General features: G+C 44.4%; 1 protein-coding gene and 1 long non-coding RNA gene across 5 annotated transcripts; both read right to left on the reverse strand.

Annotated features, from left to right (window-relative positions):
• Nucleotides 1-7,062: 7,062 nt before the first annotated feature.
• On the reverse strand, nt 7,063-43,127 carry LOC110500106 (neuroepithelial cell-transforming gene 1 protein). Of its 4 annotated transcripts, none has more exons than XM_021577277.2 (11): nt 42,868-42,930; nt 28,280-28,334; nt 27,826-27,892; nt 23,563-23,625; nt 11,940-12,224; nt 11,169-11,231; nt 10,774-10,947; nt 10,320-10,577; nt 10,035-10,205; nt 9,467-9,653; nt 7,063-9,343 (listed from the first exon to the last, which is right to left on the reverse strand). In XM_021577277.2, the coding sequence occupies exons 1-11, from the start codon at nt 42,908-42,910 to the stop codon at nt 8,883-8,885; spliced, it is 1,827 nt and encodes a 608-aa protein (XP_021432952.2). In that variant the 5' UTR covers nt 42,911-42,930; the 3' UTR covers nt 7,063-8,882. The 4 variants fall into 4 exon arrangements, with proteins under 4 accessions (XP_021432952.2, XP_036813286.1, XP_021432951.2 ...); XM_036957391.1 differs by lacking the exon at nt 42,868-42,930 and adding an exon at nt 40,421-40,451; XM_021577276.2 differs by lacking the exon at nt 28,280-28,334 and having other exon boundaries at nt 42,868-43,127.
• A 4,599-nt stretch (nt 43,128-47,726) lies between these two features.
• Nucleotides 47,727-60,673, reverse strand: LOC110500107. The gene is made up of 3 exons (XR_002470058.2): nt 60,484-60,673; nt 58,077-58,161; nt 47,727-49,691 (listed from the first exon to the last, which is right to left on the reverse strand). It is a non-coding gene; the product is annotated as an uncharacterized LOC110500107 (long non-coding RNA).
• Between the last annotated feature and the right edge of the window lie 1,357 nt (nt 60,674-62,030).

Genomic DNA, 62,030 nt, shown 5'->3' on the forward strand with positions numbered 1-62,030 from the left:
TTCACTCTGTTCTGACTCGCGGGCACTATAAGGGAGGCAACGCTGTTGAGGGCTTTTCATCAAACATAACATCTATCACATGATAATCCTTGTTCTGTAATACGTATGTACTTGTGTGTAGGGGAGGCTGACCTTTTGGCTATTCATGGACTTCACTTATTACAATTCAGAACCAATTTGATTTCAAAGGACTCTTTGATGGTGTGTGCATATGTTTAACATTTTTCACTGGGGGTGGTGAGAATTGACTTGGGGAGCTTGTCCAAAGCATTGGAGTGTGTGGTTGCACTCGGAAAATACAAAACAGTTGGGTCAAAGTGCTAGCCCGGGGGTGGTGCACTGACATGGGAGTGGGAGTGTGTATAGAGGAGAGTGTGTTATCGCCTTTCCCCATTGTAGTCTTTGTCAAGTTGGTTTGGTTCTGAAATTGAGTAACAGTGTCACTTCCATGGCACTGTTAAGGTAATATGTAACTTAGTCACTTAGTAGAAAAGTTGCTGCTTCCCAACTTGGTCTGAATCGTATCCCTGTGTCTCTTTGTCACCCCAGGGGTAATAGAGAAGTAGGCTGTCTATCCGGAAGAGTTCGGATGAGTGATGCATGGTGGGGGGTTTAGGATGAGTGTTACCGGATGGAGGGGTGATCAGTTACTGCAACGAGCCACAGCTGTCTATCTCAATCAGCTCCCCCAAGCTCTTTCAACTACATGTCCCCATGAGCTGCTGAGAGGAATATTATTTTAGGGTGGACGAGAGTTTTCATATGTGTTTGTTTGTGCATTATTCAGGGTTCACATATCAACATTTAGTAGAGATCATATGGTATCATGCAATAGGGAATTTTTACCATGGTTTGCGGAGGCGTACTTTGATAGATTGTTAGGGCACTGGGTAGCTTCAACTACGTGGCCTAAAGAGACAACTTCCTGCCATGCTGGATACAAGCCAGCTCTGTTGAATGCCCCCTGACCCAATGACATTAACAACTGATGCCACTGTGGTATCACAATCACTGTCTGATATGGTCTCTGCATATCTCTCCATGTCAATATCTTTCTCCATATGAATATCTACAGGTAGAACAGTATCCAGAGCAATGCTTTGACACTGTAGCCTCATGTAGAATAATATGGTGTAACTGTCTGTTTCAAAGACCATGTATTGAATTGCATACATCCACACCTCAAAAGTACACACTTGAGACAAAGCCCTGTTACACAACCGCAGTTGTTACTGTTAATGGGGAGCTTGGCAGTTTTATCGACCAATTTAAGCCAAACGTTCCCTTGTTTGTTTAGAAACACCTTAAGCACAAAAGACAACAGCGAACGCCTGGGGGTTTTCTTCCGAGTGACTCCCCTCCTCCCTTCCACTCCAAAGACGAAGTAAGACTGTGTATAATAGTGTTGCACAACGATGGATGTTACCCAGTTCTCCTTATTGGGGGTCAAAGGAAAACACAAGAAAGGAAACATGAGTTGAACACAGTGATGAGGGTGTTGTAGCACTTTCAGCGAACTTGGAGCCTAACTACCCCTCAAGCAGTGAGCTGACACTGGTTCATGTTTAGTCTCAGTCAGAGTTGTTAAATGACAATCACTGACAATCATTTCTCATTTTGACTTTCTTTGTAGGAATCCAACCGAAAAAGCACAAAATATCCCTTTCCTCAAGTAGATAAAAACAATATAAGTAAATGTTTTAGTTTCTACTGACTACAGACGCTTGATAAGACCCTTCTTACATTACCTCACTGGCAAATAAAGTTAAGTGTCCATTCGTTGAATTGTGACAATTATGTTCTTGTGTATATAGGGCCTGGGTTAAAGTAAATATGCAACAGCAGGTTTGCTTTGTGGCGAGAATGAGCGAATGCTCTGAGAATTCTCCTATTACTGAAAAGCAGACATGAGGCCATTTCTCCATAAAAGCTGAACCCGAGCTCGGCCCTGCCAAGCAGCACTGACTGCACAGAGACCATTTAAAATGCCTGTAAGTTAAACCAGTCTAACAAATTACTTTATGCTGCTGGACATGAATGTGTTTACAGTGATGTCGGCAATGAACTCCCTATCTCTCTCTCTCTCTCGCCCATAGCCCACAACTTAACTCCATACTTATGTTGGCACTATATTACCAATCACATTATTGGACACACACATTATACACTGACTATACCAAACATTAGGAACACCTTCCTAACATTGAGTTGTACCTCCCCCTTTTGCTCTCAGAACAGCCTCAATTCGTTGGGTCATGGATTCTACAAGGTGTCGAAAGCGTTCTACAGAGTGTTGCTGGCCCATTCTGACTCCAATGCTTCCCACAGTTGTGTCAAGTTGGCTGGACGTCCTTTGGGTGGTGGACCATTCTTGATACACACGGGAAACTGTTGAGCGTGAAAAACCCAGCAGCTTTGCAGTTCTTGACACATTGTCTCAAGGCTTAAAAATCCTTCTTTAACCGGTCTCCTCCTGTTCAATGTCACTAATTGAAGTGGATTTAAAAAGTAACATGAATAAGGGATCATAGCTATCACCTGTTCAGTCTATGTCATGGAAAGCAGGTGTTCCTAAAATGTAGTATACTCAGTGTATGTCTCCTCTTTCATAAAAAAGCACTTGATTGATATCTAAATGTGTGAACAAAGGATTCCTATTTGACTCTGCCATGTCTTATTGCCCATCTAACATTCCCTCGTCTCCCACCCCTTCTAATGCGACTAGCCCCGATGCCGATCCCTCTTTTTCCCCTGCCCCGCTACAAAGTTTCTCCCTGCAGGCAGTCACTGAGTCTGAGGTGCTAGAGGAGCTCCTGAAACTTGACCCCAAAAAACCATCTTGGTCAGATGGTTTAGATTCTTTTTTCTAAGGTTGCAGCCCCTATCATCGCCAAGCCTATCTCCGACCTTTTTAACCTGTCTCTCCTTTATGGGGAGATTCCCATTGCTTGGAAGGCAGCCACGGTTCGTCCTTTATTTAAAGGGGGAGATCAAGCTGATCCTAACTGTTATAGGCCTATTTCTATTTTGCCCTGTTTATCAAAAGTGTTGGAAAAACTTGTCAATAATCAGCTGACTGGCTTGATGTCTATAGTATTCGCTCTGGTATGCAATCTCCGCTCAGGCTATGGATATGTCACTGCAACCTTAAAAGTCCTAAATGATGTCTCCATTGCCCTTGATTCTAAGCAATGTTGTGCTGCTATTTTTATTGACTTGGCCTACGCGTTTGATACGGTAGACCATTCCGTTCTTGTGGGTCGGCTAAGGAGTATTGGTCTCTGAGGGTCTTTGGCATGGTTTGCTAACTACCTCTCTCAAAGTGTGCAGTGTATAAAGTCAGAACATCTGCTGTCTCAGCCACTACCTGTCACCAAGGGAGTACCCCATGGCGCGATACTAGGCCCCATGCACTTCTCAATTTACATCAACAACATAGCTCAGGCAGTAGGAAGCTCTCTTATCCATTGATGTGCAGATGGTACAGTCTTACACTCAGCTGCCCCCAAATGTTGTGTTAAACGCTCCACAACAAAGCTTTCTTAGTGTCCAACAAGCTTTCTCTGCCCTTAACCTTGTTCTGAACACCTCCAAAATAAAGGTAATGTGGTTTGGTAAGAAGAATGCCCCTCAGTAATCACCAGTGTGATTACTACCTCTGAGGGTTTAGAGCTTGAGGTAGTCACCTCATACAAGTACTTGGGAGTATGGCTAGATGGTACACTGTTCTTCTCTCAGCACATATCAAAGCTGCAGGCCAAAGTTAAATCTAGACTTGGTTTCCTCTATCGTAATCACTCCTCTTTCACCACAGCTGCCAAACTAACCCTGATTCAGATGGCCATCCTACCCATGCTAGATTACGGAGACGTAATTTATAGATCGGCAGGTGAGGGTGCTCTCGAGCGGCCAGATGTTCTTTACCATTCGGCCATCAGATTTGCCACCAATGGTCCTTATAGGACACATCACTGCACTCTATACTCCTCTGTAACTGGTCATCTCTGTATACCCGTCACAAGACCCACTGGTTGTTGCTTGTTTATAAAAACCCTCGTAGGCCTATCTGAGATACCTACTGCAGCCCTCATCCTCCACATGCAACACCCGTTCTGCCAGTCATATTCTGTTAAAGGTCCCCAAAGCACACACATCCCTGGGTCGCTCCTCTTTTCAGTTCCGCTGCAGTTAGAGACTGGAACGAGCTGCAACAAACACTCAAACTGGACAGTTTTATCTCCATCTCTTCATTCAAAGACTCAATCATGGACACTCTTACTGAAAGTTGTGGCTGCTTCACGTGATGTATTGTTATCTCTACCTTCTTGCCTTTGTGCTGTGGTCTGTACCCAATAATGTTTGTACCATGTTTTGTTATGCTACCATGTTGTGCTGCTGCCATGTTTTGTTGCTACCATGTTGTTGTCATATGTTGCTGCCATGCTATGTTGTTGTTTCAGGTCTCTCTTTATGTAGTGTTATGGTGTCTCTCGTCGTGACGTTTTTTTTTGCCTTTCATATATATTTTTTATCCCAGCCACCGTCCCCACAGGAGGCCTTTTGCCTTTTGGTAGGCCGTCATTGTAAATAATAATTTGATCTTAACTGACTGCCTTGTCAAACGAAGGTTTTAAAAAAAATCCGGTCTCCCTTGTCATAACAACCTATATGAACCCCAAATTTCCACTGTTAACATGCCCATGGTATTAAAAGGTTTTGATGGTCCGTCCGTTAAGTCCCTCCTTTCAGGGGGAGAATTTGCTGTAAATACAGTCGGTGGTGTTGTGAGGAATAGAAGATCTGGGGACAGACTGAGGTACAGTGCATGCGGAAAGTATTCAGATCTCTTCTCTTTCCACATTTTGTTACATTACAGCCTTATTCTAAAAGGGATTTAATAAGCAAATGTACTCATCAATCTACACGCAATACAAAGTAAAACATGTTTTTAGAAAATGTTCAAAATGTATTAAAAATAAAAAACAGAAATACCTTATTTGCATAAGTATTCAGACCCTTTGCTGTGAGACTTGAAATTGAGCTCAGGTGCAGCCTGTTTCCATTGATCATCCTTGAGATGTTTCTACAACTTGGAGTTCACTTGTGGCAAATTCATTTGATTGGACATGATTTGGAAAAGCACACACCTGTCTATATAAGGTCCCACAGTTGACAGTGCATGTCAGAGCAAAAACTAAGCCACGAGGTCAAAGGAATTGTCCGTAGAGCTCTGAGACAGGATAGTGTCGAGCCACAGATCTGGGGAAGGGTACCAAAAAATGTCTGCAGCATTGAAGGTTCCCAAGAACACAGTGGCCTCCATTATTCTTAAATGGATGTAGTTTGGAACCACCAAGGCTCTTCTCCTGACCCCTCCTATCTCAGCCTCCAGTATTTATGCTGCAGTAGTTTATGTGTCGGGGGGCTAGGGTCAGTTTGTTATATCTGGAGTACTTCTCCTGTCCTATCCGGTGTCCTGTGTGAATTTAAGTATGCTCTCTCTAATTCTCTCTTTCTCTCTTTCTTTCTCTCTCTCGGAGGACCTGAGCCCTAGGACCATGCCTCAGGACTACCTGACATGATGACTCCTTGCTGTCCCCAGTCCACCTGGCCGTGCTGCTGCTCCAGATTCAACTGTTTTGCCTGTGATTATTATTATTTGACCATGCTGGTCATTTATGAACATCTTGGCCATGTTCTGTTATAATCTCCACCCGGCACAGCCAGAAGAGGACTGGCCACCCCACATAGCCTGGTTCCTCTCTAGGTTTCTTCCTAGGTTTTGGCCTTTCTAGGGAGTTTTTCCTAGCCACCGTGCTTCTACACCTGCATTGCTTGCTGTTTGGGGTTTTATACTGGGTTTATGTACAGCACTTTGAGATATCAGCTGATGCACGAAGGGCTATATACATTTGATTTGATTCCTAGAGCTGGCCGCCCAGCAAAAGCCTGAGCAATTGGGGGAGAAGGGCATTGGTCAGGGAGGTGACCAAGAACCCGATGGTCACTTGACAGAGCTCCAGAGTTCCTCTTTGGAGCACTCCACCAATCAGGCCTTTATGGTAGAATGGCCAGACGGAAGACACACCTCAGTAAAAGGCACATGACAGCCTGCTTCGAGTTTTCCAAAAGGCACCTAAAAGACAAGATTATCTGGTCTGATGACACCAAGATTGAACTCTTTGGTCTGAATGCCAAGCTTCACGTCTGGAGGAAACCTGGCACCATCCCTACGGTGAAGCATGGTGGTGGCAGCATCATGCTGTTGGGATGTTCTTCAGCGGCAGGGACTGGGAGTAGTCAGGAATGAGGGAAAGATTAAGAGAGCAAAGTAGAGAGAGATCCTTGATGGAAACCTGCTCCAAAGCGCACAGGACAACGACAATAAGCACACAGCCAAGACAACGCAGGAGGACAAGATTTTGAATGCCCTCGAGTTTCCCAACAAGAGCCCGGACTTTAACCCGATCAAACATCTCTGGAGAGACCTGAAAATAGCTATGCAGCAACACTCCCCATCCAACCTGAAGAGCTTGAGAGAATCTGCAGAGAATGGGAGAAACTCCCCAAATACAGGTTGTTCCAAGCTTGTAGCATTATACCCAAGAAGACTCAAGACTGTAATCGCTGCCAAAGGTGTTTCAACAAAGTACTGAGTAAAGGGTCTGAATACCTATATAAATGTGATACGTTTTTTAATTTATTTTTTATAAATTTGCAAACATTTCTAAAAAACTGTTTTTGCTTTATCATTATGAGCATTATTTATCATTATATTTAGAAAATATTTCCAAATTATGAGCTCTGCATTGTTTAGTGGGGTGATCACAGCTCCATGGAAAGTTAGGTCATTTGTCTGTTAAAACCAAGACTAAGAGATGCCATAATGGTGTAATCATTGTCGTCACGCCATTAACTATCTAAACAATTCAGAGAACTCAAAAACAGTTGCCAAGACAGCAACCGAAAGCCGATGACGATTGTGTTTATGTATGACACATACAGTTATTCAGTCCATTTTTTGGAAGAAAATAGAAAGATAGTAACTCAGGAAGTCAGATAGAACTCTTACACAGATCTTTATTATAGATTTTTGTGATGCTTTTACACCACATACATACAGGCCATGGCAGTCATATCACAGCCATTTACTAGCTCTTGACTTTTCAGTACAGTTCTTTACCATCCCCTTTTCAAACAGTCAAACCCTCTACACTCATTTTCCTTCTACAAAACACTTTCACAACACCTTCATCTGTTTTCGCCCTCAAAACATACATAGTCTTTCTTTACATTTTTCTCACTGGCTTTTTGACCAGTGCCTCTAACCTCCATTTTGGACAAGGCACCACATCCCAACTCACTCAGAGCTCCATCATTGCGTGGCTAGTGGCTACACACACCTTGAAAACAAAAAACCCCAACTTCTCAGTTCAAACACGTTCAACATTTCCATCTTTTTCCCCCACATCTCTTAAATCTTCTTCTAACATACCGGTACCCTTTTGCTTTTCTCAACCCATCGTTGTGGTTTCCTTCAGCTATACGTCATCTCCTCAGTAGATCCCAACCCATCAGACAAGTATGTAGATGCTCCCGCCACTACCGTGGCTGGGTAGTGGCCGTGTCAAAAACTAAAGCTCCATGCAAGATTGCTACATTGAGTGATAGATTTTCATTCGGAAGAGTCAGCTTTTTAAACCAACATGGCTCAGTTTAAATTGTTTTTACATTGTAGTAAAACAAAATCTCATTTGATATGTTTTTTTTTTCCCATTAAAATGCAATTTGATTAAAATGAATGCCATCAACTGCAGTAGATGCAAAAAGGTGTCCAGAACATAAAAAAATATCTGTTATTAGGAATGTACAAAAATAAGACCCGTCCTCCAGTACACCTACGAATCAGACTTATCAAATTGTTTAGGTTTCAGTTTCGTATACATCTCATCTATTGTGGGAACTCTTCCCTTCTATCCACCTCACATCCCCAAAAAGTGTGAAATAACTTCAGCTAAAAGCTAGAAACAGTGCTGTTTAAAAAAAATGTGTTTGTTTTGAATTTGACCCCTTTTTCTCCCCAATTTCATGGTATCCAATTGTTTTTAGTAGCTACTATCTTGTCTCATCGCTACAACTCCCGTACGGGCTCGGGAGAGACGAAGGCCGAAAGTCATGCGTCCTCCGATACACAACCCAACCAAGCCGCACTGCTTCTTAACACAGCGCGCATCCAACCCGGAAGCCAGCCGCACCAATGTGTCGGAGGAAACACCGTGCACCTGGCAACCTTGGTTTAGCGTACACTGCGCCCAGCCCGCCACAGGAGTCGCTGGTGCGAGATGAGACAAGGACATCCCTACCGGCCAAGCCCTCCCTAACCCGGACGACGCTAGGCCAATTGTGCGTCGCCCCACGGACCTCCCGGTCGCGGCCGGTTACGACAGAGCCTGGGCGCGAACCCAGAGTCTCTGATGGCACAGCTGGCGCTGCAGTACAGCGCCATAAATAGTGCTGTTTTAAACAGAGCTACAGTAAGTTCAGATTGAAAAAAAAAGGGAGTAAAACTAAAAATAAATAAAACAGTAAACAGGACAATATGCTCAACTTCTCTCTAATTACTGAAAGCCAAGCAGGCCTCTCCAGAATACAATAGTATGCACTTAGCCCCTTTGTGGACAGAACCAAACAGTGGAGGGATGGAAGAGTAAAGTAAATAGCTGCCAATGGGGACAGTAACACAAAATACTGTTGTAATAATAAAACACACAGACACATAAATAAAAAGTCCCACGGGGAGGGAACACCCCCCACTCTGCTCCCCCCTCCTTATGTACAAACATATTGTCCACTCGCCAAGGAGTCCATTTTCTCCCCTCTAATTACACCATGGTCTCCTTCCTCTTCCCTAAGGCACTGAGGGAGCGCTTGTCCTTTTTGGTTTTGTGTTTGGGCGACGGGGAGGATAGTGGTGATGAAGAGGAGGATGAGGAGCGGGAGGAGGGAGATGATGAGGAGGGAGAAGTTGAGGTGGGACTGGGGGCCTCGTCCCCGCACAGCGAACTGGAGGCGGACGTTGCACCTGCGGGCGTCAAAGGGCAGTTCTCGTCGGCCTCCTCCGTGTGGATGATGGAGGAGATTTTGGAGGAGCGCCGCTTAGAGTGGGCGTCGGCTGCCGGGGAGGAAGCGGGCGTGGTGACGGCGGCATCGGCGGGGTGGTGGACGGAGATGGCGCTGCGCAGGCAGTTGAGCCACTGCTGCTTGTGGAAGATGTCGTTGACCTGCAGCGTGTGGGACTGGCCCTGAGACGGGTCATGGAAACGCACACGGAAGATGTTCTTGGCTGAGGAGATGAACAGAGAACAAGACGTTAGATTAACCATCAGTTTCAGTTACAGGCTTTGACCTCTAGATAGACATGGAAGGTCATAGGTGAGGGGTCATAGGTGAGGGGTCAGGGACTCACCTTTGTCTGAGTTACTGAATGCTCCTCTGAAGGAGCCACCCATTTTGACATCTCCATCCTGCAGGTCCTCCAGCACCAGGTCCTGCACCGGGATTGGCTGCCGGTACACCTGGAAACAGTGGTGCTCGTTCCGCGTCACAGACCGGGTCATCACCAACAGCTCTGTGAACAGGAACACATGCAGCTTCTGGAGGGAGAGAGGACAAAGGAAAGGAAAGAAGATAAAAGAAGAAGATTAAAATCAGATCATTGCCAACGTTTTGTTTAATTTCAGGCATAGCTTCTCATATTCTCATCTGCCAACATATTATTATTATTTTCCTGAGGACTTATCATTGGTAGAGATTCTCATGTGATTATGTAATTCATGTGTTATTCGGTTCATTTTAAATGGAAAAAGGTCCAAGTTTTGGCCCCGACTGCCTTATTTGGGGGTGCAGAGCTCAAGTTTGTGCACGTGAGGGTTAGAAGGAGCCAGGGAAGAGTCATTGCTATAGGTAGATTGCAGTGCGAGTGTGCATATTTTAGCATTATAATGTGTGTGTATGCGTGTGTGTTCTAAACTCACTGTTCCGCTCTTGTTGCGTAGCTCGCCGTGACACAACAGACTCTTGCACTGGTCGATGCGCGGGTCTCTTTGCCTGTCGTCCAGATACTCCAGCTTGTCTATGTAGTACTGGCTCTCTGACTCACCCTTCTTCATGTTGATGTCAGACAACACATCCTGGATGATGGTGATCTGGAGAGACACACGCACAGCACACTGTTATAGTCACAAACGGATAGGATACAATGACATATTTGATGTTTCAGAACGCTGTATTCATAAGTGTTTGTGGGCGTCTCCACTCACCGCTAGCTCCAGGTGGGGCGTGTCAGGGTGTTCGGGCGCCGTGTGTTTGAGGATCTCTTTGAGCAGGAGGGGGTATTTGAACAGGCGGGAGCGGGGGATGTCAAGGAAGCTCCACAGGTCCAGCTTCCTGCTGAAGGGAGACTCCAGGCAGCGCTGCAGGAAGTCCTGCACCCTCCGGTCCTGTTTCTTCTGGTCCAACAGGGCCTTGGCCGCCACCTGGTTACTGCAGTAGTCTCGGTATGCATTCAGCCCTGGCAACTGGAGGGGAGAGATATGTAGCGTACCGTTAGCACTTTGGCCATTCACTGCTAGATAAACATACAGATACGTCATGTCATAAAGGGGCATCTTTATGACATCTTCAACACGTTAGTTCCTGCTAGATAAATACTTATACAGGTAGAGGAAGATCGAGAGAGGGCAAAGTTGAGTGGGCACAGGCCCTGGTACGTACCCAGCTGACGACGATTTGTCCTATCTGTCCCACGGTGCCGTCGGGGCCGGTGGCTCTGGCCAGCTGGGCCAGCAGGTCCTCGTGGAGGGGGATGTAGGCATCCAGGTCCCCGAAGATATGGCTCAGCTCCTCCTCCGACATGATACTCAGCTTCAGCATGGGGTCGTGGTACGCCTGGAGGAGAGAGAAAATAGAGCCAAGCGGTCATTCAACGGCTAACGGTTTGTTTAGAAAGAGAGGGGGAGGCTAATTATAGCTCTGGAGGAAAGGTTTCAGTGAGGTAGAAATGGAATCCTTGCTTTTTATAGCTAATGGGTAGAGGAGAGCTGCCAACTAGTCATTTTTAATCTGTTTGCCTGGTATGTACTCTTGAGGGTTTGAAATAAAGTACGAACCTTGCGTGCGAGCTGGAGGTCCTCAATCAGGTCCTGTTCTCCGCGAGTCAACTCAAATATGGCCTGAGGGGGAAGGAGATGAAAGACATATTTAAAACACCATGGAAAAGGATGTCACGCCAAATTAAAACACAGTACATATTAAACTGTATCAAACTAAAGAGGACACCAAATTACTGAGTACATATTAAAGTAAGAGGACAAATCAATGCCAAATGAGTTGCCAAATTCTTGGGTCCCTTCTCTCTCAATTACTCTCTGTCTCTCTGTGTTGTTTATGGTTTGAGATTATTCTGACAGTTGGTTGAGAGGTCTGCCAGGCCAGGGGTACATTAGTGACGTCAGACACCAGCTCTGGAACAAACTGGTGACCGACTGGGCCCTGACCGCTTCTAACCCCACTTAGCTCACTCAGCACAAATACCGAGGGGACTTTTAAAACAAACAAAAGTCTGAACTCTTGTATGAGAATCAAAAGAGAAAGGGGAGAGAACAGGAAAAGCGTCCAGCCCTCTGGCTTTAATAACTCTGTCCCAGGCTAGGTTGAATACCGTGGCGTCTGGCTATGTGACCTGGAGCGCACTCAGTCATCTGGAGCGCTTTAGCAGGGCCAGCCGAACTAGACATCAGGTATGTGGTTCAGTCTCTCACCTCACACTGTTCTAATCTAATCAAACCATCTATTGTTGCAGCCGAGTTCCCATTCTTTCTCTATTGGGATTTGTGTGAAGAGAGATTTGAGAAGTCTAAGGTGACGGTGTTGACTCTCACCTCCTGTCTCTTGATCTCCTTGGTGGAGAAGGTGCCCTTCTGGTGGACGTCTAAGGTCTCCGACCACAGCGTGCTGTTGCGTCTCTTGGGCGGCGTGGGCGCCGCCGCCTTACTGCATGGCTTCTGGGGCACGCCCGGCGTCTTGCCACCACTGCCATCGCCCCGGAAGGACATGGACTGGATGGTCTGGCCGAAGCGCCGGACGGCCCCATTCCTCACGGGGGAGATGAGGTTAGCCAGCGAGCTCACCCTGCCGAGAGGACGGACACGCTTGTTGCTGGGTTCCTGGAGAGAAGAGAGAGGGGGGAAAACACAGATTAGGCTTAAAATCCTCAACTTCCTCTATCATTTACCATAAACCCAACCATCTGAATTCCAACTCTTTTAGCAGAAGCCTCACCAGGAAACAGCTAGAAGCTTCCCCATGACTGTTATCACATGGCCCTCATGATGCCAGCCATGAATCCCTATTGATGACACTACCTCCACAAAGGACTTGGTCAGGAAACTGTTACTAGGGAGGAGGGGATTGGCGCTGGGGTCAGGCCATAGAGACAGCGGGCAGGAAGAAGCAGCAGCCCCAGCAGCTGTTGCCTCCATCATGTGAGGACTGAGGAGCCCAGGGCAGGCTGGGGGAGCACAAAGACCCTCTTTCAGACTGCAGCCCAGAGGCGCCGACCAGAGAAGGGGCCTGGAGGCATGCCAGGAATGCACCCCTGCTCTCAGCTGTCCAACACACTCACACTACACACACTTACTCTGTCACACACAACACAACTACTCAGCATTATGGCCTGACTACAGCAAACGGGCCGTGAGACTGGGACTGTTCAGTCACTCAAACATGGGAAGACAAAAGGCCTCATCGTTTAACTCCCGTCTCCCAGAGTTCAGTGAGGTATGGGACAGGACAGTACTGTGTTTGGACAGCTACAGTAAAACTGATGTGTGACTCTGGACGGAAGACCACCAGCGAGAGAGAGGAACTAACAGGCCTTGTCTTAAACAGGCACCAGAATACTGGAAGTCTCAGTCTTTTTTAGGAGTCTCAGGGGGGAGGTTGTGGGTGCGAGTCGGAACAGGCCCTGGAGCCCTCGTCGCGTGAGAGAAGCACCACACCTGTGCCAGGTAATCCCGCTTCACCCCCCTGTACTGAGCCCTGAGGCATGGAGAGCGCAACACTCCCCTGCTAATGCACTGGCCTGCTGCCAACAGCAACAAACATCACACTGCATATCTGAGGTAATGAATTCATAAACTGTGAGAGAGACCTCTTCAAAAACAACCATAAATATCATGCAATTAGACATGTTTTGTGAATAAAACAATCCGTCTTATGAAATCTATGCTGCATGTCTATTGGTACCCCCAAGCACTTAAACTCTCTGAGCCTTCTCCTGACTCAGGATGAATGGGGTTTTGCCTTGGCTCAGCGAAACAGAGAGCCATTCAGGCTCCTCCTGGCCCCAGAAGCAGACCACAGCTGCAGAACAGATCCACCCCAGAGTCTGGCGTGAAAGCCACAGTGGCTGCGGCCAGCTAGGGTCATGGTCGGGGTCTTTGACCAGGACCGCCAGACAGTCCAGGAACTTATCTAAACCACAGAGCCAATAAACCGAGAGGACCAATGCTGACCACATCCGAACCGCTCTGAAGGTGGTCCAGAAATGGTGCGGTCAGAAAGGAATCCCAATCCTAAAACGCAGGCCTGGTTTAAACCTCTTTAGACTTTATTTTAATGGGCCTCATTACTAAGTGGAGAGAGGACCATAACAGCCACACTGTGACCAACTAGTTCTGCTGTAAACCCCATTGGACAATGGAAACAGAGAGAGGGTGAATTTGCTTTGGAAATCATGGGGTCTTCCAATGTAAACTTTGGAAACGTGTGTTGCCCATTGTGCCTTTCCTGTCATTTGGGGACCGGCCCTGGAATAACAAAGGCCACTAGTGCTGTTCTTTGTACGCCCACCCAGTGTTACTATCAGCTGGAGAGACAACATGCAGACAGACTGATAGAAACTAGTCCTGGTCCAGGCAGTTTGACTACAGGGAACTCCCTGGAATACTGTTCAGTCTCGCTCCCTTCAGGAAGCCAGATATATCCGGGGTTTGTGCTGCTGGACTGTATCGTTCTGTCTTTGGAACAACCCCCCCCCCCCCCCACCCCACCCCACCACAACACAGATTGAGGGACCCTGGGTACTCACTCAAATCTTCCCTAATGTCCTAAATTGGCCTCCGGTGATATTTTAATAACCCCCCACACAATTCTCCTTCTACCTCGTTATCTCCAACCAGAGAGCCAAGGGCTCATCAACTAAATGTATCCACTTTTTCAGCCCCCCCCCCCCCCCCCCCCCCCAAAAGCACCTTCCTGTGCCCCTGGCCTCCCTTTGATGTAACCCCACATGTTAATCCCTGCTGGCTTGGCTGTCCCTCCCTGCTCCTGCAGCTCGCTCACTGATTACAGCATAGCTGATAGCAGGGCTCTGAGGGAGTGGAACGCCACGGTTTACCCTGGACTCCAACCAAAGAGCTCATCAAAGAGTAACTGTGGCGTGACTTAGGTTTAAAAATGGGTGTCACAATCATGAACATCTGTTGAGAAATGAGACTACTCACTTCATTGAAGAACTCAACTTCTCCTTTCGGATTTACCGACAATGTAGCCGCTGGCTTCCCCCTGAACCCCCTTCCGAAATCTAACCACAAAAACCTTGAATGGGGGAAGGAAGGAGACTAGAGAAGTGAGTAAGAAAGGCTGCTGCTGACCAGTGGCCCTGTGTGAGCCAGAGAAGAAGAGGCACACCTGGGTTCTACCCCCCCTCTCTTTAATTGTGTGAGGAATGCTCCCACCCTGCTGAGCCACTGCACTCACTGCCCCAGGGCTCTGAGAAAAGGAGGGGGAATACCAACTGGCAAACTAAAAATGTGCAATAATGTTGGCATTAAGTTCCAACTTCAAACCACACACACATTCCAAGTTAGAATGTTATTGGTATGAAGAATTTGGTGAGAAGTCGCAAACATGGTGCTGATCTCTGTATGCCTATTTGTCCCCTGCTGTTACAGTGCTGATGGAGGTACTACTCAACCCCCAGGGATAGGATACATTACCTGTCTCGGCAGATAGATTCACACAAAAGCAAGCAAAGCTAAAGGGATGGATAGTTCTATGACCTCTGACAGTATCATGGAACAAATATCTCTAAAAGTTTGAATTGAACAGAGACTAAACACACCACACACCTTACTAAGGTGCAGTGTTCAGGTGAGATACAAAGTATGTGACAAATACGCTTGTGACGAAGCTGTTGTTTACGAAGCATGGGACAAATTGTTTGATTTGATAGCAGAAAGAACAGGAACAAGGTGCTGATTCACTCAGATCTGATAAGAGATCAGTGGCTATCGCAGCAGAGAACAAGTTCCTATCCAACTGATACCAAATGACAAAGCCAGCAGAAAGAACATACTGGGAGAAGCGGTGATTGATCTAGTATCTCACCTCTGAGTCTTTGTTGGCTCGGTTCTGACAGTCTATAGCTTGTAGAGTCCGTTTGATAGGCACCAAGCTACCCAGTTCATCGTAAGCCACCATAGCGGTGAGTAAAAAAATCCAACAAGGTTTCTGCTATATCCAGTTAGTCTTCATTATTCCATATGAAAGAGTTTTTAATTCTTCAAAATATCTTTGGAAGAGTAAACAAATTCACTACCGCTCTCTCATTCTAAACTTTGGTCTGAGGTGGAGTTAGGAAGGGGGCAGTTTAAATACTCCTTGGTAAAGGGAGGAGCAAGCTCTCCGAACCCCTCCCACCATTTAGAGGGGTTACTGTTGGAGGAAATCAGACTCTTCTTGAAGGGCTATACAGGCGAAGAAGCCCGTTTGTGTGTGTGAATCACCAACAAAAAGCACACACACACACACACACACACACACACACACACACACACACACACACACACACACTAGTGCTAGGAGAATTCCATATAGTGAGGTTTGTTGTTAAAGTGAATGGAAAAGTTACGCATCATGTGCATACAGTATAACAGAACAATGATCTCTAAAAGTTCAGGTTTGAACAAGCCAGTCATCTGCCAGAGACTAAACACACACACACCCTGCTAAAGTACAGTGTCCAGTGGAGATAGCAGAGAGAATCGGGACAGCTGCTGATTCACTCACAGATCTGATGAGAGATCTGTGGCTATCGCATCAGAGAACAAGTTACAGTCCAAAAATATGGGCAAATAATCTAATTGCAATTTTTTAACCCAATATTATGATTGCGATTTTACTTCCGATTTAAATCAAAACAGTAAGAATCATAGAAATAAAATGAGTATTCCAATTCTATGGTTGGTGTTGTTTGGCACGACAACTAATGAAAAAGCCAGGTACAGTAGACGTTGTTGTGAAAGGGAAGGAACCCAAAGTGTTGGTCAGAGTTTCCCTGGAGACTCTAATTACATTTGAATGTTAAATTCATGGCATAAAAAAATAAATTAAAAAAAAATGCAGCATCTTACAATACTACAATTTCGATTTCAAATTAGATTAATTTAGTAGCTCTAACTAAGAGAAAACTTGCTTCATGTGTTTAAATGTGTTTTAAAACCAAAACAAAATAGAGAAATGCCTTCTGCATTTCTACTTCAGATAATTAAGTCACTTTCTTGAAAACAGCAGTTGTACATTTCCACCTATAGAATCTAATTCAAACGGAACCTATAACTACAGTGAACCATCATGTAATAAATATCACTTCTTTGTCCCCTGGCTTTCTGGTGTGAAAGGTGTAAAGTGCACCAGTGTTTGTCGTCTGCTTCAGCTAACGACAGAGAGCTGTTACCAGGCCCTGATCAGCAGGGGAAGGGGAAGATCAATTAGAATATCAATAAGAGGGACGCACTCATTCACCTCCTTATTATATCACACACACACGGTCTGCACTAGACCCTGTGTATTGAGGGGAGAAGTGTAGTGTGTGGGGGTGGGGTAGATTTAAATGAAGGGTGTTTAGTTCGTTATTACCCAGAATGCTAGTAGATACTACAGACTTCCAGTCATTGCGCTAATCAACTTCCTTCAAACTGCACACAGACATACAAATGGTATCCACAAGTTCATCAGACTCCGGAGAAGTAGATAAAGGGCTTCATTGACAAAATCCTAAAGTATCCCTTTAAAAGGGGGCAATTACATCTGCACCCAGTTTAACAGTAGAAAGAAGTGAGAAACTAAACTCAGGTTATTCTGAAACAGAGTTTTAAAGTAAAAGACAAGCTTGCTTCCCTTTTCCTGCCAGACACATTCATGATCCATTTGAATAAAAGTGAACTGAGACGTGATTAGAGACGTGAAAACACCTGAGGCAAGCCATTAAACCAGACACATTGTTACATAGCCATATAACTGCTGCGCAAATGGACTGCAGAATCCAAGGTGTTGACTGTGTGATGGACTGGATAATGTGCTGAGGTGCTATGTGGTAGAAGGGATGTAAAACCTTGCTAGTTATTTTGCCGGTCTGTGTGTGTGTGTGTGTGTGTGTGGCAAACAAATTAAACCAATGTGAAGGCTCGAATTCACCCTCCTGTACCAATACTGAGGTGTGAAACAGGACATATGCAACTAAGCATGTGTGAGAGTGAGAAAGTGTGAGTGAGTGTGTGTTTGGTAACAGAAGTGAGAGAGCCCAGATGGGTTATTGTTGCTAAACTACATGAGGACTGGCACCATGGTTGGGAATGTGTTCATCAGGACTGTTTACTCTGAGGTAAAACCGATCATGTTATACCAAGTGGTCTCTGACAGTCTGGCATACATCACTCCACAAGCAGAGTCCACTCCACAAACTAACCCAACTAGTGGCTAGGATTCACACCTCCGGGCAAGGAATCAAATGGTAAATAACAGCCCACGGGGGGAAATCTCACTACATGTTGATTTGGGTGATGACTGGATTACTTGTGAAAAAGGGAGAGCAGTTTGCCAGAAGGGAGGATGGTGTGAATGATTATTCAGATAAGACTGAATAATAACATTTACTAAATGTCTGTTTGCTGGAAAATGAACCAGGATACAGACAATCTGGAGGAGATGGACTATAAAACACACCACTGCCCCAGTGTACATTTTCAGTGCAGAAAGTCAGGATTGATTGTATGCGAATGTCTGTGTGTACAGGAAAATAGTATTTTTTTCATGCAATCATCCAGACACAGGGAAGACAACGCTGTGCATTTCAGTGTTAGTCACTCCGTGTGGGGATACCGGAGGGTGAGCCACCCCTCTGTCTGGGCCATCACCCGTGGGTGGGCCGTGAACGCAACAAACACAAAAATTGCTCAACCCACCGGGCCCAAATGCCCAGTCAGCTCTAATAAAAAGGTCTGACAAACAAATGTGTATTCACACACACTTACTTAATACTACCCTCTCACACACACACACTTTACTATCATCCCCACACACACACACACAGAGGCAGGCAGGAGTGAGTCACCCCAGCCATAGCGTTAGCCTCTATTCTTCTGCGGTACCTCCCTGCCAGGAACAAACAGAGCCCTGGGGCTTACAGTTCGGACTGAACTGAACATGCCCTCCACATCAGCAGTACAGGAAAAGGCTAGTGTTAAATTAGAGTTCTGGGGAAAGCATACCAGCCAACACTTTCCAAGGGGACTAATTCACTCAACAAGTGGTGGATCTATTGCCCCCTGGTGGTGGGAGTTTGGTGCAGGAGTTTAGGTACAATAGATGGAATGAATCTGATATTAGTGGATTATTCCTCCCTATATACATTTGGTCTGTGAGTCCTTATTTGAGCAGGCAGGCAGAGAATAGGCCTACGGGTGTTCATATACTATAGTGAATCACGGCTTTAGTGTGATCATATCAAGCCCAGGCACTGCCAGATTGTTTCTCTTTCTCTTGGTCCACTCAAACAAAAACAGTTTCGTTTCTGATACACCAACTCCTGTATTGCCCCATTTCTTACTATTTGGAATGTGCCTCCTTTGTTCTCTCCATTCTTCCCCACCTCTACCTGTTTCCCAATTTCCTGTGGTCTTCATTCCTCTCTCTGTCCCTCATTCCTCTGCCTTACCGCCAACCAACCTATAACAACTAAAGTAGTCTGTCTCTTCAGCAGCTATTGGAGGGGCGATGAGGACAGGGTTTCTTATCCAGCAGTGCCCCACTAAAACCATCACAGAGCAGCCATTAAACACAATACAAGCGATAGACTTCACACCAGACAAACATCCCCTGCTACTCAATAGTTTACTTAAGTGAGTTTTACTCAGTGCACACAACCCAGGCATCTCTGGTTGCTACCAAACAGTGTGGAGGTAACCGAGAACCACAGGTTTGTCATGACACTGATCAATGCCACATTCATAGCGCGCGCACACACACACACACACACACGCACGCACGCACACACACACACATGAAAAAAAGGGGCGGTCGAAGCTTGGAAAGTTACAACTTGTGGCTTCAGGTTTTTCAAGGAACCCTGATTCCAGCCAGAACTGGCAATACACAATACAAGTGTGCAGCATTTACAGCAAACACCTTCTAGTCAGGTACTCAACCCCCCGAACGGTTTTTATTGTGGCAACATTTCGGTTCTCTGGGCGAGCGTGCAGTTGGCAGGTCAAACCTGGAGGGGTGAGGAGGAGGAGCGGGGGCAGAGAACTATAGAACAATAGAAGCAGCCTATTGTTCATAGATTGTTTACCTGCCTCAACCCCCTCCACCTGGGCCAAAGAGCCAGACAGCAGGGGGAGGGGGGGTTTGAAGCTGGATTTGGGGACATGTGCAGGGGATGGGAGCAGATCTGGTGCAACAGGTTTGAGAATAGGCCGAGACTGCGAATCTATAGGTAACCGCCCCGTCCCTGCATAGATCCTTTTCCCCAGAGCTGAAGATCCGAATCACGTTCTGGGGGGGGGGGGGGGGGGGGGGTGTAACAGCCAACTATTGGAGCTCAATCAGTTTCATGAGGAGAAACATTTAGCTCTTCTGGAGTTGTACAGCGTTGTCCTGAAGTAGCCTACAGTGTGGTTTAGAATTATGGCCAGCGGGCAGATTCTCCAGCAGATGGGTTAGCAAACTGTAGCATGCAGTTTCAGTCAAAGCACATATTTAGCCTATTGGAGCAAGTTGTTAAGGTCTGGCCACATGAGAGAAAAAGGCAACAAGTCGCACAATCATCCTGAAATCTCATAAGAAATGAGGTGGTGTTTTTTTGTCTTACAGTAAATCTATAATACACTATTATACTCAGTTATTTTAGAATCATGATGTGATCTTGTATGCAGACATTGATTCAGCTTTGAGCTAACTTTATTAAACAAAGACCATTCGCCAGCGTAGACTGTTCACCTAGCAGCCGAATGAGTTAATTTGACATGTTTTTGTCATGTAGCAGACTCTCTTATCCAGAGCGATTTACTGCAGCAGTTAGGGTTAAGTGCCTTGCTCAAGGACACAACGGCAGATTTTTCTAATCAGATTAATAATAGTACCCTGTTCAATTTGTCCCAAACCTCTATGACAGGCCACATTTCTAGTAAACACATACTTTTGATGACAGAGGAGTGGTTCAGTGAGTCATTCCTCTCTTCATCCTTGCCAAACTAGGACGTCTATGAAATATCACTTGGCAAGTTCATTGTAATTAGTCCGTTCTTCCCCAGTGTAGCATAATCTTGTTTTGATCGTGTTTAGTGTGAGTCAGTGAGTGGTTTGACCTCAGTCATACACTACAAGAGCCTTCAACCTTTGCTTACATTTTTTTTTTTTTAATCACTGCACTGCAAATGTTTCTCCAAATGTAAAATGTAGAAGTTGCGCCGAACGTAAAAAGTCGAAGTGTTTTGGACACCCTGGGTTTCTCCTACTGGAGCAGCTGCATCTGGGGTTGCACGGCTGTGGTCTCTCATTCTGAACGGTTAAGTTAAGAGTTAGCGATAGGGTTAAAACAACAAAAAACAACTCAACAGTTAAGTGTAGAGAATCATTGTACCATTTAAACCGCTGTGAAATATATTTTTAATAACCCGAAAATATTGTATTTTCAGCTGTTTGACGCTGGTGTACAAAGGAAAGTAAAAGACACAAAAATGAAACTCAAGAATGGGAAGCAGATAGATATAGAAATAGAGCACATATACACTACGTCTTAAACCTGATTTCAATGAGAATGACAGATCTAGAACTAACAAGGTTAAGGTTTGGGATAGGGTGAAAACAAACAAATGTAAAACGACTGTCTAGCACTGGGATTCAACACACAGCTTGTGGCTTACGCCCATCCACCATCTCCATCCAAAATGCCCTAGCAAGGTTTTGAAGGCATCTCCCAACGTCCTCGGGACATGGATGGAGGTCCAATTTCCAAGTGAATCTGGCTGCTAGATCTCAGTACACAGCATGGCTGTCCTGTACTGAAGCATGGATGTACCTTGTGTTACAATAACTCTGATCGCGAAGTGGTCATTCTGACAGTCTAACAACTCACCAATAACACAGTGGAAAAACAATACTTTTATACAATTGAATGACAGACAGGATTACGTCTGTATCCACACTTCCATTCCACCATAGTCCATCTCATCATAATACCACGAGGAGACTGAAATCAGCACAACCGAAATCAGTTCAACCACGAAAGTGTTGGAATCTCAGGCAAGGATCATAGAATGAATGAAGCTACAGAGACAAGGCATGGCATAATCTGCACCACGGGGCACTCTGTTCACAACATTGACATCAGCAAACCACTCGCCCACACACAACGCCAAATATGTGGTCTGCGGTTGTGAGGCCGGTTGGACTTACTGCCAAATTCTCTAAAATGACATTGGAGTCGGCTTATGGTACATTCAATTCTCTGGCAACAGCTCTGGTGGACATTCCTGCAGTCAGCATGCCAATTACATGCTCCCTCAAAACTTGAGCCATCTTTGGCATTGTGTTGTGACACAACACTGCACATTTGTCCCCAGCACAAGGTGCACCTGTGTAACATCATGCTGTTTAATCAGCTTGTTGATATGCCACACCTGTCAGGTGGCTGGATTATCTTGGCAAAGGAGAAATGTTCACTAACAGGGATGTAAACATATTTGAGTGTAAAATTTGAAAAGAAATACACTTTGAGCGTATGGAACATTTCTGGGATCTTTTATTTCAGCTCATGAAACATGGGACATGTTCAGTTCAGATAGCTGACAGCTAATCTAATTTAGCAGTCTCAAAAAATATTAGCGGACATGAGCTAATTGACTGACTATCAGTGACTGACATAAGCGCAACTGCTTATGCACAACCACACTTTGAAACCGCACCCTGTTTATTCTAGTATTTTAACTCTAGAAAGTAAGTCGAGACACCGACAGGGTTCCCTGGTATAGATAAATATAGACCAGCCTATAATCCACCTCAAAATGTCAAACATGCGATGCTACAGGACAATAACAAGTATCTGTATAGAGACTGCCAGTGAAATGGCTCAAATCTGATTGAGCATAATGATGTGGGGTTGTTTAGAAACTGTGATGGTGCAAATCTTTTTAATGCACTACTATCAACAGTCTCATCAGGCCACCCTCAGCTTTCAAGTCATCTCTGACCCAAACATTTTACTGAAGTAATTAGAAGCGATCAAAAAAACACAAGATTAGGCTCTGCTGGGTAGGAACGGACTAATGTCCTCCATTTTGTCATCAAAAGTAAAAAAGTGTTCACTGGAAATGTGGCCTGTCATAGTGGTTTGTGAGAAATTGAACAGGGTACGATTAATCGTCTGATTACTCAGAAGAGTGCTTGTTATGTTTTGAGTGTGATAAGTATACCCTGATGAAGACAGTTTGTCTGTCCAAACAATGGTTATTCAATAATTGCGGCTCTCCTTTTCTTTACCAAGTGTTCTACTCTGCTAGCCAGCACCTCGCCTAAACAAGTGTGTTTTTCCTTCGCCTCCAGATCGAGTGTAATAATGAAACCTCTGTGGAAATAGAGCATTACTAAGAAAATCATCCCACGTTGGAATACTGGTGACAGACCTAGGGTGTGTCAGAAACACCCATAGACAATAGACCCACATTACAAGGAGGTTTTCCAACCAACGAGTTTTGATCGTCAATTGACGAAAAACAAGAATCATAGTAACTACAGTAGATCGGGTGATAAAAGTCCCCGAACATGAGTTGATGAGTGTTGTGGTGGTTGCTGTAAACAAACACGGTCCTTATCTGGATGGTTTTCAGTGATATGCTCAAGTATCACAAACAGGATGGGGCTAGACTTTGGATAGCCTATAGACCTAGCTTCTTCAGACCTCAGCCAAAGATATACAGAGGTCAGGAAACTGTCCTCCATGTTGGCACCAAATGATCCATTGCAATGACATTCTACGTCTAGATTGCCATTTCCCGTACATTCATGAATGTCAACAAGTCTTGGGGACAACAACAGTTTACAGAACTGAGTGTGCGTCACCTTGACAAACTGATCTAGGATCAGTAATGCGGGTTCAGGGTATCTATATTGTGAACTCAATATAGGGTTCAGTGTTATGGGACGGTTCATTGTGTGTTTTACCTTGAAGTCAAAGCTGCACAGGCTGACTGCATCAGAGTCATCCTTCTCTCTGATCTTCCGCTTCTGGGGACAGATGGAAATGAGATTATTAGATTATTATTATTATAATCAAATTTAGACAGAAACTTACCACAGACACTCTTAGGCAGATACCCAAATAGCTACACACAGACACTCATGAGTGGGACTCCCAATCACAGCCGGGATGTGATACAGCCTGGATTCGAACCAGGGACTGTAGTGATGCCTCTTGCACTGAGATGCAGTGCCTTAGACCGCTGCGCCACTCGGGAGCCCAAGTCTCTCCAACTCACACAAAACGACTACATCTCGTCTGGACTCCAGCTGCTCTCTGATGTCAGAAATAGTTCAACAAGAATAGACAACCACCCCATTACCCTGTCCCATCCTGGTCTCATTGGTTTGAGAATAGCCCCAGTGAAGAGAAGAACTGCCCCATTGCTAAGCCCTATTGCCCCAGGGACAATGTTCACCCCTGGAGGTTCCATTGGGAACAGGAAAGGGTTAATGAAGCACAAGAGCACTTGAACACCTGGGGAGAAGACCAGCTGGCAGGTGAGATGAGGTCTGGCCCAGAGTTTGTGTGTATGAGACTAGGGTTGTAAAGGCTGGAGGAGCGCTGGCGTCGCCTGACTGCCGGGGCTCTTAGGGTGCTGTCATTAGGGCACATTAACCACGGAGGGAGTAGAGGGCCATCACAGGGCATTTAGGAAGCCAAGAAGTGACCACCGGTGTGCAGGGTGACAGACCGGACAGGGTAGGACTGTATGTTGAGGTAGTTGTTATGAATAGTTGGTTTTGAATGGGGTAAATGGCCATTTCTTCCTCAAACCTGTTAGCTTTCCTACAGAAAAGAGAATACATTGTGTAATCTAAAGAGAACACCTTGTGCAATATCTGATCACACAAGGTAAGAATATGTGCATTTGAATGGTTCGCAAATTACAAGGGGACACAAGGGGCCTACATATGCAATGCTCCAGATGAGAGAACGAGGCTAGATGATTAGCTAGCCCACTAAGGGGAGTGAACAGTGCTTTGGCGAAGAGAGAGTTGTGCAACACTACAGCTCCTAATCAAGGGATTCTCATTGAGTGCTACAGCTGTTGAATACAGTAGTTTCCACACAGTCAGTTTTTTTAAAAAGGTAGTCTAATTGAGGCAGTTAGGACCTTTCCTGAAGCTAATGAGGGAAGTGGGCTAATGGATCAATCAATTCAACTCTTGTTTATAGTAGAGCTGACGGTAAAAGGAGAGGCTGAAACTGGAAATCTGATCAAAAGGCTACAGTGTAGCCATTCATCAACTAGCTATAAAAAAAAAGGCTCATTAGCCAATTAGACTAGTGTCTTTAATCAGCTGGTGACTGAACGACTAATCATTAAGCTGATCCCCATTCGAAAGGAATTCAAGTGATTGATCAGAGAAAACTCCTTTTAATGTTTTGTTATTATCATCAGAGGGCATAGTGCTAGGCTAGCTTTTAAAATAACGATGGGTTTTGGGTCAGTTTTTTGATGAAATCATCAAAAGGGTGGGCCAGGTTAGATGGAAAGTTTACACTGGACTAGAGGCATAATGTAGAAGTTCCTCAGCTCATTTTTTAAAAACTAGGCAAGTCAGTTAAGAACAAATTCTTATTTTCAATGACGGCCTAGGAACAGTGGGTTAACTGCCTTGTTCAGGGGCAGAAAGACAGATTTTTACCTTGTCACCTCGGGGATTCGATCTTGCAACCTTTCGGTTACTAGTCAAACACTCTAACCATTAGGCTGCCTGCCGCCCCAACCTAGAACCTAATGCCGATGCAATGGAAGTCTGGGCTAGAGGGGTCTTCTCTTCAGAGCCTCCCCCAGGCAACGGGGCTTGTTTGAGGGCAGTTAGTTGAGTCTGTTGACTGCTGTCGCCCATGCAAATGATACAGTTTTACATTACCATGACGTCACGGGCTAGGCTAAACGGAACTTTTAAACAAACCCAGCGTAGGCCTGAGAAAAGAAATGGGCATTAATGTCACGTGGGATTAGCTGTAAAGAACTAGGTGATATTTGTTAAGCATGTTCTGCTTGACACAGTGAGAGAAGGAGAGAGTGGTAGAGGGAAGATGGAGAGAAGTGTAGAAAGGGCAGAGTGGGAGTTGGGACGGAGGCAACAGTGGAGTTCTTTATTCACACACACACACACTCTTATTGTGCTGGCCTGTTTGTGTGCGTCATGTGATAATGGCACCATAAAACCATGACCTGGTCAGCTGCCAGAATATACAACCTGGCAGGCTCTATGTAATTACCAGCGCAAAGCAAAGCTATGAGGTAGGTAGGCCTAGAAAAAGGTGGGGGCAGCGGGGTCGACACTGTGTTAAGGAATGCCATGGACTCAAGAGATACTAGAATAGAGACTATGATAATCAGTGATCATACTTAGTGCCCCACCTCAGTCTTTTGGTATGTGCTGGGTAGGTGAATGTTGATGTCATTGAATTAGGGTGCTTGCACTTACACACAGGGACACGCATATAGGCACATCAAAATACAAATCTCAATTCCTAGGCGCACACACACCTGTTTGAAGTGGGAACGTTTGCATGGAAAGCGATGCGGACTGACATTCTGGCTGTCTGAACACGTCGCTGGGAGAGACAAAAAAGCTGCCATCCTTCCTATTAATTACCTGCCTACATTCATACAACAGCAGTTGGGTTTGAGCGGCTGTTTTTTTTGCAGAGATGGAAACCTAAATCACATTCTCAACATTACAGAACTGCCCTGAGGCCTTGCTAATGTAGTCTGAGATAATATGAAAAACACTACAGCCCCCCCCCCCCCCCCACCTAAACACTGCTACCTAAACTGTACTATGCCCGCCCCAGTCTCCAGAAAGTCCCCTACCTACCCCCATCAAAGCACAGGATCCTCCTGACCTTATTCAAGTTTCAAGGTAGAGATAAGAGGGGATGGGAGACAAAGGAGAAGAAAGGAGCCCACAGTTTCTTGTCTGTCTATACTTCTCTCTCTTTGGGTAGATTTATAAAGGGGAGATAATAGTGGAGTCGTTGGGGGGGGGGGGGGGGGCTAGGTAACAAGCGCCGTATGCTTGTAGTGGTTGAGCTAAGCGTGCCAGTTAAAGAACATTTGTGGAATCAAAGGCAACGTTTGGCACGAGATGAAGAGCCTCTGTCCTCCTCTCCTCTATCCCTCCTGCTTTTCATCTCCTCTCCCCGACTCAGTTGAACGATGGATAGGGTTTCAGCTGGGGTTCACTCATAAACCCTGGAATAGTCCAGGCCTTGTCGTTCAGTTCCTGTCTCAAAATCTCAACTCTGTTTCCAATCAGCGATCGTATTTAGGTCTAGGTTTTACTGTAAACAGCAGGCCGGCCAATCTAAGAGGAACAATAGCTATGTTGATTCCATTATGTTGAAGGGGAAATAGAAACAGGAAGATTTTTCTTGTTTGTTCACTGTTGGATCACTGGGTAGTGTGGGGAGTCTGTCCTGTGCCTGGCATCAGCTGTGAGGGTGCCATGCAATTAAAACGCTCCTGAATGGAGGATCAGATGGACCTGCAGAGGGCTTACGTCACCTCTCACACAGAGGTGATTGCGAGTTGCCTAAACAAACTGCACTGGCATGCATGCATAGTTATCATCAGTTTACAGGGTTTCTGATGCTGCATGAGCGATTCAAGGTTTAGTTCGAATGCCTTTACTTTTGGCGATCAAGGTTATCATGAACTATGCAGATTCCAGATGAGTAATACATGTGTAATAGTGACACCATCCTCCACTATGGAGTAATGGACTATGTTCTGAATAATGATACACAGGTGATGCCGGATGCATCCAAGATGCAGTCCAAACCTCCCCTCAAAACCTTAAGACCAGAGTGGATCAGTCATTTGTCATTATCGTTTACTAATAAATTACTTTTTCCTAAACTTAAGTGCACAGAGTCAGTATCTGTGGTCCAAGTCAGAGGAACTTTACAGCTTTGAGAATGAACAGGTCCATTTGCTTCCGTGCCTGTTTAAAAACAACCAAGGCTAGATTTGAAGCAAAAACAGACAGTTATGACAGAGTTATAACAGGGACAGGCACTCTGTCCGCACAAACAGGCCGGATAGCCATAATCGTCCCAAACAATGCCAGGACAAAATGGGGAGGATAGTGGAATGAGCCGAGGTACCGGTCCTGTGAGGGAACAGGGAGACACAAAAACAAGAGCTGGATGGAGGCTGTACTCACCAGACTGAAGTCCCATTGAGGTCCAGGGGTGAGGAAGGTGAAGGAGCTCCCTCTTCTCAGTCCTGGCCTACAAGACGAAGATGGAAAAGAAAAAGAGCAGGAAATGATTGCTTGTTCAACATGAATAACACCATACCCTACACCCAAATTCAAAAAGGTGACACTACTAAGACCGTTACATCTCAGGGCACGAGATGACATAGCACACCACCACAAGTCCACCAGGTAACAACCACACAATACCACAATGTCCAATGTTGCATGCAAGAACGCAAGCTCACCCTTGCCTTGTGAACGCTCAATCATGGTAGTGCAGGAAGTGCCTCAGAAACACAATTACTCAGTCATTCAGTGCCTTCCCCAAAGACCCATTCAGACAGAGAGAGTCATGCTCAGGTGCCACCGTATACGTCTGTGGCACACGGTGTATGGGAGTATCGACTCTGGTACATACCACAGCCTGCTGTAGCCATAGCGGTGTCCCCTTCGCTGCATCCTCAGACGGCCAGCTAGGATAGACACCCAGCAGAGTAGACCCAGTCAGAGAACTGTCCTTCACCCCTCACTCTCTGTGCAGCACCCACAGGGTTACCAGGTCTCCAAGATGTCCTCACAATACTCTTCTCTCTCGCTATCTATAGGACAGACAGCCTACCCCTCTCACATGTGTAGGAGGACCCTACCCACCCCTTTCCTAATTGGGGGAAGGAAGCAACTGTTGCCTCCTGTTGGAAGTTTGTTTGCTGAGAGTCTAAACGGGGGGTGCTTTTTAGGAAACACAGATGATGCCGGCCCACTGCTCCATACTGGTCACCACCAACCTCATGTAACACCTCAAATACAATACTCGCCCTTATCAGGTTCTCAATGATTATACATCAGGTTATATTTGATCATTGACGATAACCTGACGAGGGCGAGAACTGACCGTGGACTTCAGGAAACAGCAAAAGGGAGCACCCCACTAGCCACATCAACAGGATAGCAGTGGAGAAGGTGGAACGTTAAGTTCCTCGGTGTACATATCACCGACAAACTGAAAATGGCCCACGCACACAGACAGACAGTGTGAAGAATGCGCAACAGCACCTCTTCAACCTCAGGAGGCTGAAAAAATGTGGCCAAAAACCCTCACTAACTTTTACAGGTGCACAATTGAGAGCATCCTGTCGGGCTGCATCACCGCCTGGTACGGCAACTGCACCGTCCACAACCGCAGGGCTCTCCAGAGGGTGGTGCGGTCTGTACAACGCCTCACCGGGGGCAAACTACCTGCCCTCCAGGACACCTACAGCACCCGATGTCACAGGAAGACAAAAAAAGATTGTCAAGGACAATAACCACCCGAGCCACTGCCTTCCATCCAGAAGGCGAGGTCGGTACAGGTGTATCAAAGCTGGGACAGAGAGATAGAAGGCCATCAGATTGCTAAACAGCCACCACTAGCACAGAGGAGGTGGCTGCCTACCTACAGACTTGAAATCATTGGCCACTTTAATAAATGGAACACAAGTCCCTTTAAGAATGTTTACGTATCATCTCATATGTATATACTGTATCCTTCACTATCTATTCTTTACCATCTATTGCATCTTAGACTCCTGTCACTGCTCATCCATTATTTTATACTTATATATTCTCCTCCCATTCCATTACTAGATTGTGTGTATTAGGCTTTGTTGTGGAATTGTTAGATATTACCTGTTCAATCTAGAAGCACAAGCATTACGCTACACTCGCAATAACATCTGCTAACCATTTCTATTATGGCCCTGTCACACGCTGATAACAACCCACATGAGTGATGAAGCCCAATTTGACGGCTTTCAAAAGACCCGTTTCCACATGGTTTGGGTTTGAGTTAATGTCAAGGTGTTACTTCGATATCTTCTGAAACCGTCAACAATATGTTCCAATATAGACCAGGTCATATCTGAAAACAGATTAGGGATAATGGTGTTAATATATTGAGACCTCAAAAGGAAATCAACCTCTACAATCCTGACATTCTTTCCTCGATTCCTCTGAACCACTTGTCTCTAGCATGTGTTCCTGTTGTACTGCTGTTACTGGGCCAAGTCATTCCGTTGGCCTTCCTGCCTCGTTGCTACAGGTGGCATTGTGCACAGTGACACAGCACTTGTCTATAGTGAAGGGCAGACTGCACTGACCACAGCTGTGGTGTCACTCCACCGCTTCCTATGTGGTCTGCACCCAGAATCAGTACGGCTAGTAGTGGAGGCCTAGAGGACAGTGGAGGAATTCCACTGGAAGTGTGAGTGAGTGAGAAAAAGAGAGCGAGAGAAAGAGTGAGAGCGAGGAACATAGGGAGTTCAGACAAGTCAAACAGGAAGAAAAATATAGGACTAAAAAGGTGGAAAGTAGATTGTAGGGAATAAGGGCAAGGAAAAAGAGAGGGATGGGAGAGCAAAGTCAACAAGAAAAAAAAAATGAAGGGAAGCTTTGACTATGTACAGACTCAGTGAGCATAGCTTTGCTATTGAGAAAGCCAGGCCTGCCTACGGCGGCCTATCAAGAGAAGACTGGCTATGTGCACACTGCCCACAAAATGAGGTGGAAACTGAGCTGCACTTCATAACCTCCTGCCCAATGCATGACCATATTAGAGACACATTTTTCCCTCAATTTACACAGATCCAAAGAATTTGAAAACAAACCCAATTTGGATAAACTCCCATCTCTACTGGGTGAAATATCACAGGTGTGCATCACAGCAGCAAGATGTGTGACCTGTTGCCACACAGACAACCAGTGAATACAAACACCATAGTAAATACAACCAATATTTATGTTTATTTATTTGCACATTGTTACAACACCATATATAGCCATAATATGACATTTGAAATGTCTTTATTCCTTTGGAACTTTTATGAGCGTATTGTTCATTATTTGTTCACTTTACTTGTGTTCATTATCCATTTCACTTGCTTTGGCAATGTAAACATATGTTTACCATGCCAATAAATCCCTTTGAATTGAGCGAGAGAGAGAGAGACCTGGGCAGAAGAGAGAATTGTGTCCGAGTGGCACTGGCGGTGTCAAAGGTCACTACAGGTGGTCAGCAGACACCACACTCCTCCCCCATTTTCCATCATGAGGACTGTGGTCAGTGACAGTCGTGGCAGAGACCATAGAGCCATTGTGAGCGACAGACCTACGGCAAGCAGCGCTGCTCCTGCATGAGTCAAGCAGTAAAAAAAAACAGTCATTTTCTACAGAACCACAGCCCGAACTGGATGATCGGTTTGACTCAACATTCAACGGAACGCACCATAACGTGGGGAAAAGGAGGGAGAGTTTAGTTACTGGATCTGCTGCAGCCTGGAGGTTAGGAGGATGGTTATGACGACTGCCAAGGAGAACACCTTTGGGTGTGTGTGTTAATGTGTACATTATTCCAAATGCCATTCAATCTGACAATGCGCCAGGATGTGAAACAAATCCGAAGAGACACCAGTAATAACTAGGCTGATAGGTCTAGCAACAGGATGCTATGAGAACGCCTCTGCTCAGTGAGACATTCCTGTCCAATAGACATCCCAGTGACATCTGGCAGCCAACGAGCTCATAAAGTGAGACGATGCTTTATGTTATTCTGTTGTGGGAACCGGTGTGTTCCGTCGACACCAGGAACACCGAGGTGTGTGAGGAGATGTATGAAGCGATACTGAGACAACCTGGGTGGTTCACTGGTGTCTGCCTGGTGGTAGTGTCTCAGGAACGCAACCGGGCTTCAGACAATCACAGTGGTTCCCTCAGGAGAAGTCAGGGGATGGCCAGAGCAGGGCTATTTCTCAGACAGTGGTCAAAACATACAGGGAATGGAGGCCTGAGCCCAACACGGTGTGTGTGTAGAACAACACACATATCACCACCAGTCTTTCATTCTCCCTCTGTCTCATCATTCTAAACGAACACAGTAAAAAGGTACATTATGTAATAATGCAGAATAGAATGCCTGAAGAGCTCCTTAATAATAATACATAAATAAATAATTCCACCCAGAGACTGGGAAAGGTGTTTCCTAAAAGGATTTAGGTCTAATCATGTGATGTTTTTGAAGGTTCTTCCTCTTTGATGCACACTTTGTACAGTAAATGACATCAAAGATGTACCATCCTCGAGTGATTAGGCCAGCATTGCTTTTACTCACATTTCTGACCCACACACCAGATAACAGTCACACCTGAGCTTAGACTAAATCGATTATTTCCGATGCTGTAATGTTGATGGGATGTAATGTTGATGGGATGTAATGTTGATGGGATGTAATGTTGTTCAGAGGGTACATTCAAATATTGTTTATTTTATTTATTTAACTAGGCGAGTCAGTTAAGAACAAATTCTTATTTACAATGACGGCCTACACCGGCCAAACCTGGACGATGCTGGGCCAATTGTGCGCCGCCCTACGGGACTCCCAATCACGGCCGGTGGTGATACAGCCTGGATTTGATCCAGGGTGTCTGTAGTGACACCTCAAGCACTGAGATGCAGTGCCTCAGACCGCTGGGCCACTCAGGAGCCTGGGTCATTCAAATGAAAAAAACATCCCAATGACAAAACAAATGATTATTTTAGACATGATTTCCTTTTATCTGACCTTACCCACGTGGACCGGATGTTTACAGATGCTGACCTGCTTTAAAAACAGAGATAGCCTAGCAATGTGGTGCACCTGACAGACTTCTCTATCATAAAAACCCCTCTGACTGTACATGCCTGAAGGTAATTTACTCTGAAATCTTTACCTGGGGCAAGAGACAGTTTTTCCCAGGTGAAGTAAACTCATGATAAATACTGGAAGAGTGGAGGCCGGGGGAGCGGGAGGTGGGGTGGTACATAAACTAACCTGGCAAACAAAGGCAGGGCCTACTATGATGCCTTTCCACTGACTCACAGCACATACAGCTCTCACACACTGGCACAGTGAAAGTGGCCTTTGCCCCCAAGCTGACTGCTAAGACCAAGTGAATATGAAGTGACATCAATCACGTATGCATAAAAAGGCCCCACACACCAGCACAATGGCTGGTATCAGCTTTCTGAACAGCTCATCGTGGGTTGGAAATGTGACATTGGATACATTACATTGATACACCTGAATGCTATTGTTAAAGGGTCTAAAAACTATAGATGGTTTTACAATCTAGGTTTGTAGGACATTATAGAGTTAGTTGTTAATTTTTCTAGAACATTAATGACCATTCTGCTCCCACGACACCTGTCCATTGTAAAAAAGGACAAAGGTCAGTCCCTGGGGCTTGTGATTGGACGTCACGGGCAGGGGTATGATTCTTAAGCAGAGGTAGACCCGTTACACACTTCTGTGGGTCAATAACACCTGAATAGGCTGGAAGCAAGGAACAGTCAGAAAATTTTGACATAATTGAGGCTGAAGGACAGCGAATAACGATTGAGACAGGAGCACGCAGCTCAATAGTCACAAAAGGTAACATTCAATCACACACCTATTACCTAGTAGTCCAAAGTCCACTGAGCAACACTCTCCTTGTTTTCCTGCAGGGTTGGCTATTAGGGTCATATTTATATAGTCACAGTTTTCCCAACAGTGTGCAGGGGGCTTTTGGCACAAAGCATGGAAAGCCTACCAGTGTGCCACTTGCCAACATAAACATTCTCAGTACTGATCACCCCAAAATAAAAATGGATTTTTGGCTCTCTCAGTCTTCTGTCTGACTGAAAAGATAAAAGTCTGATTTAAAAGCCTGGGGAAATTCACAAAGACTATTTCTGTCATAACGCGTATGCAAACAGGAAAGGTTAAAAAAGTATAAACAAATCAAGTATTTTCTTCCTTACAAGATGTGGACCAGTAGAGGTTGGACTCGGAAGGGAACACTATCTTTATGAGACTTTGAACAAGAAGTGCAAAGTCCCTTCATGAGACATCATCTGCTGTTCTGTAGGCCAGAGAGATATGCAGAATTCTGTAAAAATATCTGTGTACAACGTTAAACACCAAATAATGCATGCAGAGCAGAATTAGGCCGATACCCGCTAACGATCAAAATCCAGAAAAGAGGCGTTCCATTCGACAACCACCTAAATGGAAATAGATTCCCAAACCTTCCATAACAAAGCCATCAGCTACAGAGAGATGAACCTAGAGAAGAGTCCCCTAAAAGCAAGCTGGTCCCGGGGCTCTGTTCACAAACACAAACAGACCCCACAAAGCAACACCGTTATACCCAACCAAATCACGAGAAAACAAAGCGATAATTATTTGACACATTGGAAACTACTAACAAAAAAACAGAGCAAACTAGATGCTATTTGGCCTTAAACAGAGAGTACACAGTGGCAGAATACCTGACCACTGTGACTGACCCTAAATTAAGGAAAGCTTAGACAGACTCAGTGCGTAGCCTTGCTATGTACAGACTCAGAGAGCATAGCCTTGCTATTGAGGCTGCCGTAGGCAGACCTGGCTCTCAAGAGAAGAAGACAGGCCGCCGTAGGCAGACCTGGCTCTCAAGAGAAGACAGGCCGCCGTAGGCAGACCTGGCTCTCAAGAGAAGACAGGCCGCCGTAGGCAGACCTGGCTCTCAAGAGAAGACAGGCCGCTGTAGGCAGACCTGGCTCTCAAGAGAAGAAGAAGACAGGCCGCCGCAGGCCCACAGAAAATTTGAAAACAAATCCAATTTTGATAAACTACTATATCTATTGGGTGAAATACCACAGTGTGTCATCACAGCAGGAATGTGTGACCTGTTGCCACAAGAAAAGGGCAACCAGTGAAGAACAAACACCATTGCAAATACAACTCAGATTTATGTTTATTATTTTCCCTTCTGCACTTGAACTATTTGCCCATAACTACAACACTATATATAGCCATACTATGACATTTGAAATGGCTCTATTCCTATGGAACTTTTGAGAGCATTGTTAACAGTTTATTATCTATTTCACTTGCTTTGGCAATGTCAGCATACACTTCCCTTGCCAATAAATCCCTTTGAATTGAATTGATAGGAAAAGTCTAAACGGTATACCTGAGACATCCCAACTCTGACTAAAACTGTCAGACTGGCTTTTACCCCCAGACCATCAGGCTGCTCAACAGCCACTAGGCAGCTAGTTACCTGCTACCCCTGTCCCCTGGACTTCCTTCCCTTTATGGATATTCTACCCCCAGTGGACATTTATCATTGCTACAGTGTAAATATGTAAAGTATATAGTATTATTTTTTATATTACTGTTTCATTCACTCTTACCCCGCCCCCACAGTTGTACATGTGTATATATTATCATCTTTATTTTGTCACTCTTCTTTTTATAGATTTTTTATTTGACCTGCACTGTTGGAGCACAGCACATTAGATTTTCACTGTAGCCTGCAATTACATCTGCGTCCCTATACATGTGACTAATAAACTCCATGTATCTATCTATCATCCATCAAACGCCTACACCAACTGTTATTCCTGGTTCCTTGATTAATTTGTTGGTATTTACTGCCACCCTGTGGTCAACTAGGGTGTATTACAGTATTGCAGCAAACTGTCGGTGGTGCACAATTACTTGCAGTACTAGTGATCTGTAGCCGACTGTCTGTGTAAAAGTTCACAATTATGGCATCTGCTGACGCAAATGGATGATTAGGTCCTGACGGGAACATGCAAAAGTAACCAGCTAAAACATTTTTCCAAGGACTTGGACTATGCAACCAGCACTCCATTCTAGCTGCAATATAAGTTTGTTTGCTTGTTAACAGGCTTTAAGTGTAGCCAAAATAACTAGCAAGGTAGCGATTTACCTAATAATATATTATTTTAAATGATCTAGCTAACTATGACATAGTTACCCAGCTAACAAACTTTTAGAGAACATTCACTTAAGAGTCTCATTAAGTCATTAGCAAAACGTTTTCATAGGAATGTTCCAATGATGTGTCAAACAGAACTTACCCAGAACGCGGTTACCATGTTCTCTGAATGTTCAATATTGATGTTCAAGACAAGTTTCATTGGAACATTGCAAAAATATTCCAGTATCCAGTTCTGAGGGTTAGGAGATATTACATCAACGTTACACAGAAAATGGTTACTAGAAAATAAGATAAATATAATATAAAACGACCACACCAGTAGAAATTCAGTTTATAGAGCTGAAAGGTCAGATGTTGTTGCACGACGACTTAAAAGGTGCAATATGCAAAAACCACTCTGCCATTTCGTGGTTGCTAAAGTTGTAGTTTGGCTCATTTCAGTTTGTGACAAAACAAGCAATATATATAGTGAAATACAGTATATTTTCAATAACCAAAAATATTGTTTGAAGCTGGTGTACAAAACCTAAATTAGAAACGGGGAGCATAGAAATAACACACAAAAACATATCTACCGCATTCAAGGAGTGACAGATCTAGTTTATTTGTCACGTGTGCTGAATACAGTGAAATGCTTACTTACAGGCTCTAACCAAGAGTGCAAAAAAGGTATTAGGTGAACAATTGGTAAGTAAAGAAATAAAAACAACAGTAAAAAGACAGTGAAAAATAACAGTAGCGAGGCTATATACAGTAGTGAGGCTCTAACAGAGGAGACTACAGTGCCTTGCGAAAGTATTCGGCCCCCTTGAACTTTGCGACCTTTTGCCACATTTCAGGCTTCAAACATAAAGATATAAAACTGTATTTTTTTGTGAAGAATCAACAACAAGTGGGACACAATCATGAAGTGGAACGACATTTATTGGATATTTCAAACTTTTTTAACAAATCAAAAACTGAAAAATTGGACGTGCAAAATTATTCAGCCCCTTTACTTTCAGTGCAGTAAACTCTCTCCAGAAGTTCAGTGAGGATCTCTGAATGATCCAATGTTGACCTAAATGACTAATGATGATAAATACAATCCACCTGTGTGTAATCAAGTCTCCATATAAATGCACCAGCACTGTGATAGTCTCAGAGGTCCGTTAAAAGCGCAGAGAGCATCATGAAGAACAAGGAACACACCAGGCAGCTCCGAGATACTGTTGTGAAGAAGTTTAAAGCCGGATTTGGATACAAAAAGATTTCCCAAGCTTTAAACATCCCAAGGAGCACTGTGCAAGCGATAATATTGAAATGGAAGGAGTATCAGACCACTGCAAATTTACCAAGACCTGGCCGTCCCTCTAAACTTTCAGCTCATACAAGGAGAAGACTGATCAGAGATGCAGCCAAGAGGCCCATGATCACTCTGGATGAACTGCAGAGATCTACAGCTGAGGTGGGAGACTCTGTCCATAGGACAACAATCAGTCGTATATTGCACAAATCTGGCCTTTATGGAAGAGTGGCAAGAAGAAAGCCATTTCTTAAAGATATCCATAAAAAGTGTTGTTTAAAGTTTGCCACAAGCCACCTGGGAGACACACCAAACATGTGGAAGAAGGTGCTCTGGTCAGATGAAACCAAAATTGAACTTTTTGGCAATAATGCAAAACGTTATGTTTGGCGTAAAAGCAACACAGCTGAACACACCATCCCCACTGTCAGACCTGAGACTGGGACGGAGATTTGTCTTCCAACAAGACAATGATCCAAAACATAAAGCAAAATCTACAATGGAATGGTTCAAAAATAAACATATCCAGGTGTTAGAATGGCCAAGTCAAAGTCCAGACCTGAATCCAATCGAGAATCTGTGGAAAGAACTGAAAACTGCTGTTCACAAATGCTCTCCATCCAACCTCACTGAGCTCGAGCTGTTTTGCAAGGAGGAATGGGAAAAAATTTCAGCCTCTCGATGTGCAAAACTGATAGAGACATACCCCAAGCGACTTACAGCTGTAATCGCAGCAAAAGGTGGCGCTACAAAGTATTAACTTACGGGGGCTGAATAATTTTGCACGCCCAATTTTTCAGTTTTTGATTTGTTAAAGAAGTTTGAAATATCCAATAAATGTCGTTCCACTTCATGATTGTGTCCCACTTGTTGTTGATTCTTCACAAAAAAAATACAGTTTTATATCTTTATGTTTGAAGCCTGAAATGTGGCAAAAGGTCGCAAAGTTCAAGGGGGCCGAATACTTTCGCAAGGCACTGTATATACAGGCACCGGTTAGTCGGGCTGATTGAGGTAGTATGTAGATATGGTTAAAGTGACTATGCATGTATGATGAACAGAGAGTAGCAGTAGCGTAAAAGAGGGGTTGGCGGGTGGTGGGACACAATGCAGATAGACTGGTTAGCCAATGTGTGAGAGCACTGGTTGGTCGGCCCAATTTGAGAATTGAGGAGTATGTACATATGTACATGAATGTATAGTTAAAGTGACTATGCATATATAATAAACAGAGAGTAGCAGCAGCGTAAAAGAGGGGTTGGGGGGGGGGGGGGGGGGGGACACGATGCAAATAGTCCAGGTAGCCATTTGATTACCTGTTCAGGAGCCTTATGGCTTAGGGGTAAAAACTGTTGAGAAGCCTTTTTGTCCTAGACTTGGCACTCCGGTACCGCTTGCCATGCGGTACTGGAGAACAGTCTGTGGCTGGGGTCTTTGACAATTTTTAGGGCCTTCCTCTATAACTCACATTTCTATGTGAATTTGGTCAGGTCACCCAATAAAAGTGACATATTACAGCTTTAAGTCAGTGAGTCATAGTTTTAGTCAAAGTATGATACATTTGTGCATGAAGTGACAAATCCAAACTGCACACTTCCTGCACATCCATGTGAATGTGTGGTCTATGTCATACAAATCATTTTCAGTCTAAGTTTCCTTTCAGGGCTGGGTTTTATATGACTGTTACCACCAGTGGCGACCTGTCATTCAGGGCAGGTGGGGAAGAACCTGTTTTGCATGTTATTTTTGCCATTAATAAGTGGCACATATCAGTTCGCAAACAATGTATAAAAAAAGTTTTAAAAGTCATTGAGTTAATGAAGCCGCATACAAACTTGGTCTCTTTTTTGCTTTCTTGAGTAAGGCAGCTCCAAAATGTAGGCGTTTCAGCCTTGCTTAGTGCTTTCTGTGGTGCTGGGCCAGAGGAAAATACGGAGCGTAGGGGTTGGTAATGTTCTCTAGTTACGCCGTGATTGACTCAAGTGTTCTGTCACTCATGAGGACAATCTACAAGGAGAGCTTGAAAATTCAAGTCCCTTGGGTGCTGCAATAGAGTTACATTAGAAGTGCCCATCCAGGAAGGCTCAAGGTCATTGGCCACAGATAAAATAACATCAAATCACATTATACCTACAGTAGCTTTGATTGGACTGATGTCAACATCTTACTTTCAAAATCCTCATCATCATGAATCAAGTCAACAATCTACTGGCAAATCATTTTAATCCTTGTCATATAAAGATAAATTACAAAGAGAAATTGCAGATAAAACGTAACGTGGCTCATCGGCCATAAACATCACACAACAAGTTGGAAACAACAAATTCAACAATGAGGCCTATTATTATGTGGAGTGGATGTGCAATCCAAGTTTAGGTTTAAGGGTATTTTTCCACAGCTTAAAATGATAAACATTCAACATTGGCCATGCTGTCAATCCAGCATTACTTCTGCCGCTTGCAGAACAACTGGAAACTCGGAACTGGGAAATCAAATCAAAGATTATTTGTCACGTGTGCTGAATACAACAGGTGTAGACCTGAAGACCACTAACATCATGACTCAACTTTGACTCAACTTTCTTTTTCCCCACCTAGAGTTTCCAGTTATCTTGAAAGCACCATAAAACCAGAAGAATGCCAGACTTTGATGACAAAGTTGGAACAGGAAGGTGGCACGGCGGTCCTTCTTGGCCTAAGTGAGCACAGCACAAGGTGAGTCCAAAAATGAATTGTATACTGCTGCATAAATGATGTAATATGTCAGGGAGATATGTAATCATCGAATATTGTAAGAGCTTTCATTGTCTGCATATATTCCCTCTTTATTTATACTAGAGGTTTGACTGGGTGTACAGGGAGAACACTAAGATCAGCCTATGTTCTGAATTCTGTCACCGTACGAGTGGCTCAGCAGTCAAGGCACTGCAGCTCTGGTTCGACTCCAGGCTGTATTACATCCGGCTGTGATTGGGAGTCCCATAGGGTGGCGCACATTTGGCACAGCGTCGTCCGAGTTTGACCGGGGTAGGCTGTCATTGTAAATAAGAATTTGTTCTTAACTGATTTAGCTAGTTAAATAAAAGGTTAAATAAAATAAAAACACTTCAAAAGTGCTGAACAAATAGTTATATTGACTATGTCCATTCTAGCTCATTAATGTCTGAATCGAAATTACGGATTGCCTCTTATCCACATTTGTTTGAGCCAGTCAGTCATATTAGCTATGGATTTTTTTAAAGGCAGTAAATGAGGCTGAACTATTTCGCTGCCAGACAACTCTCCGCTGATATCCAGGTGTAACAGGGATAAGGTGTTGGGACTGCTGTTGGGACTCCGCTGTTGGGACAGCTTTATGTAAGCCCTAACAGCTTGTGGGAACCGTTTGTCACCGTTATAGTCTAATTAATGTATTGTTTAATGTTGTGCTGTGGCTTTGCTGGCATGACCAAAAAAAAAAAAATTGTAGAGGTTGCCCCACCAAGATTTACCTGCTAAAATCGCCATGCTGGTGGGTGGTAACCAGTGGCATCGCTTATTAAATCAGAAACAGCTGCAAAGTTACTCCTCTTCACGATAGATGAGCCAAACAGCCTTGTGTGCACTTGGCCGCCTGAACCATGGAGCAAATTAAAATAGAGGGTGCAAACATATGTTATTGCACCTACACTTAAAAAAATAGGAAATGATCATTTGTCACCTTTTTTTTTAATAGTGTGTGTGTGTAATATATACACATACATACACATATACAGTTGAAGTCAGAAGTTTACATACACCTTAACCTGTGTTTCAATGTATTTGGCTTTCACAATTCCTTACATTTAATCCTAGTAAAAATTCCCTGTCTTAAGTCAGTTAGGACCAACACTTTATTTTATAGATTGTGAAATGTCAGAATAATAGAGAGAATGATTGATTTCAGCTTTTATTTCTTTCATCACATTCCCCGAGGGTCAGAAGTTTACATCCATTCAATTAGTATTCGGTAGCATTGTCTTTAAATTGTTTAACTTGGGTCAAACATTTTGGGTAGCCTTCCACAAGCTTCCCACAATAAGTTGGGTCAATTTTGGCCCATTCCTCCTGACAGAGCTGGTCTAACTGAGTCAGGATTGTTGGCCTTCTTGCTCGCACACACTTTTTCAGTTCTGCCCACAAATGTTCTATAGGATTGAGGTCAGTGCTTTGTAATGGCCACTCCAATAACATGACTTTGTTGTCCTTAAGTCATTTTGCCACAACTTTGGAAGTATGCTTGGGGACATTGTCCATTTGGAAGACCCATTTGCAACCAAGCTTTAACTTCCTGACTGATGTCTTGAGATGTTGCATGAATATATCCACATAATTTTCCTGTCTCATGATGCCATCTATGTTGTGAAGTGCACCAGTCCCTCCTGCAGCAAAGCACCCCCACAACACTGCTGCCACCCCCGTGCTTCACGGTTGTGATGGTGTTCTTCAGCTTGCAAGCCTCCCCCTTTTTCCTCCAAACATAACAATGGTCATTATGGCCAAACAGTTCTATTTTTATTTCATCAGACCAGAGGACATTTCCCAAAAAGTACAATCTTTGTCCCCATGTGCAGTTGCAAACTGTAATATGGGTTTTTTATGGCGGTTTTGCAGCAGTGGCTTCTTCCTTGCTGAGCGGCCTTTCAGGTTATGTCGACATAGGACTCATTATACTGCGGATATAGATACTGTTTTACCTGTTTCCTCCAGCATCTTCACAAGGTCCTTTGCTGTTCTGGGATTGATTTGCACCTCTGGCACCAAAGTACGTTCATCTCTAGGAGACAGAACACGTCTCCTTCCTGAGCGGTATGACGGCTGCGTAGTCCCATGGTGTTTATACTTGCGTACTATTGTTTGTACAGATGAACGTGGTACTTTCAGGCATTTGGAAATTGCTCCCAAGGATGAACCAGACTTGTGGAGGTCTACATTTTTTTTGGTCTGAGTCTTGGCTGATTTCTTTTGATTTTCCCATGATGTCAAGCAAAGAAGCACTGATTTTGAAGGTAGGCCTTCAAATAAATCCACAGGTACACCGCCAATTGACTAAAATTATGTCAATTAGCCTATCAGAAGCTTCTAAAGCCATGACAGAATTTTCCAAGCCGTTTTTAAAAGGCACAGTCAACTTAGTGTATGTAAACTTCTGACCCACGAATTGTGATACAATGAATTATAAATTAAATTATCTGTCTGTAAACAATTGTTGAAAAATTACTTGTGTCATGCACAAAGTAGACGTCCTAACCAACTTGCCAAAACTATAGTTTAACAAGCAATAAGGCCTGAGGAGGTGTGGTAAGGGCTAGTTCTTAAGCACAACGCAATGTGGAGTGCCTGGATACAGCCCCTAGCCATGGTATATTGGCCATATAACACAAACCCCGGGCTGCCTTATTGCTATTTATTATAAACTGGTTACCAACTTAATTAGAGCAGTAAAAATATATGTTTTGTCATACCCATGGTATACGGTCTGATATACCACGGCTGTCAGCCAATCAGCATTCAGGGCTCGAACCACCAGTTTATAATAGATGTTAATGTTCTAGACACGTTTCAATAAGGAAATCAAACACCAAAACAAATGCATATTGGTTCTCAGGAGGTTTTTGCAAACATACGTATAATGTTCCTGTAACTAACTGAAACTGGACACTTAAACATCAGTGGAACATTACAGGTAACATGAAAACGTCCCCTCTCCCTAGATTTGTTAGCTGGAATGTGTAACAATGACTACGTGCTCGAACTATAACGTCAGCCAGCCACATGCTAGCCATTGGAACAAAGATTCAACTGACGTTACAGAACGTAACATTAGCTATCTAAGTAATGTTAACACCATAGATATAGTTTACACATTTCTAATCGTTTCATAGCGTGCATTCAATAGTTCAGGCAGCGTTTTTCTCACCTTGATTTGGTATTGTTATTGCTCTCGCCGGACGTCTCATCATCGACGGAGAACTTCCTCTTCTTGTTTGCCTTTCTCTTCGGTCTGTCATTCTGTTTCTCTGGTATCGAACTTTGGACCTGTCCTTCATTGGTTTCCTCCATTTGAAATGCAGAACCAGAAATCAATGTTGAAGGTGAGAATAATAGCTAACTATTTATTTAAAAATAATAAGAACTGTAGACAGATGTTTGAAATTCTTTGAATATGGCGGATATCCGAACAATGACCAATAAGGAAAGACCTGAGGTTCTAGTTGCTAGGATATATGGTGAAATGGGCGGGTCATACTGTAAACAGACGACTCTGGGCGGGGCCAGCCCCTCTAATAACAATTGGGAATGCTGTAGTACAATGAACTCGCTTCTATTATCTGCACAAAACAACAACCCTTTGACACAATTTTCCTGTTATGTTAATCATTCAAAATGTAAGAGTACTTTGGGTTGTCAGGGAAGATGTTTGGTGTAAAAAATTTTTTTTAGGAATGTAGTGAAGTAAAAGTAAAAGTTTAATATAAATATTTAAGTAAAGTACAGATTCTCCCAAAACTTCTTAAGTAGTGCTTTAAAGTACACACACACACACACACACACACACACACACACACACACACACACACACACACACACACACACACACACACACACACACACACACACACACACACACACACAGTGGCTTGATATGTCCCAAAAATAATTTAAACCATAAAGTATTTATTGCTGAATTTCAACACATGGTTGGCAAACAGCTATTGCGTGCATGCATTGAAAGGTCCAGGCATCAGAAGTCATGGCGGCAGTTCACAGCCGTTGGTCACGTTCCAGTAGGCGGTCTGTCCGTAGCGGAACACCCCCTGTCCTGGTGCTGTTACTGTGACTGCAGTCTCCAGCAGGGCCGAGAGAGTGAGGGGCTCACACAGTTCACTGCACTGATCTTTGACCTCAGTGCTCTGGGTCAGATCTAGGGCAGTACCTAGATACAGACACACACACACAAAATATTTACAGTACATCGTAATCATCATCATCACCAAAATCAATGTCTTGTGCGTGTCATGAAATACCTTCTTTTTTTTTTAATGATTTATTATAAAAAAACACAAGGAAGGGGTAACATTAAAGTACTGGAACATGAAGGACAAACAATACAGGATCAAGACACTATCAAACATGTATCAGTCTTTCCGCAACAGAGCCATCCTTATGTGTGAGGGTGCATGTGCATGATAGTGATATAAAATATATGTCATAGTTCCTTTTCATGATCACAATCTTGTGAAACCCAAACCCTCCAAGATCCCCCCACAGTTCCCCAATACCATTCTAGACCCCACCCATAGTCCCCCCCAGAAGGGGAAAAAATAAATAATAATTCCATTCGCCACCCCCAAGAACCCCCCAAATGCACCAACAGCCAAGAGAATGAACTAAAGAGAAAAAAGGAAAAGACAGGAGAAAACAGCAAACAACAATGCAAAATAAATAAATACATAATAATAATACATTTAAAACAAAGGACATCAAGGACAACTGAAATCATAACAGCAATGCCAACTGTATATGTATATTGTGTGCATGTCTGGCACTATTACATGTATGTGTGTGTTCTTGTATGTGTTTATTTGAATGAGAGTGTGTGTATATGCACGTGTACAAACACCTGCATGGCATCAGCCTCAGGCAAACCGGCATTAGTTGTGAAAACACTGCCACTTAGTTACATTCAAATGTACTTTTATTATGTTTTATTTTGATATTTTTTCCCCCTTTATCTTTTGACCATCATTCTCTCTCTCTCACACAGCAACTCCACTCCCACTTGTCTCCAATTCCACATACCAACCCTCAGTTTCCCTCAGCCCATCCCATCTATCTCTGCTGGCCACCCACTTCGTGTTTCTATGCAACAGATATCTTTCAACTATGCTATGATGTTTAACTTACAATTTCAATCTATCTAATCGAATAGACTCTACAGATTGCGTGTTGAAGATAAATACCTTTACTAAGGGTATTAGTATATTAGTAATTGACTGACCCGGTCTCTCCAGATCTCCTTCACCATTCCTGAACCTGAGATCAGAAACAGGCTACCTGAGGGCAACACCAAAATAAATGGTCTATTGATTCTGTATCCTCACAATAAAATCTGCAGAGCTTCGATGATTTTAGGCCCCAAATATTCAACATTTGGTTGGTGGCAAGAATTCTATATAATAATTTGAGCTGAAAAGCACAAAGTCTTGAATCTTGCATTGTTTTATATATCAACTCATACACCCTGTACCCTGGAATCGGTACATCAAAAATCTCTTCCCAACTATTTTGCTATCTGTTTGGCACAGTTGTCAACATCCTGGTCAGCAAATGAAACTGGTATACTTTCCTATTTTTATTCTTCTGCCAAGTTCGATCCTTTATTTTGGGCAGACAGACCAGTTCCCTACCTCCTCCCACTGCCACCCGCCTCCTCCATTTTTGGGGTAATGCTGTAATCAATTGGTTTTACTCTTGGATTGACCAGATCTTCCCGTACAATTCTGATAACTCCATGAAGGACATAACTCTACCATTACAATTTACAATATCATTTAAGAACAAAATACCCTTTTCAAACATCTTTCCCATAAATACAGGTATTTTATCAACCAGCACATTTGAGTTCAGCCATATTTGTTGTAATATTTGTTCTATCTTTTCAGGGGGATGAAATTGAAATTGTAGCCAGCTCTGCAATGCAATGAAATACCTTCTTGCCAGTTGTCCCTGTCTGAAAACGTTGACCTATCCTCAGAGAACTGCACACAGAGACTCGTTTGCACCCATGATGGAGCTCTGTGGGACCACAAAGTGCTGCCATTCATCAGCATCCCTAACTATACATAGTAATGGAGAGCAATATTATGTTTCAAATGATTTGTGACAACAACTCAAGACCACTCAACTCTTTCCCAGCACACCCACCTGCTGCTCCGCTTGCTGACATCTCTTCTCATCCCAGATGGCAATTTAAGAGGATGTTTCAGAGGAGGCAAACCACTCTGACGACCCCGAATGGCTTCAAGCCTCTGAGGGAACAGCCAATTGATCAATTTAAGAGCATTCAATACTCAAGATGTCCACATTACTCTTGGGGGTTTTGCTCAACATCACATTATTTTTTTAAATGACCTCTGACCTTGGCGGGGGCGGGGGGGTTGCCTGCCAGGTATTTGGTGGGGCTGTCACCCTCCTTCAGGTTATGGAGGTCAGGCAGGGGGTTGTTGGCTATGAGTAAGGCTGTCCTGTCCAGGTTGGCCTCCGAGGCCTTGAACATGAGCGCCACTCGATTCTTATGGCGGCTAGACTTCCCTTGCCCCTGAACCTCCAGCAGCTTCTGACACTCCATCCTGTCATTAAACGCCTGAGAGAGGGAGAGAGAGAGAGACCAAGAGAGAGAAAGAAAAAGAGTGGAAATGTAATCGAAGCAAGTATCTAGAAATCTACTTGTTGGTTTTTCATTCATGACTGTTTTTATAGACAACAAACAGAGTTTGCATTGGTTGAATGTCTTATAAAGATGACACAGGTCAGGGTTGGTAACGGTGTGTGGCATTGTGACAGGATGTGTTCTGTGTGTAGTATCAGGGAAACCTTGATCACTGAGGGCCCGCCAATGGCTGTCTCCATTATAGCCAGTTTGGACTCAGACTCCTCCCTAAGAATGTTCCAGATCTCTTTGGAATCAAGGACTGTTACAGACATATTGAAAATATGTCAAACGTCATCGACTTCAACACACAATACTGCTCATTAGTACTGTAGTCTGCCTACTGTAGTCTGCCTACTGTATCAAGGATAGCAGCAATGTAGCAAAACCCAGATACAGATAAAAATGTAATGGTTGGTATTGTGTTTCAGAGCATGAACTCGGTCATATATTTGGATTGTTAGAAGGACTCTCACCTTTTGCTTTCTGATAGATCTCACGGGCCTTTGGAGCAATAATCTCATCCTTATTCACTGGCTGGAGGAAAGCCTTATTCCCTAAAGCCCTGTAAATCAATGAATGGACAATCTCACTACAGCCAATTCATATTGCAAACAATAAGCATTATAATAACAAAATCAAATAATTTATCAAATAAAATCGTACTTTTTAGCCTGCATGGAGAATTCAAAAACAAGTTGTGACAATGAGAGAATACTGACATTGTGATTCAGAGGCTTAAGTGAAAGCAGTTCCATCATATTTAGAATGCAACAGTGCATTCTACAGGTCTTTGGTGATGTCATAGTGTACTGTAGAACTGTAAGGTAGAACTTTGCATTGTTGCTGAAACACCCCCAAAGTTGTATGTTGTGACATCGAACCAGTAATATGCTATGTTGAAGATACCCAGGTTAGGAGGATTTCTAATATCCCATAAAGCTTTGCGTAAATGTGGAAGATTTCTAAACAAACAGACCAGCGATGCTAGTTATCAACTAGAATAAACATGAATCTGTTTCATTTCAAAAGCTTACGCACATGAGTCCTTACCTATTTTGTCTTCAACCTAGCCAATTTGGGCTCCACAGGAGGCTGGTGAGGGGAGGATGGCTCATAATACCACAGGTTTGATGTGTTTCATACCATTCCAGCAATTACAATGAGTCTGTCCTCCCCAATTAGGGTACCACCAGCCGCCTGTGAAAAGCACACTTATGGGTTATGAAACACCCATATAATCAGGAGATAGGTAACACACTGGGAGCATTGATATCTGTTTGCATTTGACTCATATGAGACCATCAAGGTGAAAGGAAAAGTGTACTACTGCAGTGCCCTAGGCCTAGGGCAACGGGAAAGGTGCAAGGACAACTAGGCCCCATTAAAACCCCATTGATTTGAGGGAAATAGCTTATTACGGAATAATGGCAGGTTTTAAAATAATGATACGAGTTGAAATGACATAGTATCTCAGCTAATAATCATGTCCACAGAATGACCTCTGGTCAAATCTGTTCCTCTGTAGCATTTGAATGTGGAGAGGCACTTATTTTTCTTCCTTCGCCTCCTCCTCTTCCTCTCCCAGTTCAACTACATTCTCTGGGATGGTCTCCAAGTTCAACTCCATGATCATGTTTGTACTACAATGCTAACCACCATCAATGCCATCGCCCCATCCACAACACCTTTATCTACACCTAACAACACACTATATGAATAGATACCAGTTGTCTCGTGACATGGTAACACAGGCGACAGAGACGCCGAGCAGAGATAAGAGAAACTTCCACAACTTTAAAATCTTATTGAGAACATCAGGCTTCCTTGGAGCTCATTCATCCACATTATAGAACAGGAACTTTCCCGGTTTAATTACGATTCTGTCCTCAGTTGACTTCTGTGGTTCTGTGCGGTGTCTGGTACAAGTCCTGCAATAAAATGCCTTTCCTGTTTCCATGATCATGTTATAAAGTACGTGTTGGATTGTGTTGTGTTCTTCTAGGTATAACAGTGATTCAATCTGTTATGAGTGAGGGTATTGTGAAATGACTTGTTTTGATCCCTTGAGCTCTGATAACTTTTATACATAGCAGAGCGGGGTTATATAGGGTTACATGCAGGTGTATAACCACGGACACAAATATAATAACATACACACAGGAAAACGTAAGATATCAATTCAGTTTAATTGAACATTTATTCAATAAACACTTTAAAAACTGTCCCACTGGAAATGAGCTCCCGTCCAACTCATTTCGATTCCAGGATCTGTAGAGCAGACCCTGTGACACGTACAATATGAACATTCATCCAATTCATTTCCTGTCTGCTTGACTGTAGAGTTGACATGTAGACATCGTGAAGACATTGAGGCATTGATCCCCAGTCATTATAACCGATTTCAAATGGTGCTAGAAGGCTTTAAGGGGCTCTAAACACCAGAGGAAATCAGTCATCCTTTAAAGGGGAGAGAGAGAGAGAGAGGATGGCTCCAGTAGACTGATTGACACTACCAGAGGCCCAGTGCTGTTCTCCTGTCCCCAAGAACACTGATTTCAAATGGTGCTAGACACTGAGAACATTAATCTAAACCACCATGTGAAACCAGCCTCTGGGGGAAGACTTTCCCTGCCGGACAATAGGGATGCAGTGGACGCGCAGCAGTAGCAAATGGTTTTGGAGGACACTTTGCTTATTTCTCTTTGGCCGTAATGACAAGTAGAAAGTCTGTGTAGCAGTTGTGACATGGATGACAAGTAGATTTACAAAGACAGTCCACTCATGTGGCTCAGCATTTTTATGATTAACCTTAACCAAAACACCAACACAATAAGTATCAGTATAAAGACATCTGTCAGTACAGAAAGTGATCGTGACAGTGCTTTGCTTTTGCCGGAAGTCATTCTGATGAATGTCGTTGCCATGGTAGCCCAGCTATGAGGACAGCTGATGGGTGACATCCTCCTCCACACGTCAGACACTACCCCTCTTAAGCGCTGTGAAGAACTGCAGTAACCTCATACAAACAATACCAAATCTTTAGATACTATTCTCTTCACATCAACATAAAGAAAACATAACGCATATTAGACAGTATAGGACAATGATACAATTTTGTATGCACAATTCATGACAACAATCATTATCTATCAACACCTGTAAGAAATACGTAATAACTATTTGTTATCTAACCAGTCAACTAGTCTTCTATTCTGGAACTCATCCAGCAAACAAGAACACAATGTTACTCATCTACCCACCTGACTGTTGTTCTCAAAGCTCAGCAACCGCTCTGCCAACCGAGGGTCCTGCGAAAACACATAGAAACACCACATGACCACAGAGTGTGTGAGAGTGAGTGTAAGTGTGTGTTTGGGCAAACACTCCACATCCATGAGTAACCAAACAAACTACTCTCACAGCCACTAAACACTTGCCGTGTTATCCTACCTGTTTTACAGTGCTTGCCTCATAGCCTTACAATAGTTTCCTTATTGTGTCCTGCTTACTGTACCTGTCCTGCAGGTATCTATGAACACGGTAGGGCACAGGCTGCTGTCCATGTGACAGGGTGACACCACTCTGCACCTCCCCAAACCCTATTTCTATTTACAATGGGGCTAGTGTTGACGATGACATCATGACCACACACAGACACACACACACACACACACACACGTGTTTCACGTAGGGCATGGCAGGCAGCAAACACACCTGTGTATCCCACCTGATCTTCATCATAACACATTCAGGTGGAGGAATGTACAGTGAGTGAACAGATCGCAGCAGGGGTGTTCAGTGTCGGAGAAAACGACTGGGACACAAAGAGCTCTGTGCTGTGTGATTATGAGAACCCGGCCAAAACACTTAAGTAACCATGGTGTCGCCATGACAACACAGCTCAATAGCAGTTGGTCCCAGAGGTTCTCACAGTCAATCACAGGTGTCTGAATGCTGGGTGTTGGATGACCTATAATGGCCATATAGCATAGTACATGTCAGAGCATGTTGTAAAGAAAGAAAACAGTTGGATGGAACAGTATCATCACCACGTGACACGTTTCTACAATCCTGCCTTTGGACACCAGGGGGCAGCATAACATCTCATAAACCACACAATACTTAGTCACCCACCAGCACCAGTCCGTGGCATGGTAGGGAAGAGGAAAGAGTGAAGCCAACCTCAAACCTAACAACATTAACACCCTGTGGGATGAATAAATAAGTAAGAGACACGTTTCATCTCTACCGCTCTCTTTCTCTCTCACCCCCCCCCCCCCCCCATGTGAAAGGAGCCCTTGTGGAGCGTTGGCCGTTGCGCTCTCCCAGGAAGTGACATGCAGAGACAGAGACTCCCACACACCGGCCCGGCAGGCCCTAGCTGCCGCGGGTGACGGTGATGTCACTCAGGGTTTCAAAAAGATCAAGAAAGAGAGAGAGTGAAGGTGGTGTGTTTATATAACAGCCTGGATGGTGGTGGAGGGGGGTGGTGGGGTCATTTTCCTGAAAATGATATGAGATTCCTTTTTCAGGGAGAGGCCGGCCTATTCCTATGCTGGGTAGACTAGCATCTTCCTTTTGTCCAAACTTGTATGGGCACATCTGCCTTACGGAGCACCTATTTCATGAGATTAGACTTAATCTTATACACATCCAAAAAAGTGACAGAAGTTTATTCATTTGTTAGTGTCAGAAAAGGGTGGAAACGGTGTGTGCTGCAAGTCGTCAAACACACATAAACGCCTCACACAAGAGGAGGAGACAGACAGACAGAGCTCTGTGGACGTGGGGTGACTGTGAGAGGGTAGACTATGGTCCAGGTGCATAAGAGGAGGATGAATGATGAAAGGAGATGGGGGATGATGGAGGGTTGACACTGATGGACAGGATGTTCTCATCATTACACAGGAAGAATTACTCACTGCTTGTATGATAATCAGACGACAAGGTTACCCCTCCTGCCGGATATGGCATTACTTACCTACGGTATGTGTGTGTGTGTGTGTGTGCGTGTGTGCGTGTGTGTGTGTGTCGATACGTGTGGGAGGGTAAAGGGACTGAGTCATCAGTCAGAGCATCTTTCCCACCTTCATGACAACACATCTAATATAATGCGAATCAGTCATTTGATAAATGTGAGAAACACTGTTCTGATGGGACTCACTATAGCGGAATAGAGAGGACACACTGCTGAGGTGTTAAAACAGTGAGTCATCCAGATCTTTATGAGGCTTGATGACTGACTAAGTTCTCCTGTCTTCAACAGGCAGCACGTCAAACCCCTCTATCCCCCTGGGACTACATCATCACTGACCTGAACGTATCCTTCATTCCCGTAAAGATAGCATCTGAGCCATTATATTTGACATAACTGTTCCAGGAACTGTGTAGCGGAATGCAGTGCTGAAGAGGCTCAAAGGAGTGACTGGCATTTCAGTGATTAATAGCTTCTGACTACTTATTAATACTGTAACGACCCAGGGTCATTACAATACCTTCCCTCCTAGTCTTTTCAGAGCCCCTGGAAACTCTGGCTTAAGTCCCTTAATTGGATTCCTGATCAAGAAAGTCAATGGAAAGTCAAAGGGAGAAGCTAAAGGAGGAGGTTGCACATTGAAACAGATCTTTCATGATAGAGTACACAGCCAACATGCACAGGTGTCCATGATGTGAATATTGGGAGTGTGTGTTTCTGTGTATGCGTGTGCATGCGTGTTAATGTGCGTAGGATGTTACAAAACAAGAGTGCCAACTGAGTAATGATAATGAAGGAGACTGCAGCCCCGTCAAAGCCCCTGTGCTGTACAGTATGTGAACCGTGACAGATGACGCCATACGTTCAGTTCAGATGTGGTGATAAGGCATTAAACTGGATGATGGGGCCATTCTCTGAGGGCCATTCCTGGAGTTAACCAATAAAGACCCTCCATTACTGGATAAGTGTCTCTGTCAGTATCTCTTTCCAGATGATGCTGCTAAGCCTAGCATGCATCGCTGAGCTCATGTGTGTGTTAATGTGCATTAGCGCGTGAGCGCTAGCTGCGCTATGGGTTCATGCATGGGCCATGCAGAGTAATAGGCTGTACTGATGGCAGGTATTAGCCCCTTGTGTGTTTGGAGCTATGCTAATGGAAGATCAGTCTGATGGAGGGAGAACAGAACATCCATCATGGTTGTGGAGTAAGTGTTTTTTTAAATCAAATACTATCTAACAAGCATCTATGCAGTAAGCGAGGAATACAGTACAGTGCCAGACACTTGAATGCCACACACACACACACACACACACACACACACACACACACACACGAAAATAAGCCCACGTCCTAAGACATGATTTAAGAGTTCCTGGCTTTTCAGAACACAAACAAGGCAGGCTGACGTTTCTCCATAACCCTCCAAAGTATTTTTCCACTGTCAGAGAAAAAAAAGGACAATAACAAGTGTGTCTCCTCGCTTTCTAGAGAATCTTAAACATCTGGCTTTGTTTGGATCCAGTTCCGGGAACGGGACGAACTTTGGTCCACTTTCTGTGCCACTTTAAGCCGGGAGGACACGTCTTTCACGGAAACAGATAAACAAATCTTAACAGCCTAATTGGAGGAGGGTTAAAAAATAGCCCTTGTTTTTCTGCGGATGAGACTGAAAGGCTCTGGAAATGTGCGAGAGGGAAAAACAGAGGCTCTCATCACCTCCGGCTCAGGAGCAGGCTGCCAGGAAGCCAGGGAGGGGGGGGGGGGGGGGGGGGGGGGGGGGGGGGGGGGGGGGGGGGTGCAGGCAGAGTTAGCCCAAGCCAGGCAGAGGGGGTGTGTTGTGGGGTTCTGGGTGACGTGTGTGACCCCCAGAGGGGCTGGATGACGGCAGGGTGAGTCACTAAACCCGGATGACGGGTGGTAGCAGAGATTATGAGGCAGTCAGGACTGCTGTGATCAGCCTCCTGTTTATCTCCACACCTCCCAACTGACAGGGTGTGTGTTTGTGTACTGCAAGAGAAGGGAAAGGGGGGAACCATCCCCCTCCTTGGAATTAAGCTGAGACAAAACTCACACATTTTGACAAAGTGGTTCACGTTTACAGTAAACAAATTATACACAGATATGCTATCGTAATTTGATCACTGTGTTGTCGCAGAGAATTTTGCAGTGCAACAGGAAATGCAAAGTGTGGTGTATTCAAGGTTTAAAAAGGCTTGTTACATTTGTAATTTCCACTTTAAATTGTCAGACTTAATAAAAATTTTTTTTTAATTGAATCAACCCCTCCAAAAATGTCCATTAATTACAATTTACATAATAATTCACATTTCCTGTTGCTGCAGGATTATTTTTCATTACATTCTTAGTCTCTGACAAACATCTACCGCAGCAAACTGAGGACTGTTTTACTGAAGCGCTAAAATCCATTTGAGATGGGACACATTTGCTTTTAATTTTGACACAGTTCTCTACAGCCCACAAACACTGAGTCACAACAACACTCAAATGTCAGGAAGCAGAATGTCTGTCAACATGGTGGCAAATAACAAAAACTCCACACACACACACAGACACACACACACACACACACAGTCCAAGAAAAATGACCGCAGGCGCACTCCCTGTTGGCCCATCGCCAAGGCAACTTCCCAAAAAGAGAGCTCCTTTTTACCGTAAACTCATTTTCCAGGAAACCCCAGCCGGCTTCAACAGCAGCCACGCTATGACTGTACAACATTGTTTATCAAGAGAGAAATATTCAAGTTCAGACATCTGATAGTACTGTGTAGGCGTGTGTTTGAGTGAGTGGGGAATGGTTGATGATTAGGCAAGAACTTTATGTCACGGTCTCCAGAGAAGAATATATAATTTCTCCATCATTGGAAATGCAGATGGAATATGAACCAACTATTTCTGACTTCCCCCCTCCCTCCCCACCTCCTCTCGCTCAGGTGAATGCCAGCACCATAGCGGTTCTCCTCAAAGACCCCCAGTGTTTGCTTGCTGGCTCACGGCCAGTCCAAAGCCCTCGGAGTCTGAGCACTTCTCTCTTCCACCTCTAGAATCAACGCCAGTACATCTGAAGAGCATTCCTCAGGCTCCTCTTCTTCCCTACAAATCATTCCTCAGGCATCTCTCCCACGCTACAAATCAACGACTACAGGAAGGTTTTGATCTCTGCACGCCTCTAAAGGTTCAATCACTCTGTGTCGCAGTGCCACGAGAGAGAGAGAGAGAGAGAGAGAGAGAGAGAGAGAGAGAGAGAGAGAGAGAGAGAGAGAGAGAGAGAGAGAGAGAGAGAGAGAGAAAAACGCTCGTCTTCTTCTTCCGACGAGGAGTAAGAGATATCGGACCAACTTGCAGCGTGGTAAGTGTTCATAGATTTTAATATGTAAGACTGAACACTACAAAATACAAAATAACAAAGTGAAAGAACAAACGAAAATCGAAACAAACAAAACAGTCCCGTGTGGCACAAACACTGACACGGAAAATAAATCACCCACAACTCAAGAGTGAAAGACAGGCTACCTAAGTATGGTTCTCAATCAGGGACAACGATTGACAGCTGCCTCTGATTGAGAACCATACCAGGCCAAACACAGAAATACCAAATAATAGAAAAACTAACATAGACAACCCATCCAACTCACGCCCTGACCATACTAAAACAAAGACATAACAAAAGAACTAAGGTCAGAACGTGACAGAGAGAGAGAGAGAGAGAGAGAGAGAGAGAGAGAGAGAGAGAGCCATAGGTGACACTAGCCATAGGTGTAAGAATATCCACATCCCAGAATGTTCTTTTGCCAGCGTATATGTACGTGGCTCCCAGCATATGATAAGCTTTGTCATAATATCATCTTTATCTGATTATCTGGTGTGGCCACCAGCTGCATTAGGAACTGCAGTGCATCTCCTCATCACAGACATCACCTGATTTGCCAGTTCTTGCTGTGAGATGTTACCCCACTCTTCCACCAAGGCAGGTGCCCGGACATGTTCCCGGACATTTCTGGGGGGAATGGCCCTAGCCCTCACCCTCCGATCCAACAGATCCCAGACGTGCTCAATGGGATTGAGATCCAGGCTCTTCGCTGGCCATGGTAGAACACTGACATTCCTGTCTTGCAGGAAATCACACACACAACGAGCAGTATGGCTGGTGGCATTATCATGCTGGAGGGTCATGTCAGGATGAGCCTGCAGGAAGGGTACCACATGAGGGAGGAGGGTGTCTTCCCTGTAACGCACAGCGTTGAGATTGCCTGCAATGACAACGAGCTCAGTCCGATGATGCTGTGACACACCGCCCCAGACCATGACGGACCCTCCACATCGATCCCGCTCCAGAGTACAGGCCTCGATGTAACGCTCATTCCTTTGACGATAAACGCAATAAACTAAACCGCGACTCGTCAGTGAAGAGCACATTTTTCCAGTCCTGTCTGGTCCAGCGATGGTGGGTTTGTGCCCATAGGCAACGTAGTTGCCGGTGATGTCTGGTGATGACCTGCCTTACATCAGGCCTACAAGCTATCAGTCCAGCCTCTCTCATCCTATTGCGGACAGTCTGAGCACTGATGGAGGGATTTTGCGTTCCTGACGTAACTCGGGCAGTTGTTGTTGCCATCCTGTACCTGTCTCGCAGGTTTGATGTTCGGATGTACTGATCCTGTGCAGGTGTTGTTACACGTGGTCTGCCACTGCGAGGATGATCAGCTGTCCATCGGGTCTCCCTGTAGCGCTGTCTTAGGCGTCTCACAGTACGGACATTGCAATTTATTGCCCTGGCCACATCTGCAGTCCTCATGCCTCCTTGCAGCATGCCTAAGGCATGTTCAGGCAGATGAGCAGGGACCCTGGGCATCTTTCTTTTGGTGCTTTTCAGAGTCAGTAGAAAGGCCTCTTTTGTGTCCTAAGTTTTCATAACTGTGACCTTAATTGCCTACCGTCTGTAAGCTGTTAGTGTCTTAACGACCATTCCACAGGTGCGTGTTCATTAATAGTTTATGGTTCATTGAACAAGCATGGGAAACAGTGTTTAAACCCTTGACAATGAAGATCTGTGATCTATTTGGATTTTTATGAATTATTTTTGAAAGACAGGATCCTGAAAAAGGTCCGTTTCTTTTTTTTGCTGAGTTTAGTACATGAAGCACAGGTCCACGGCAGCACAACCTGGTGGTGTCATAAATGTACACGCATGCTTTCCAGTACTATAGTCATTTATCACCGCTGTGTACCTTGTCAAAAACATTTGTTACTGGGAATAACTATCACACTGCTTGTATTGATCACCACCTCTTGTGTTTACAGTGTGCTGTCTGATCAGAGAGGGAATAAGGAAAGAGGAAGCCTACTCTAAGACATGCAAACCCCCTCTTGGCAGCGAGCCAGAAGGAGAGGAGACACTCCATCATGCTCAGTGTCATGTCGAACATCACGCCGGCTTCCTCATATCATAGAAGGACATAGATTCTCTATACATTAACGTATGTCATCAGCTGTGATGACGTCATCTGACTACCATAGAAGAGTGTGTCATCACTTTGAGGAGGAAAACAGTGTGGAAATATTATACCCCATTTCTATTTCCAGACTTGAGGGTATGTTCTGGAACAAAAGGCCAGAAGCACTGAGCTCCAGTCTCCCTCACAGGAATTGTCCTCAACATTCTGCAGTTGCTAAGTGACCCCTGACCCTGTTGTTGCCAAGGGAACAATGATGCTAATAGGAGCTCTGACAGAGTGATAGCTATGGAGGGGTGTGTGTGTGGGTCGGGTGTGTCTATGGAACAGGCTGGCCTGGTTTCCCGCAACACTCAGGGCCTGATGTGTAGACACCCTTGGGGCCAGCTAAACAGTGACCGCGCTCCATCATGTGTGGGAGCGAGCTTCACCGCTTCAGAACTGAGAAGTCGTCCCAGGTGAATCTGACTCGTAAATATGGACTACCACACATAAACACACCCGATGACATTAGCAAAACCGTTTGTTCCAACAGAAACAAACTGTTCTGGACAACCCCACATGGAAGTGATGTCATAGTCAAATCAAGTCACTTCCTGTGCTATTCTGAGAACACTCAATTGACGCCCACTGATGCTTTGTGTCTCTGTGTAAGGCCCACAAAAAACACGTCCCACGGAGGTGTATTTATCAGAGGTAGCAGAAAAGGGAATTCTCTGTTTTACAGTTACAGACACCAGTATAGGAGAGGAGGGACACATAACTCATATTTATTCATTTGTTGACCTTCCCTATACCCTAACCACAGTTCTGGCCCCAACTCCCTCCATCCATCACACCTAAACAATCACCCCTCAATCTCTGTAACACTCCCTCCCTCCCTCCCTCCCTCCCTCCCTCCCTCCCTCCGAGACGTAACAGGTATTCATTCCACTACAACAAAGCTGTGAGACGTGGCAGAGTGTGTGTGCATCACCAGAGGGGTGGGTCAGAGCAGGCCAGATTTGGTTACCATCCACTGACGCACATTCACACAGAGACACACACAGATGTAAACAAATACACACACCCACAAAAACGCAAATACGCATACTCTACACAATACCAACACACAATGAATAAATGCAGGCACTGACAGACACACAAATAAAAACATTCAGAATGGAAATACACACACACACACACACGAGTCATTAACAGGACATGACAAACGTATGGTCTTTAGTAAATACATAGGTTTACTCACTGCCCCCTGTGGCGTACAGTAGAGCTGTCCAGTCAGTCTGCTGACTTGATGGCTCTTTGTCATATCCTCCACAGCCTCCCATTTCCTGAGAAAGCACAAGGATACCAGACGAGTCATCAATGTGTCAGTAGCTTTGATTTTGCGCTTGCAAGAATACGATGTATTCACAAGACAAGAGGGTCAGTGGTGAGGGTCACCTTCCTCCATGGGTGACCCCCTCCGTCCACTCCTACCTCTGTCCACCTGGGTGAGTCTGGCCCCTCTCCTGTCCTCTCCTTTCTCTCCTCTGACTCCTGCTCTACCAAACACAGAGGTTATGTCTTTCTCAGCGACCAACAAAAACTAAAGAGAAAAGGAAGCCCACAGAATGTATGGCACTGCTAAGTAGTGTGTGTGTGTGTGTGTGTGTGTGTGTGTGTGTGTGTGTGTGTGTGTGTGTGTGTGTGTGTGTGTGTGTGTGTGTGTTTGAGAGAGACAGTACCTTTACTCCACCCCCTCTGACACTCCCTCTCTCTCCCTCTCTCTCTCCCACACACACACTTCATGCCCACAGGCAGGGCTGCAGTGTGTGTTCCTGGGCACAGCGTGATGCCAAACACTCCACTACAGGAAGCTGGAGAGGAGCCCAGCCAAGCCAGGAGGACTGGGAATACCAGGAGGAATGGGAATAGCCACAGGCTTGGGCACACCACAGGGCTGTTGACAACCAAACAGTAGAGACACTAACCAAACAGCGAAGAGGAAGTTTAAACATCCACATATTATCCACAGATTATTGTCAATCCCACCTTTCAGTTCCCAAGTGTTAGCTATTCCTTAAAGAGCATAATCCCTCAAAGTACTGTGAGTGATTGTTGATCAAGTGGGGCAATTCCAATGCAGCCCCAATTTAGTATGTCTGTGATAACAAAATGAGAGGCCTGTTTCCGTGGTGATGTAGGAACAGTGGAGGGTTCCACTCGTGTGACCACGTCTCATATCTTTGTACACACTTGGCATTGTGGGAAACACACACACACACACAAAACACACACACACACACACACACCACCAATGCAAACACAAAACACACCCACACAAACATCTCTTAAATCAACTCATGTACACATTACACATACGTAAACAACCATGCCATTGACCCTGACTTGTCTACCAACCCTGAAGTGGAGACCCAAGCTGACCTGACTTAATTTGGGCCACTCCAGAGGGCCACAAAGACAACTCCAGCCCCCTCAGCCCCCATACATCCAGAGCCATGAGAACAGGAGCTGCATTTTCAATTAGAGAGACATGCTCTATGGCCATGATTACACCCCACAAACACAATGCTAAGTCTGACCAGCAGAGATAAGAGTGTGTGTGTATGTGTATATATATACATATGTGTGTGTGTGTCACCTGAGAGACGAGCAGGCTTTAATCTCCCCTGGCCTCCCCCGTACTGTGAATCAGCCATACTGACAGAATGAGGCCTTTGTATTACAGCAGACAGACACACACACAGTAGGACAATCCAGGTGTGTTCCTCTATAATCTGAAGGACAGGGAGAAGGAAGTAGCCCCTACCTGAATTAGTCCAATATAAATCACAAACTTTGCCTTTGCCTTGTATGTAACAGTGTTGCTTGTGAAGATAAAGGTTTACGAGTGTGTGGGCGTTGCGGCGGGTGTTAGGTCAAGGTACAGTGGTGCGTGCCACACCTACCCCTCCCAGCCATTCACATGCTGATTCCAAGAACATACGGAGGCGTGGGGAGGAGCCTCGCAAAAACACAAAACAAGCTGAGTCAACAGCTATAGTTACCTCAGGTGTAGGTGTGTGTGTGTGTGTGTGTGTGTGTCTCTGTGAGTTTGGTCTCAGAAACCAGAATGTTGCGCAATAAATCGCCTTGGAATGTCATGCCCATTCCAATGTCCCTTAGAGTCCCTTTCTAATTGATATGGGCTCCTATTTGGGTTGACCCGTTCACAACCGTACAGTAGGTAGGTTAACTCCCTCTCTAGCCTCTCATATTCCACAGCAATCAGAGGAGGAGGAGATATAATGAAGATTTAATACCTCTGTCATTATCAGCAAATAGACAGACTACATCATAGTTCCTTGCTAATGACTAAGCACAGAGCTGCACCATATCATCACTAACCTAGCCAAAGGGTAGCCTAAAGCCAAGCTCTGGCAGTATGTGAACAATGAGTTCTGAGAATAAGCGGCAGCATTTGAGTAATCACACGATTGAATAATCACACAATCAACTAATTAAGATCAAGATCTGAATCTCTTCTGAATCTGTTCTGACTTGCAGTAATATGTTCCAATACGACTCCAAGTCCTCGAAACGAAAACACACTAACAAACTCCTGTTATATATTATAAACACAGAAAATGAAAATAGAAAAAGTAACCTACTGTTGTCAGCCACCTGCTCTCTTCACATCCTGTGTCCATTCTGAGAAAGAGGGAGAGATAGACAGAGAGAGAGAAGGAGAGAGGGAAAAAGAGCGAGGGAAAGAGACAGAAGGCGAGAGTAGAAATAGAGAGATAATGGGAGAGAAAGGGGAGAGAGACTGAGTGAGAGAGAGAGAGAAAGAGAGAGAGAGAAAAACAGAGTAAGTTCCAGTGAGCTCCAGAGGGGGGGGGGGGGGTCCCTGCCTGTCTCTCTTCCCCGACAGAGTCCCTCTAAGTCCCTGAGGCTGTGCTGGAGCTCTCCACTCAGCTGGTAAGTGTGTCTGTGGCGAGAGAGTGCAAGAGAGAGAGAGAGCGTGTGTGAAAGAGAAAGCGTGCACACTGCTCAGTCATACAGATCACGACCGGTCAAGTCATTCCTGCTCAGTGAGTCAACAGGCAGTGAGCCTCTCTTTCTCTTTCTTCCTCTCCCCCTCTTCCACTTATCCTCTTTTCTTTCCAATTCCTTCTTTCTCTGCCACTCTCCAAAACACTCTCTAAGATTCTCCCTTTACTCCTCTCTGCCTTCAAAGGTTGTAATCATGGTGAGAGAGGGAGATATCGAGAGAGAGACTAGATGTTAAACACCATTTCACTGGAATGGAAACACATGGAGGCACTACGTCTACATTAGAGGTCGACCAATTGATCGGAATGCCGATTAATTAGGGCCGATTTCAAGTTTTCATAACAATCGGAAATCGGTATTTTTGGACGCCGATTTGGCCGATTTATTTTACACCTTTATTTAACTAGGCAAGTCAGTTAAGAACACATTCTTATTTACAATGACGGCCTAGAAACAGTGGGTTAACTGCCTTGTTCAGGGGCAGAACAACAGATTTTTACCTTGTCAGCTCGGGGATTCAATCTTGCAACCTTACGGTTAACTAGTCCAACGCTCTAACCACCTGCCTCTCGGGGAGCCCGCCTGTTACGCGAATGCAGTAAGAAGCCAAGGTAAGTCGCTAGCTAGCATTAAACTTATCTTATAAAAAACAATCAATCAATCATAATCACTAGTTAACTACACATGGTTGATGATATTACTAGTTTATCTAGCGTGTCCTGCGTTGCATATAATCGATGCGGTGCGCATTCGCGAAAAAGGACTGTCGTTGCTCCAACGTGTCTCTAACCATAAACATCAATGCCTTTCTTAAAATCAATACACAGAAGTAAATATTTTTAAACCTGCATATTTAGCTAAAAGAAATCCAGGTTAGCAGGCAATATTAACCAGGTGAAATTGTGTCACTTCTCTTGCGTTCATTGCACACAGAGTCAGGGTATATGCAACAGTTTGGGGCGCCTGGCTCATTGCGAACTAATTTGCCAGAATTTTACGTAATTATGACATAACATTGAAGGTTGTGCAATGTAACAGGAATATTTAGACTTAGCAATGCCACCCGTTAGATAAATTAGATAAATTGATTTTATTGATGTATTATATTAAGTATTATATTAAGTTAAAATAAGTGTTCATTCAGTATTGTTGTAATTGTCAT

The sequence above is a fragment of the Oncorhynchus mykiss genome, chromosome 21 (assembly GCF_013265735.2).
Source record: "Oncorhynchus mykiss isolate Arlee chromosome 21, USDA_OmykA_1.1, whole genome shotgun sequence".
Lineage (NCBI taxonomy): Eukaryota > Metazoa > Chordata > Actinopteri > Salmoniformes > Salmonidae > Oncorhynchus > Oncorhynchus mykiss.

Bases quoted from the DNA above. Each gene is read 5' to 3' on its own strand.
- LOC110500106 (XM_021577276.2), bottom strand. From the start codon at position 43,010: ATGGAGGAAACCAATGAAGGACAGGTCCAAAGTTCGATACCAGAGAAA. The intron at 27,893-42,867 runs GTGAGAAAAACG...TTCGTCTTGTAG, and splicing joins AATAACAATACCAAATCAAG to GCCAGGACTGAGAAGAGGGA. The intron at 9,344-9,466 runs GTGAGTCCCTGA...TCATCTCCTCAG, and splicing joins ATTCAGTAACTCAGACAAAG to CCAAGAACATCTTCCGTGTG.